This window comes from Kogia breviceps, chromosome 10 (genome assembly GCF_026419965.1).
Source record: "Kogia breviceps isolate mKogBre1 chromosome 10, mKogBre1 haplotype 1, whole genome shotgun sequence".
Lineage (NCBI taxonomy): Eukaryota > Metazoa > Chordata > Mammalia > Artiodactyla > Physeteridae > Kogia > Kogia breviceps.
This window is the reverse complement of record NC_081319.1, coordinates 67,551,904-67,621,588: the sequence shown is the minus strand read 5'-3', so window position 1 is coordinate 67,621,588 and position 69,685 is coordinate 67,551,904. Positions and strand designations below refer to the sequence as shown.

General features: G+C 45.7%; 4 protein-coding genes across 23 annotated transcripts in view; 3 read left to right on the top strand and 1 right to left on the bottom strand.

The window, feature by feature from the left end:
- LOC131764047 (HLA class II histocompatibility antigen, DO alpha chain-like) overlaps positions 1–2,341 on the top strand; it is a 5,476-nt gene extending 3,135 nt beyond the window's left edge. Inside the window, exon 5 of the mRNA XM_059076944.2 lies at positions 1–2,341. This exon is cut by the window's left edge and continues 401 nt beyond it. The gene's annotated coding sequence lies outside the window, so the exon portion shown is untranslated.
- A 16,718-nt stretch (positions 2,342–19,059) lies between these two features.
- On the bottom strand, positions 19,060–31,082 carry BRD2 (bromodomain containing 2). 17 transcript variants are annotated; one of them, XM_067006004.1, is made up of 15 exons: positions 29,113–29,331; positions 28,911–28,985; positions 26,608–27,936; positions 24,699–25,002; positions 24,360–24,451; positions 23,968–24,105; positions 23,326–23,464; positions 23,022–23,236; positions 22,550–22,924; positions 21,896–22,024; positions 21,459–21,710; positions 21,054–21,319; positions 20,253–20,557; positions 19,900–20,022; positions 19,060–19,797 (listed from the first exon to the last, which is right to left on the bottom strand). In XM_067006004.1, exons 6-15 carry the CDS (start codon positions 24,076–24,078, stop codon positions 19,661–19,663), a joined length of 2,052 nt encoding a protein of 683 aa, XP_066862105.1. In that variant the 5' UTR covers positions 24,079–24,105; positions 24,360–24,451; positions 24,699–25,002; positions 26,608–27,936; positions 28,911–28,985; positions 29,113–29,331; the 3' UTR covers positions 19,060–19,660. The 17 variants fall into 17 exon arrangements, with proteins under 17 accessions (XP_066862105.1, XP_066862103.1, XP_066862097.1 ...); XM_067006002.1 differs by lacking the exons at positions 28,911–28,985; positions 29,113–29,331 and adding an exon at positions 30,518–31,082; XM_067005996.1 differs by lacking the exon at positions 24,360–24,451 and having other exon boundaries at positions 29,113–29,435.
- Positions 31,083–44,028: 12,946 nt separating this feature from the next.
- On the top strand, positions 44,029–48,622 carry LOC131764042 (HLA class II histocompatibility antigen, DM alpha chain). 2 transcript variants are annotated; one of them, XM_059076938.2, is made up of 5 exons: positions 44,029–44,229; positions 45,421–45,705; positions 47,370–47,648; positions 47,874–47,999; positions 48,346–48,622. In XM_059076938.2, the coding sequence occupies exons 1-5, from the start codon at positions 44,142–44,144 to the stop codon at positions 48,348–48,350; spliced, it is 783 nt and encodes a 260-aa protein (XP_058932921.1). In that variant the 5' UTR covers positions 44,029–44,141; the 3' UTR covers positions 48,351–48,622. The 2 variants fall into 2 exon arrangements, with proteins under 2 accessions (XP_058932921.1, XP_066862093.1); XM_067005992.1 differs by having other exon boundaries at positions 47,874–48,002.
- Positions 48,623–57,360: 8,738 nt separating this feature from the next.
- LOC131764040 (HLA class II histocompatibility antigen, DM beta chain) lies at positions 57,361–63,151 on the top strand. 3 transcript variants are annotated; one of them, XM_067005989.1, is made up of 6 exons: positions 57,361–57,659; positions 58,718–58,999; positions 60,247–60,531; positions 61,955–62,071; positions 62,396–62,532; positions 62,786–63,151. In XM_067005989.1, exons 1-6 carry the CDS (start codon positions 57,605–57,607, stop codon positions 62,921–62,923), a joined length of 1,014 nt encoding a protein of 337 aa, XP_066862090.1. In that variant the 5' UTR covers positions 57,361–57,604; the 3' UTR covers positions 62,924–63,151. The 3 variants fall into 3 exon arrangements, with proteins under 3 accessions (XP_066862090.1, XP_058932917.2, XP_066862092.1); XM_059076934.2 differs by having other exon boundaries at positions 57,364–57,659; positions 62,396–62,431; XM_067005991.1 differs by lacking the exon at positions 62,396–62,532 and having other exon boundaries at positions 57,376–57,659.
- The last annotated feature ends 6,534 nt before the right edge of the window (positions 63,152–69,685 follow it).

Genomic DNA, 69,685 nt, shown 5'->3' with positions numbered 1-69,685 from the left:
TGGGGATGACTACTGAACATGACCACCTGCTACTGGGGGTTGACAATCACTTCCGGGCCAGTCTAGCTACGTCTTGCTCCATTTTGACTCATCAGTTTGGGGCCCCTGCGTGTCACTTGTGAATGGACCATTTCACATGGACATCATGAAATCAACATCCTGAATTCAGATTTGCCCCAAAAGGGATGCAGAGTATCCTGTTCATTGCAACTCCCTGCAACCAATGACAGTTCTACAGGGCACCAGGAGAGGAAACGTTCATGGAAATTTAAGTCTTGTCCAGATTTACTCTGTCATGAAGAGGCCATTGGTATCCAGCCATGGTTTACAATGTCATCTCCTTTTTCTACATTCCCTAGAGTCCCAAGCGTGACAAAGAGGCCCAAGGCTTGGGTAGGATGGCCATATCTTCTGTCTGGGGTCAATCATATCAGGTAGGAGGGTAGCAGAGTAGATCAGCAAGGTATCTGGTAAGAGGGACGTCTAGGAGAGATCCACCTGAATGCTCTCTAAATCTGTGGCCTGGAAGGTTTTAGTTTACTGTGAACAAAATTTAAAATGCACACAAAGCGGTAACTAACTATACAAAGTAGTTTATGTCAAGTACCAAATGAGTGGTACAGACTGGTGGTTTTCAAACCGGAATACAGAGAAGAGTCACTTGGGAGCCTTTTAAAAAGTACAGGCTTCTCTCAGATCTACTGAATTAGAATCTCGGGGCTGGGGAGAGTGGTGACAGGCAGTCTGTAATATTTTAACATGCTCTAGATGGTGCCGATGAAGCCATCCTGGACCCAGGCTGTGGGCTGGGAACGGGGACCTATGGACATAATCTGGTGCTATTGGAGGTCATTGGAAGAGGGGATCCCTGAGGTCTGAGTAGTCCGGGAGGGCTTTCTGGAAAACCTGGGTTTTTTAGGGCATGAAAGTTGAGGAAGGGACTTCCCAGTGGTTAAAACTCTGTGCTTCTAATGCGGGGGGCACAGGTTCGATCCCTGGTCAGGGAACATGCTGTTCCACAGAGCCAAAAAAAAAAAGTTGAGCAAGATACAGGTGAGGAGGGGCAAGATGGGAGTTGGAATTGGGATCATTTGGTCCCAGAAAAGAGAGAAACCAAGAGATTATGGGGACTCTGTGGATTTCCCAAGAGAGAATAAACGAGGGGAAATCGATGGCCAAAAGAGGACTCGGATGGAAGTGAGAGAAGATTGTTCTAATCAAGGTTTTTGCTTGTCAGTCACAGTCACCCTATTAAAATGGTTATCGACAAAAGGAGAGGGTATTTACAATAAAGACACAAGAGTGGTATCCAGAACCCAAGGGTGGGTTTGAGCCAGGCCCTGCAAGGAACAGAACTCAGAATGGAAGAGCCAGCAGAATCCAGCGCAGTCCCTCTTGCTCTCTCTCTGGGCCACATGGTCCTTGTTTTCTAGATCCCTCGGTATGTCAGCCATATTCTCTCCCTATGGACTGCCTGTTCTTTTCAGCTGCCATGTCAACCCTATAGGTACTGTGTGTGTATGTCACCTCAGCTCTAGCCGCCCACAGAGACTGTGTCTCCCAGTCACAATTCTAAATTATTGAAAAAACAAACGACTGCCCAAACTTGGGGAAAGTGTCCACCCCAGCCCAATGTACTGTGACCAGGGGACCAAGATCCCATAGTACAAACATGGTGGTGGCTGGTACCCACCTCTGAGGTGAGGAGTCGGGTCGTTCTCAGAGAAAGAAGAAGATCTCAGAAGACACCACAAGACATTTCTGTCCCCACAGTGCCCTGATCTCTGCTGATCTTTTACTTAAAACTTGATGCATCCTTGGAAAAGTGTTTCTCCGATCTCTGTCCTAATGTTTAATAAAGTCATAAAAGTGTCCTGTTTTGAACAGACTGGTGGTTGCCAAGGCGGGGCTGTTGGGGAAGGGATGGAGTGGGAGTTTGGGGTTAGTAGATGTAAACTCTTATATATAGAATAAGTAAACAAGGTCCTACTGCATAGCACAGAGAACTATATTTAATATCCCATGATAAACCATAATGGAAAAGAATATTAAAAAAAGAATGTATATATATATATATGTATAACTGAATCACTTTGCTGTACAGCAGTAATTAACACAACATTGTTAATTAACTATATTTCAGAAAAAAAAGTGGCATCTTTTGACCAGAAGTGTGCTTTTTTTCACTATGCATATATTACCCAGAAATCACTAGAAACAATTTGGAAGGAATATGGAGCAATTCCAAATCTTTTAGGTTTATGTATCTGCCTTCACACTCACATTTTTTTCCCTTCTAGTCTGCATTCCGTTTTTAAAATAAATTTATTATTATTTTTTTATTTTTGGCTGCGCTGGGTCTTCATTGCTGTGTGTGGGCTTTCTCTAGTTGCAGCGAGCGGGGGTTACTCTTCGTTGCGGTGCACAGGCTTATCGCGGTGGCTTCTGTTGCTGCGGAGCACAGCCTCTAGGTGCGCAGGCTTCAGTAGTTGTGGTACACGGGCTTCAGTAGTTGTGGCTCGCGGGCTCTAGAACGCAGGCTCAGTATTTGTGTTGTACACGGGCTTAGCTCCTCCGCGGCATGTGGGATCTTCCCAGACCAGGGATCGAGCCCGTGTCCCCTACATTGGCAGGTGGATTCTTAACCACTGAGCCACCAGAGAAGCCCTGTTCTGCATTCTTGATCTGACTTCTTTCAGTCTCTTTTAGAATAGACAGGCACCTTCTCTTCTGTATTTTCAAACTCTCCCCCTCTGCAGTGTTTCCTCTCCACAGATAATAAACATATCATCACTCTCATATACTGAGAACATTAAATCTCCTCTCTGTCCTATAACCCACTCCCTGCAAGCTCCTCCCCGTCACTTTCTCTGAAAGAGGATTCTGCATGGGCTGCATCCACATGCCCTCTTCCAATCTATTTTCTTTCTTAAAATTTTAATTTTTAACAACTTTTTTTGTTGTTGTTTTTTTGTTTTTTGTTTTTTGTTTTTTGTTTTTTGTTTTTTTTGCGTTAGGCCGGCCTCTCACTGTTGTGGCCTCTTCCGTTGCGGAGCACAGGCTCCGGACGCGCAGGCTCAGCGGCCATGGCTCACGGGCCCAGCCGCTCCACGGCATAACAACGTAATTTTGTCCTCATAGTTTAGAGAATCCAATAGTTCTACCAGATTTCCGTAAAAAAAAAATTCCAGTCTGTAGCCCCTTCTCCTGTCATGTTCTTGTCCCCAGAGTTGATAAGTTTTCAACTGTTTTTAACTAATTCTGTTGATACTGACCTTCTGTCTCTACATAATATTCTTGCTTTGCTATATTTTGATTTTTCAGCCTCAGGCCTTTTCTCTTTACTTCCTGCTATGGAAGAAGAGGATTTAATTTTTTTCATCCTCACACCATACACATGCACCCCTTACTCTAATATAGTTGTAACTTTGGCTAGGTTGGTGTTCAGTGTTTATATTATTATGATCTTGTGAAGGGTATTCATAGCCAAACTACAGAGTAAACCATGCTTGCTCTTCCTTTCCTAGACAACTTTATGTTTTCCCTGGGATGAATAATCGACCTGTTTTCTCTTTGCTTGGTTTTCTTGGTACCTATCATTAATGAATCACAAATTTCCTCACAATACAATCAGCTACCCTGGGTATTCTGTCCATTTTATTGTCAGATAAAACTCCCAGAACCTTGTGTCAGCTTCGATCTTAACTAGTTGCCCTCAGTGAGACAGCTGTCATCCTGGGACCACCCTTTACCATCCTTGTCAGGATTTACCTGTCCTCTGTGTTGGACCTTCTGTTTCTTATATCCAGCTAGAAGAATGACCAGGTTTGGGAATTACTGACGAGATTTATTTCTCCCAACCATTCATGCAACTCCTCTTGTTCAGACTTTTTCACTTAGGATAGACTCTCAATTCCTTAGTGGCTAAGGCTCTCCAACCTCCCCCCCACCTCTGGCCTTCCTTCTTTCATTAAGTTACAGCCACACTCTCTTTCCTTAGAATCCTCCTGCCTGTGGTCTTAACATCAAGGATTCCAACTCATCATTCATTCGCAACACATGTGGTAAAAATTCAGAGGCTTCCCTGATCAGCTTTGCTAAATAAACCACCCATCTCCAGTCCTTCTCGATCACAAGACTCCATTTATCTTTGTGGACAGACATCTCTCCTGGAATAGAGGCCCTCCTCTCAGGCTTTCTTTCCTCCTTCGGGGCAGTGACCCGTCATGTAGAGACGTCACTTCCTCCCTTCTCTCCATCTCTCCCCTCACCTCCGTCATTTCCACTAACTGTGTTTTGGTTCTGTCTTGTGGTTTGATTCCACCTCCTGTGGAGGCTCCAAATTTGAGTAAACCTCCTCTTCCCAGGAGAAGACTCCCTGGCATTTCTACCCCCCGGAGACTTTCTGTTGCCCCATCCCTAGAGCCCCAGGGCCACTCCTGAGACTCGGTTGGATTGCCACTTTTCCTTCATTCGTTCCCTCAGGCCTGCAGTATATGCTCTGCTCCAGGTACAAGGTCATACCGTAATGCCTGGAACATGGCAGTTACTCAGTAACTGACCAAAGAGTAAGATGTAGTCTGCTCAGCTCTCAAATTCCTTGATGACACACCCAAATAAAGAAAACATTTAAAAACTTTCTGCTATTATTGACATGATTGCTTTTATGATTACTATTAACTTTCAGGTGTTGAGCACTTCCAATGTGCCAAGCACTAAACACTTACATCTGTCAAAGCTATGAGTTTGCACGCCTACCATGGTGTTTCCTAAATTGTTCCATGGAACTCAAATGTTCTGAAGGATGTTAATAACTTAATTAAAAACAAATCAATGTAAGTAACCTTTTTTTTCCCTAAAACATATGTTAATATGGGTAAGGAAATGCCAAACATAAGTATGCAGGTTTTAGTATATAGCAATCTGCCTTTCAAAAATGACATGCCATGTTTGGTAATAGCAAAAGATTGGAAACTTGTCCAACAAGAATGGAAAAGTTGAAAGAGCTACTGTGCATCCATGAGGAGGAGAAACATTAAGCTGTTAGAAAGAATGAGGAAGATCTCTTTAAGCTGATATGGAGGAATCCCTATGATGTAGTGAAAAAATGCAAGATACAGAAGAATGTACATACTGTGTGCTATCTTGGGATAAGAAAGAGGGAAGATATATGTTTGCAGAAAGCTACACTGAAAAGATAAACCAGAAATTGTTAAAAAAAATGGTAGGGGGGAAGAGCAGAGTTGAGGGAATGCGTTTGAGGCAACAGGGATAAAAGTGAATATAGACTTTTGAAATATACAAATGCTTTACAATTTTTATAAACATGAAACAAAAAGCCCTAACATTTAAAACAAACAACTGAACCAAGAGAGAAGACTTATTTTAACTCCTATTAGAAAACAGTACTGTATATTCTTAGTGGACTATATTCTAAGGACAAAAAGAAGTACTAAAAACGTTGATAGTCATTCAGTAGTTTTATCATTAGTAATAATATTGTATTGTTATTTTGAAACTATGTTTATATATATTATAGGATAAAGAAACTCAGGAATGATGTAATGTATTTGGGAACCATGATTTTAGCATATAAAAGGAAAGAAAAAAGTAGCTGAATTAAAACCCTAATATTGGGCTTCCCTGGTGGCGCAGTGGTTGAGAGTCTGCCTGCCGATGCAGGGGACGCGGGTTCGTGCCCCAGTCCGGGAAGATCCCACGTGCCGCGGAGCGGCTGGGCCCGTGAGCCATGGCCGCTGAGCCTGCGCGTCCGGAGCCTGTGCTCCGCAACGGGAGATGCCACAGCAGTGAGAGGCCCGCGTACCGCAAAAAAAAAAAAAAAAAAAGGCGGAGTCAAGATGGAGGTGTGGGAACATGCAGAATAAGCGTCTTCCCACAACTAGGGCACTTGCCAGCTGCTGGTGGCGGACTCTGACATCCAAGGAGATTGGAGGAACCCCAAAGTGAACATAGGGGGACAGAGGTGGGAGGAGAAGTGGAGGCCAGACAGGATTGGTGCACCTAAGGCCGGGGAGATGAGGAGAGGCAGACGGGAGGGGCCATCCCAGATCGGAGGAGCAGGAGAGGAAAGGAGGGTGTTTGCCCCACCCATTCGAGCTCACGAAGCCTGCTGGGCTCCCAAGTGAGGTCCCCTGCCCTCTGAGACCAGGGGTGGGGGGCACACCTGGGCCCCTTCTGTTCCTTGAGCCTAAGCCCCACCCCCACAGCCCCCAGGGCCTTTTCCATCCCTGTGGGTCCTGAGCATTGGCCCCGAGCAACACCCAAACCTCACCCTTGCTTGGCCCTGCCCTCCACAGCCAAGGCCTCCCCCCCCCCCCCCCCGCACCGTTTTTTTTTTTTGCTGCCCCAGGTGGCTTGCGGGATCTTGGTTCACGAGCCTGGGGCTGGGCGGAAGCTCCTGTGGTGGGATCTCCAAGTCCAAACACTGGACTAACAGAGAACCTCAGACCCTAGGGAATATTCATCAGAGTGAGGTCTCATGGAGTTCCTCATCTCAGCACCAAGACCAAGTTCTACCCAACAGCCTACAAACTCCAGTGTTGGAAGCCTCAGGCCAAACAACCAGTAAGACAGGAACACAATCCCACTCATTAAAAAAAAAAAAAGAAAAAGAGACAGCAAAAAAATATATCACAGATGAAGGAGCAAGGTACAACCTACAAGATCAAATAAATGAAGAAGAAATAGACAATATACCTGAAAAAGAATTCAGAGAAATGATAGTAAAAATGATCCAGAATCTCAGAAATAGAATGGAGGCATGGATTGGGAAAATACAAGAAATGTTTAACAAAGATCTAGAAGAACTAAAGAACAAACAGAGAAGAACAACATAATAACTGAGATGAAAAATACACCAGAAGGAATCTGGTGGCAGAAGAATGAATAAATGAGCTGGAAGACAAAATGGTGAAAGTAACTGCCAAGGAGCAGAATAAAGAAAACAGAATGAGAAGAATTGAAGACAACCTCAGAGACCTCTGGGACAACACTGAATGCACCAACATTCTAATTATAGGGGTCCCAGAAAAAGAAGTGAAAAAGAAAGGGTCTAAGAAAATATTTGAAGAGATTATAGTTGAAAATTTCCCTAACATGTGAAAGGAAATAGTCACCCAAGTCCAGGAAGCACAGAGACTCCCATACAGGGTAAACCTTAGGAAAAACACTCCAAGACACATATTAATCAAACTAACAAAAATTAAATTCAAAGAAAAAGTATTAAAAGCAGCAAGGGAAAAACAAAAAATAACGTACAAAGGAATCCTTATAAGGTTATCAGCTGATTTTTCAGTGAAAACTCTACAGGCCAGAAGGGAGTGGCAAGATATACTTAAAGTGACGAAAGAAAAACCTACAACCAAGATTACTCTACCCAGCAAGGATCTCATTCAGATTTGATGGAGAAGTCGAAAGCTTTTCAAACAAGCAAAAGCTAAGAGAATTCAGCACCACCAAACCAGTTTTACAACAAATGCTAAAGAAACTTCTCTAAGCGGGAAACACAAGAGAAGAAAAAGACCCACAAAAACAAACCCAAAACAATTAAGAAAATGGTAATAGGAACATACATATCGATAATAACCTTGAATGTAAATGGATTAAATGCCCCAACCAAAAGACACAGACTGGCTGAATGGATACAAAAACAAGACCCATATATATGCTGTCTACAAGAGACCCACTTCAGGGCTTCCCTGGTGGCGCAGTGGTTGAGAGTCCGCCTGACGATGCAGGGGACGTGGGTTCGTGCCCCAGTCCGGGAAGATCCCACATGCTGCAGAGCGGCTAGGCCTGTAAGCCATGGCAGCTGAGCCTGCGTGTCCAGTGCCTGTTGCTCTGCAGAGGGAGAGGCCACAACAGTGAGAGGCCTGCATAACGCAAAATAAATAAATAAATAAATAAAAAGAGACCCACTTCAGACCTAGGGACACATACAGACTGAAAGTGAAGGGATGGAAAAAGATATTCCATGCAAATGGAAATCAGAAGAAAGCTGGAGTAGCACTACTTGTAGCAGATAAAATAGACTTTAAAATAAAGACTGTTAAAGAGATAAAGAGGGACACTACATAATGATCAAAGGATCAATTCAAGAAGAAGATAAAACAATTCTAAATGTTTATGCACCCAACATAGGAACACCTTAATACATAAGGCAAATGCTAACAACCATGAAAGGAGAAATTGACAGTAACACAATAATAGTAGGGGGCTTTAACACCCCACTTACACCAATGGACAGATCATCCAAACAGAAAATAAATAAGGAAACACAAGCTCTAAATGACTCAATAGAGCAGATAGATCTAATTGATATTTATAGAACATTTCACCCCAAAGTGGCAAAATACACTTTCTTCTCAAGTGCATATGGAACTTTCTCCAGGACATATCACATCTTGGGTCATAAATCAAGCCTTGGTAATTTTAAGAAAATTGAAATTGTATCAAGCATTCTTTCTGGCCACAACACTATGAGACTGGAAATCAATTACAGGAAAAAAAAACCGTAAAAAACACAAATACATGGAGGCTAAACGGTGTGCTACTAAATAACCAAGAGATAACTGAAGAAATCAAAGAAGAAATTTAAAAATACATGGAAACAAATGACAACGAAAACACGACGTCCCCAAACCTATGTGAGACAGCAAAAGCAGTTCTAAGAGGGAAGTTTATACCAATACAATCTCACCTCAAGAAACAAGAAAAATCTCAAATAAACAATCTAACCCTACACTTAAAAAAACTAGAGACAGAAGAACAAAGAAAACCTAAAGTCAGTAGAAGGAAATAAATCATAAAAATCAGAGCAGAAATAAATGAAATAGAAATGAAGAAAACAATAGCAAAGATCAATAAAACTAAAAGCTGGTTCTTTGAGAAGATAAACAGAATTGATAAACCCTTAGCCAGACTCATCAAGAAAAAATGGGAGAGGCCACAAATCAATAAAATTAGAAATGAAAAAGGAGAAATCACAGCTGACACTGCAGAAATACAAAGGATTATAAGAGACTACTACAAACAACTAGATGCCAATAAAATGGACAACCACAAAGAAATGAACAAATTCTTGGAAAGGTACAATTTCCCAAGACTGAACCAGGAAGAATTAGAAAATATAAACAGACCTGTCACAAGTAATGGAATTGAAACCATAATTAAAAGCCTTCCAACATTGGGCTTCCCTGGTGGCGCAGTGGCTGAGAGTCCGCCTGCCGATGCAGGGGACACGGGTTCGTGCCCCGGTCTGGGAAGATCCCACATGCCGCGGAGCGGCTGGGCCCGTGAGCCATGGCCGCTGAGCCTGCGCCTCCGGAGCCTGTGCTCCGCAACGGGAGGGGCCGCAACAGTGAGAGGCCTGCGTACCGGAAAAAAAAAAAAAAAAAAAAGCCTTCCAACAAACAAAAGTCCAGGACCAGATGGCTTCACAGACAAATTCTATCAAACATTTAGAGAAGAGCTAACACCGATCCTTCTCAAACTCTTCCAAAAAATTGCAGAGGGAGAAGCACTCCCAAATTCATTCTATGAAGCCACCATCACCCTGATACCAAAACCTGAAAAATAATCACACAAAAAGGAAAATTATAGACCAATATCACTGATGAACATATATGCAAAAATACTGAAAATACTAGCAAACAGAATCCAACAGCACATTAAAAGGATCATACACCATGATCAAGTGGGATTTATCCCAGCGATGCAAGGATTCTTCAATATGCTCAAATCAATCAATGTGATACACCACATTAACAAATTAAGGAATAAAACCCATATGATCATCTCAATAGATGCAGAAAAACTTTTGACAAAATTCAACACCAATTTATGATAAAAACTCTCCAGAAAATGGGCATGAGAGAACCTACCTCAACATAATAAAGGCCATATTTGACAAACCCACAGCAAGCGTCATACTCAATGGTGAAAAACTGAAAGTATTTCCGCTAAGATCAGGAACAAGACAAGGATGTCCACTCTTGCCACTCTAATTCAACATAGTTTTGCAAGTCCTAGCCACAGCAGAGAAGAAAAAGAAATAAAAGGAATCCAAATCAGAAAAGAAATAAAACTGTCACTGTTTGCCGATAACATGACACTATACATAGAAAATCCTAAAGATGTCACCAGAAAACTACTAGAACTAATCAATGAATTTGGTAAGGCTGCAGGATACAAAATTCACAGAAATCTCTGGCATTCCTATACACCAACAATGAAAACTCAGAAAGAGAAATTAAGGAAACACTCCCATTTACCACTGCAACAAAAAGAATAAAATACCTAGGGATAAACCTGCCTAAGGAGGCGAAAGACTTGTACTCAGAAAACTATAAAACACTGATGAAAGAAATCAAAGATGACATAAACAGATGGAGAAATATACCATGTTCTTGGATTGGAAGAATCAATATTGTGAAAATGACTATACTACCCAAAGCAATCTACAGATTCAATCCCTATCAAACTACTAATGGCATTCTTCACAGAATTAGAACAAAAAATTTTACAGTTCGTATGGAAACACAAAAGATCCCGAATAGCCAAAGCAATCTTGAGAAAGAAAAACGGAGCTGGAGGAATCAGGCTCCCTGACTTCAAACTATGTCACAAAGCTACAGTAATCAAGACAGTATGGTACTGGTGCAAAAACAGAAATATAGAACACCGGTACAGGTTAGAATGCCCAAAGATAAACCCATGTTCATATGGGCACCTAATTTATGACAAAGGAGGAAAGAACATACAATGGAGAAAAGACAGACTCTTCAATAAGTTGTGCTGGGAAAACTAGACAACTACATTTAAAAGAATGAAATTAGAACACTACCTAACACCATACACGAAAATAAACTCCAGATGGATTAAAGACTTAAATGTAAGATCAGACACTATAAAACTCTTAGAGGAAAACACTCTTTGACATAAACCACAGCAAGAACTTTTTTGATCCACCTCCTAGAGTAATGGAAATAAAAACAAAAATAAACAAATGGGACTTAATTAAACTTAAAAACTTTTGCACAACAAAGGAAACCATAAACAAGACAAAAAAAACCTCAGAATGGGAGAAAATATTTGCAAATGAAACAACAAAGGATTAATCTCCAAAATATACAAACAGCACATGGAGCTCAATATCAAAAAAGCAAGCAATCCAGTTAAAAAATGGGTGGAAGACCTAAATAGACATTTCACCAAGGAAGACATAGAGATGGCCAAGAGGCACATGAAAAGATGCTCAATATGACTAATTATTCGAGAAATGCAAATCAAAACTACAATGAGGTATCACCTCACTCCGGTCAGAATGGCCATTATCATTCTACCATTATCAAAAAATCTAGGAACAATAAATGCTGGAAAGGGTGTGGTGAAAAGGGAACCCTCTTGCACTGTTGGTGGGAATGTAAATTGATACAACCACTATGGAAAACGGTATGGAGTTTCCTTAAAAAACTAAAAATAGAACAACCATATGACCCAGCAATCCCACTACTGGGAATATACCCTGAGAAAACCATAATTCAAAAAGAGACATGCACCATAATGTTCATTGCAGCACTATTTACAATAGACAGACATGGAACCAACCTAAATGTCCACTGACAGATGAATGGATAAAGAAGATGTGGCACATATCTACAATGGAATATTACTCAGCCATAAAAAGAAATGGAATTGAATTATTTGTAGTGAGGTGAATGGACCTAGAGTCTGTCATACAGAGTGAAGTAAGTCAGAAAGAAAAACAAATACTGTATGCTAACACATATACATGGAATCTAAAAAAAAAAAAAGGTACTGATGAACCTAGTTGCAGGGCAGGAATAAAGAGGTAGACATAGAAAATGGACTTGAGGACATGGGGTGGGAGGGCGAAGCTGGGGTGAAGTCAGAGTAGCACTGACATATATACACTATCGAATGTAAAATAGTTGGCTGGTGGGAAGCAGTAGCATAGCACTGGGAGATCGGCTCGGTGCTTTGCAATGACCTAGAGAGGATGGAAGGGAGGCTCAAGAGGGAGGGGATATGGGGACATATGTATGCATATGGCTGATTCGCTTTGTAGTGCAACAGAAACTAACATAGTATTGTGAGGCAATTATACTCCAATAAAGATCTATTAAAAAAATGATAGATGATAAACAGACAGACATGTGTGTGTTCGTGTGTGTGTGTGTGTGTGTGTGTGTGTGTGTGTGTGTGTGTGTGTATCTCCAGCCTTATTCTTCAGTTCCGGTTGGTGGAGTTAACAAAAATTTCACTTCTGAATTCCTTTTTTGCTCATATCTATAATATAACCAGAAACTCTGGGCATAGAAGAAAGAATATAAACTTTGAAATCAGCACTACCCGATCTCACCAGCTCTATGATCTTATACACATTGTTATTATTTCCTCATCTCTAAAATAGGAACAATACATATGTGATAGGGATGTTCTGTGGACTAAAGAGATCACTATGAAAAATGCCCATGATAGGACTTCCCTGGTGGTGCAGTGGTTAAGAATCTGCCTGCCAATGAAGGGGACACTGGTTTGAGCCCTGGTTCGGGAAGATCCCACATGCCGTGGAGCAATTAAGCCCGTGCGCCACAGTTACTGAGCCTGGGCTCTAGAGTCCATGAGCCAGAACTACTGAAGCCCGTGCACCTAGAGTCCATGCGCCTAGAGCCCTTGCTCCGCCATCGCAGTGAAAAGCCCACGCACCGCAAAGAAGAATAGCCCTCTCTCGCAGCAACTAGAGAAAGCCCACAGGCAGCAACGAAGACCCAACGCAGGCAAAAATAAAGAAAGAAAGAAAGAAAGAAAGAAAAAAAAAAAGAAGTCTTCATAGTGGAGTTAACACTATGTAGGAGATTGTGTGGGATTTGCTGATGGGGGAAAGAGCATATTTCAGGCAGAGAGAACAGCACATGCCAAGGTCCAGTGGCAATAGACAGTATGGGAGAATCCGGGAAGGTCTCTCTTCAGCTCTGAGTTGAGCACAGGGTTCAAGGAAGGGTAGATGAGGGATATAACTTTATAGAGATGACAAGGGCTAGAGGGAGGCCTTGAAAAGGAGTTTAATCCTTAAAGGTAATAAGCAACATGACCAGATTTCTTTTCTAAAGGATCTCCCTGGAAGCAACAGTGTGGGGGATGGATTCCATGGAAACAGGACTGTGGCTAGAAGACTAGAAAGAGGGGAATTCCTCCGTGGTCCAGCGGTTAGGACTCTGCGTGGGTTGATCCCTGCTGGGGGAACTAAGATCCCACATGCCACGTGCTACGGTTAAAAAAAAAAAAAAAAAAAAGACTAGGAAGAAGAGAGTCGTGACAGTCCAGCCGGGGAGGTGGGGCACTGAAAGGAGAGAAGAAGGTGGCTCAGGAGGGCTCAGTGGCTGAGCAGAGAAGTGGAGAGCAAGGGCGAGGCCAGCAGGGAGGTCACCAGGGAAAGTAATGATACCTTAGTAATACTGGTTCTGCTACTTATCCGCTGTATGGTTCTGAGCCTCAGTTTTCTCATCTGTGAAACAGTGATGGGTATCTACTTCGTAGGATTATTATGAGGACTTACTTTTTTTTTTTTTTTGGCTGCACAGCACAGCTTGAGGGATCTTAGTTCTGCGACCAGGGATCGAACCTGGGCCCAAGGCGGTGAAAGCGTGGAGTCCTAACCACTGGACCGCCAGGGAATTCCCTATGAGGACTTAATTTTAAAGGCATTCTAAGTGTCTGGCACATTAATGAGTTCTGTACGAATGCTTGTTACATAAACGGATAACTCACAGAGGGAAACGTTTGGGGGAAAAGACAGGATCTTTTCTGGGTATGCATTGAGTGCCAGGAGCCTATGGAACATTGCTATGAGGTCGCTGAAAAACAGATTTGGAACTCTGGAGCAAGGTCTAGACAAGAGATAGATTTTATGAGTGGGAGTTGCCTGCAGAGGAATGGATGAAATTGCTTAGAGATAGTGTGCAAAGAAGGAGAAGAGGGCAAGGACGGTAACATGACAGACAACATCTCATGGAAGGCTGAGGCAGGGACTCCAGAGAAGCCGACCGAGAGGGGCTGTCTACAGAGGATGAGCGCTAGGAACTTGGGTATCAAAGAACCAGGGATGCTTCAGAGGTAAAGGGAGATAAGGGTCTCTGGGTCAGAAAAGTGAAGGTTATGTTTCAAGAGCTGAAGCTGGAGGTAAGAAGGCAAGAAAGACCTAAACGTCGGAGGATGGGGGGAATTCCCTTGCGGTCCAGAGGTTAGGACTCCGCGCTTTCACTGCCGAGGGCTCGGGTTCTATCCCTGGTAGGGGAACTAAGATCCCACAAGCCCCACAGCGCGGACAAAAAAACGAAAAACAAAAGATGGGAGGGTGGGCCCCAAAATATCTAGAACAGAGATCATTGGTAACATGCTCACCAGGTGGCGCCAAAGACCCTCCGTGGCGATTAACACGGGTCTTAGCACTCCTGCCCCTAAGGCGAGCCTCGCGGCGCTTTCATTCAAACCTGACAGTCAGCCAGGTGGCATTCCTTTAGTCAAGGAGCCATCAAACTTCCACTACTGGAAAGCTCTGAGGGATACACACACACACACACACACACACACACACACACACACACACACACACACACACACCTCTGCTCTTCCTTTGGTTATGTGAAGATAAAATAAGAACTTTCAGAGAATAGTCCCATCCATTTTATTTCCTACATAATTTTCAAATCTACTCACGTCTTTTCATGCGCTTTGCTACCTCTCCATTCCAAACCACTATGCTCACTTGCTGGGACCCACCACCACCGATGCTTTCTAAATTGTCACTGCATCCATTCTCAATGCCCCGCTAACCCAATGTGACCCTTCCCACTGCAATTTCTTCCAAGTAGGTATGTCTCCTAGCTTCCTACCAGACCACAGTATTGGAATTCTAGTGTAGCAGTTCCTGGAGCCAGATTGCTGGGTTCAAATCCCAGTTCCAGCACTCACTGGCTGTGTTGCGATTTAGGGCAAGTTCCTTCACCTCTCTGTCTCAGGTCTTCATCTGTTACACGGAGATAAGATTTACCTCAGAGACTTCCCTGGTGGTGCAGTGGTTAAGAATCCGCTTGCCAATGCAGGGGACACGGGTTTGATCCCTGGTCCAGGAAGATCCCACATGTGGTGAAGCAACTAAGCCCGCCCACCTAGAGCTGGTGCTCCGCAACAAGAAGTCACCGCAATGAGAAGCCGGCCCACCGCAATGAAGAGTAGCCCCCGCTCAGGGCAACTAGAGAAAGCCTGTGCGCAGCAACGAAGACCCAATGCAGCCAAAAATAAAAATAAATAAATAATTAAAAGAAATAAAGACTTACCTCAAAGGACCATAATGAGGACCAAATGAGTTTACAGTTTGTTGTTTGTTTTTGGTTTTTTTTGCGGTACGCGGGCCTCTCACTGTTGTGGTCTCTTCCGTTGCGGAGCACAGGCTCTGGACGCGCAGGCTCAGCGGCCACGGCCCATGGGCCCAGCCGCTCCGCGGCATGTAGGATCTTCGCGGACCGGAGCACGAACCCGTGTCACCAGCATTGGCAGGCGGACTCTCAACCACTGCGCCACCAGGGAAGCCCTACAGTTTGTTTTTAGTACACTGCTTGGTACACAGTAAGTGCTCGATAGATGAGAGCTGTTAGTAAAAGTCTTCAGGATAAAAATTCAAATTCTTACTGTGGCCTAAGTGACCTCCTTGATCTAGCTTTGCCCGACTTTCTGGCCTTATCTGGAGGCACGCATCCTTTTCTGCTGCCTCAGCACCACCTGCTCCCAGGCAGTTACCATCACTGTTTCTTGTTTCTCTTTTTTTTTTTTTTGAGTCACGCTGTATGGCTTGCAGGATCTCAGTTCCCTGACAAGTGACTGAACCAGGCCACAGCAGTGGAAGCCCGGAATCCTAACCACTAGACCACCAGGGAACTATCATCACTTTCTTCTGCTGGCAGTGCTCACTCCTGCCCTCCCTGTCACAAACACTACTCATCCTTCCCAGATGTGTCTGAACAGTTCTCAGAAATCTCTCAGATCAGAACCCTCCTAAATTCTTTACAGATCTTTGCATATCGCACTGCTAAAACTTATAATTTTTATTAAAAACTGTGATCTGTTGTCTAATGTCACCCCTTTCCCTGCTCCCAGAAGGTAAACTATGGGGACAGCAAGACCTGCTAGTGGGATTCTGCAGAGCTTGAACTAGGGTGACGATCCAGGAAAGGGGAAAGAAGCAAAGACGGAGATCATGGAATCATCAGATGGGTTCCATCTACCATTCCCAGTCCCCTTCCTGGCTCTCTGGGAGTCCTTTTCTCATTGATCAGTGAGTCCTCCCCTGTGTTATTCTTGGCAAGCCTCAGAGAGTAACTCCAACCATCTTTGGTTCTTGTCCTGGGAGCCCCTCAGGGAAGCAGGGCTTTTCAGTCAGGATAGTGCTGAGAGAATCCAAGAGCAAGGCTGGCAGGGCTTGGACTGGGGTACACACATTTGGATGCAATTAGAATCATCTGGAAGACTGTCATGCCTTCATCTTAGACCAAATCAGCCCAGTTAACTGCACTGATAAAAGCCAGATTCAAAGACAAGGCAAGGGCCTTGTCTTTATCTTCACCGCACCTCGACTGAGCAGTTTGACAACGTCTAGATCTATTGATGCAATGGTGTTTATTGAAAAATAAGAAGATCAAAGGAACTCTGAATAAATGATTACTATGGAAACAAAGGGGAGCAAACGGCAAGAGGTAGCAAAAAAAAAAAAAAAAAAAGAGGCAGTGGAACCCATGCTTACAAGAGCTGGAAAGAGCATGGGAGGTAATACTGCCCATGGTAGGACTCCATAACTGTTCCTTCTGGTTGTGCTGGGGACTGTGCTTGTTACTTTGGATGACAGCAATTCCAACCAAAATGGGGATCAGACTCCTGAAACTATTACAATGCCTCAAGGAGAGGATGGGATAGAGCTAAGGTTTGGACCTGTAAATTCGACTAAGGGAAAAAGTAAATCAAAGGGCTAAATGGCAACCTCAAGGGTCAGGAACCAGGGAAAGGACTCAACAGACTTATCAGGAAATCCATGAACGTTTGTGTGTAAGCTGCCTAGTAAGGTGGTAAAGAGGGAGGTGTGGGCTTCCCTGGTGGCGCAGTGGTCGAGCGTCCGCCTGCTGATGTAGGGGACACGGGTTCGTGCCCCGGTCTGGGAAGATCCCACATGCCGCGGAGCGGCTGGGCCCGTGAGCCATGGCCGCTGAGCCTGCGCGTCCGGAGCCTGTGCCCCGCAACGGGAGAGGCCACAGCAGTGAGAGGCCCGCGTACCGCAAAAAAAAAAAAAAAAAAAAGAGGGAGGTGTAAACCAGGTCCAGAGCCACTCTTGCCCAGTCTCAGCCTGCTCTGCAGGTCAAGGGAATAAGCCAGGCCACCTACTTTTATAGAATTTAGACTGTTCTGGATTCAGTCTATAGGGAACATTAAATTGCCTCCACAGGTACAATGTCAAAAACTCACCTTTTCAGAGTTGAAGTCTTTATTTTCCCAAACCACAATTTTAAAATACTTAAATGACGTGAACAGACGGGGATACAGCCACGGTCTTCCAAGATTGTATGCCTGGTCTCCTCCCCAAACTAATCTCACACCTTAAATGCCCATTTAAATGAGATATAGTGTTAGATTGACACGCATCTATTTGAAATCAACATTTATCCTTTTGGACTTAAATAAATCCTATCCCACACCCACAACTCTTAAGTACTTCTGAACTTTCAAATTCCTTTCCATCACTTTTCTCTAGATGACCAGAGCTCAAAGGGAATTGAAGAGTTCACTCACTGAGCTCCTCAATTAAGTGGGCTGAAAAGCCCAATCAGGGGGCTCCTCCCCTTAAAAAAAACTAAGGGCCTTGCAAAATGGTAACAAGTGATTCCCAGCCCTGCTTGGGTATTACCATCTTTGAGCTTTTGAAAAAATCGTTGCCCAGGCCTCAATTTAAGAATTCAGGGAATTCCCTGGTAGTCCAGTAGTTAGGACTCTGCACTTCCACAGCAGGTCTGGGGTTCAAGCCCTGGTTGGGAAACTAAGATCACACAAGCCGTGGGGTATGGCCAAAAAAGGATTCAGACAGAAACCCAAGTTACGAGCTTTTAGCAGCTCTGGAGTCCAAGTATGCAACAAGGGTTGAGAGTCACTGCTAGAGCCCAATTTATTGCTACCTCCAAAATCATCACTACCATCTCCACCATATTCCACTTTCCACCTGTTTCCAGCAACTTTACAGCAGAATAAACCATTAGGTTTATAGTCCCAGCCTTCTATTTAAAAATTCAGATTTTCTACTATAGCTCACTATTTTAAACCATCCCCTTTTGCAGGGTGTAAAGCCCCCTAAATTCCAGAAACCAGACATCTCATCCTTCTTAAGTATAGAGCCCTTCTGTCTATACAGCATGAGAAGGGGTTGGACTTGTGGAAATGAGTTCTTGTGATTTCATTTTGGTAAGGATCACTGGAATTCTCTGAACTGGTATTGTATTAACCAACTTTGAAAAACTATGTAAATGTACAATTTGAGGCCAAAACAGCAAATTATAGAAGGAGACACAACTGCCTTTTTAAGGCAAATGCCCAATGCAAGAAGTACCTACTGTTGGCTACCTCCCATCCCTTTCACATCTTGCTAAGTGTCCAGGAAACAATCCACATATCCAGCACCAGAGGAAAACCTGAGCCTATTCCAAATCTTGAGTTTGAAACTCTTGGTTAAGAGATGAATGAGCCAGAGAATTTTGTTTTCTTCATCTAAAACCAGAGCAAACTTCAAACCATAAGGTTATTTTGGGGGATTCACTTTACAAAGGGCAGATGTACTTTTATCACTACAGCAACAGCCTACTGGTTTATTTAAAACAGGATGGTTCTTTTTTCCTCACCTCAGGAGTACTTTCCTCAAAATCTCAATTGTATCACATTCCTTTTGAAGCACTAGAAAAAATATTAAAGTAATAAACTCAAAACTTGAATAATATTTTCTTTATTTACAAGTTAGAATCAACAGACAAAGAAAAGACAATCCAAGGGACCAAATGGGGAGATGACTGAAACCCCCAGGGGCCCCAAATGGAGAAGGAAAAGGGAAAACAGAGTAGAAAAAAAAAGTCAACGTAAAAAAAGAACGCCTTCCTCCCTCCCCATGGAGGCTGAGGGGACCACAGCCCCACCCTGCCTCAGCCTTACCTAGCTTAAAATAAATTAGAACAAACAACCTCAAAACAGGGCCCTTACAAGTGAACAGGGCAACTACGGCCTCAGGTAACCCCATATCAGGGCCTTTGCACATTCCCACCCTTTACCCTGCCCCATCACAGTCATTTTGAATAGGGGCTCTATGCCTAAGAGGTCACTCTCCATGGGGCTGGGAACGCAGTCGTATTTTGTCCATTTATGTCCCTCCTTCAGTAATTGTCCCTGCATTCCTCCCCCCTGCAGAGCCAGCTCTCCTACAGTGGGGGGAGAGGGTGAGATGAGGAAGTGTCACAGCAAAGGGAGAGTAGGGGTGGGGCAGGGTGGTCTAGGGGTCCGGTCCTGCGGAGCCTCCTGCCCCATCTGGCCTGGCCCCTTAGCCTGAGTCTGAATCACTGGTGTCTGAAGAAGAGGAAGATGAAGAGGAGGAACTGGAATCTGAGCTGGAGCTGGAAGCACTGAGGCGGGACACTGCTACCTGCTGTGCCGATGACGTCTCCGTTTTCTCACTCACTGCAGAACAAAGTTGAAATTTAAAGATATTTAAGTCTGATTTCCATTTTCCAAGAGTCAAGAGGGCAGGATGTAGTGAATTCACAGTGGCTTAACACTCACCTTTCTTGGGGGGCTTTTTGGTAGAATTGAGTTGCCCACTAACATCTTGTAACCGCTTTTCTAGTTCCCGCTTCTTCTCCAAAGCCAGTTCCTCCTTTGTCTTTCCCACAGGTTTCTTAATAGCTAGAAAAAGAAATATACCAGGATTAAGATAGCCAGAAGCACCCTAGTTTTTCCGTCCCCTACTGTTGCCAAATTCCTTTCTTGAACATTGGGAAGCAACTAATCCAACCCTTATCCCAGGAGCTGATACCTCAAGTCCATCAAGTGTATGCCTACTATCCTTCTCTAACTGTCCTCAGAACCTCGCGAGGATTTGCTGAGTTAACTGGTGGGCCTCATTTCATACTCACTATAGGGCTTCCGAGGTTTCTTTCGTAGGCAGGAAAGAACATAGCGTTCAAGCTCTCTAAGTGTGGATGGCTTGAGCGTTTCAAAATCAATCTCAATTTCTTCTGGATTTGAGTCACGTAAAGAGGGCTCCCTGGCTTGAATTATGTGTACAACTCGACCCAGTTTCTCCCCGGGTAACTTGTTGATGTCCAGGCTCAACTGCCGCTTCTCGTCGTAACTCATGGGCCTGCTTTCTTCCTCCTCCTCTGAATCATAGCCTGCAGGCAGGGCAGGTGGGGCTGTCTTTGTGGCCTTTCTGGGGAGTCTACAGGCAAAAGAAAATTGTCAATTGTGGGACATTCTCACTATTCAACCCAGTGACCTGGATTTCATGACTGAAAAACCATTTTCCATTAAGGTAAATGAGTGGGCTACTAGACACTGTATCAGGGCAGCAGAGCTTCTTTACATGCCAAACACTTTTATTAAGCTCGGACTTTGAGAACTAAATATAAGTACACTGGCACAGGTCCACTTGTTTTGCTCCCTAAAGCAATAACCCACCCCTGACCACAGAAGAAAACACCCCCCGCCCCGATTCACTGGTTTACAGAAGAGGTAGGCAGACTACAGTATCAAAGTTAAGCAGCTTTGAGAGACTAGAGTCTTCAAAGTCTACTTCATCACCTGGCCACTTGCAGAAAAAATTCACTGGAACCTAATTTAGAGAAACCTTTGCAAGGAATGGGAGAAATCATCCTCTCTGGAGAGATCAGAGACATAACTGAGCTGTCTCTGCTTCCATGTTAGATAGTACTCACTTGGTGCTACTTCCTCCAGAAGGTCCAAAGCCAGGAGGGCCTAGTGTAGCAGCGCTGCCAGCCCCACTGCCACTCGCTTTCTTGGACTTCTTGGGCTGAGATGGGCGAGGTGCCCGAGGCCCTTTGTCATCTTCCTCAACCCCGGCTCGGCCTCGATGCTTCTCTGCCTTCCGTTTCTTCTTTTTCTCTTTTTTTTCTCTCTTTCGCTTGGGCTTGGATATTGGGCCTTGGGACAAGGCAGCCAATTGTTCATGTACTGCCCGAAGCTAAAGAGGAAAAAGAATCATATGAAATAGAAAAAAATAAATAAATAAAGCAATAAAAACTAAAAGAAAAAAAATTTAAGGCAAAGACAGTGCATGAACCTCACCCAGTAAACTGAACAGTGACAACTTAAAATAATACCTGTTCCTGTAGTTCAGCCAAGCGATGAGCCCTTTCTTCCTCAGAGTCAGAGCTTTCACTCTCTTCTTCCTCCTCTTCATCCTCCTCATCTTCCTCCTCCTCCTCCTCAGAAGAGCTCTCACTGCTACTTTCCTCGCTAGAGGACTCTGAAGATGATTTGGCCAAGCCAGGGGGCAAGGCAGTAGAGACCGGTAAAGGCCCTGGTTCCAGTGGTTCATCTGGCATCTTGGCATAACGGAACTCAAATACATCCTAGAAAGAAACAGCAGACTGAAAACCATGCCAGTGGGTATGTCCTGATCATACCCAGCCATATGGCAGCTCCAATTTACAACTGTAGAGACTGGGAGAGCCCCATGTGGAGGTTGTGCACCACAGACAGCCAAATTTCTCTCCCCAGACCCATTTATTCTTCAAACTCCGACCTTGACACTCACCTGTAACTTTCGTGCCATGGCCACAACATCATGGTCTGGGGGATTGTACTTATAGCAGTTGGAGAACATAAGCCGCACGTCAGCAGCAAACTCCTGTGCATCCCGGTAATCACGATTCTCCATCTTCCGCTGCAGAAGGAGGCAGCATCAGAAGCTGCACAGGCAGGAAGACTCACCTTTCCCTGCCAGCTCCAGACACCCGCAAGGCTAGCCCTCTCGAGAGCATGGGGGCGGGGCAGGGGGAAGCCTTAAGGATCTATATATGCCCTGGGGCTCAAGTTTGAAGTCAAAGGAATTTGGATGGATTGAAGAAATATCTATGTCCAGGAAAAAAAATCATTTCTAAGTGAAAAGAGAGGGTGGGTGGCCTCTGACTAACCAGCCATCCCTTAACTTTCCTATCCTAACCCAACATTCCCAAGAGGTAGGACCTAATTGTAGATGAGTAGCGATGCTCTGAACACAAAACCCACCACACTGTCTCAAACTCCAGAAAATATGGACTCCTAACAAGTACCTGACCTTCTGCCCCATTACTATTTTGTAAAAATAAAATGTCAAGACTTGCTGTGTGCCCAGAAAAAGTGACTGTTTTATTGATCCCTAGGCTCCAATCACTGCCTGAGTATCCCATCTGCCCCATGCAGTGGGTACCTTGACAGTGCTGAGGTCCATGGGGTGCTTAATGATGTCATGGTAGTCATGCAGGCCAAGAGCAGAAGCGTCCACTGGTTTATAGAAAGGCCAGGCATAGGCAGCATGCTTCTTAGAGAGTAATTCCTTCAAAATGCCATTGCAGTGTTTTAACTGTTCCGACAGCTTTCCTTTCTTGGAGCTTTGGTGCTGTTGCTGAGAGTCAGGCAAGTCTTTGCGTGGGGGCTTGATAGGGCGGCCACTCTCTCTACGCATAGGGGGAAGCCGTGCTGCCTTAGGCTCAAGACCCCGGGGAGGGCTAGCTGGGGAGCCAGGAGCCAGGATAGCTGTAGGTGTAGGGGTGGTAGTATCTGCTTTCCGCTTTACCCCTTTTTTCTGCAAAGAAAAACAAGACAGGAGACTTTTACCCTGGGTCCACTCCATTCAAGACCTTCCCCTCCTCACTGTCCCAAAGATATCCACAGATGTATACCTTGGCAAGGGGCTGGGCTGGGGGAGATGCAGAGACAGCAAGGAGCGGGGGTCCAGCGGAGTGCAAGGACTTGAGAAGGGGCGAAGAGATGACTGATGGGTGGGGAATGTTGAGGACAGTGGTAGGTATCTCAGGTGGTGGAGTATACAAGGCTGTGTGAGACACAGAAGAGACAGCAGGCACCTGATGGGCACTGGTGATACTGCCCTGGAGTGCTGGGGGGAGTGGGGGGAGAAAAAAAAGTTTAGTCTGATTATCTTTCCCATCTTTCCATCTTCATTGGCAAAACTTCTACTCTTCCTACCTGCCAATTTGGCCCCTTTCTTGTGGCTGTTCTTAGGGATAGTCACCACAAGCTCTTGTTCCTCTTGTGGCATTGATGCCACCTTCTGTAGAAAGATCTTTTCCAGCGTTTGTGCCATCAGGACAATATCATCAGTAGGCTAGAAAAAACACAAAGAAAAAGTTCAAATGCCAGCAAAAGACAAGCAAAACCATTTTTCTCTGAGGAATTCCTAGCCCCAGGCATCACCACCACCCCCCCTTACACAACTTCACCACCAAGTACTGAAAATCACCTATATTGGGCCACTAAATTCTCTTTTCTCTTCCAACTCTGCCCCTCAAGATGCAACAAAGAAATAAAGTTCAGAAGTAAGAGAATGAGAGCTCATAAAAAAAATAGTTCCTGCTCTACTCAGATCCCTGGAAATTTCTCTGAAAAACAGGGCCACTATCCACAATAAAAAGTGTTCTATTTAAACTCTTAACTCTGGATCTCTGAAACCACATCACTGCTTTCAGTGGCACCTTTTGGAACTCAGACTTTCTAGGATCCTGACTACTGAAAACACCTACAGTAGAAACACTTAAACCTTTCATTGATAAAGTAGTGATAAAAAATGCACTGTCTCTCCCCAACTACTAAAAACACAAAAACACTCACCTTGTTGTAGATGTAACAGTTGGTGAACATGGTATTGAAATCCTGCATACACTCTGAGGCGGCCCAGTAATAGTTGTTTTCAAGTCTCCTCTTAATAGTACCCATATCCATAGGCTGCTTTATAATTTTGTGATAATCCTAAAGAAAGAAATGGTAGATCAGACCTACAGAAAGATAAAGGCCTGTTCTTCTAAGCAGACTACAAACCCCAACACACACGCACATACACACCCGCTATGTGTCAAGAATACATAGTCTCCTAAACTGCGGCCCCAATTAAATCTATGGGATAGGAAAAGAAGTGGAACAGGATTCTTATCACCCCCTACTGCCTTTCTCTAACCACCCACCTCCCACCCACTCTGGAAAAGCTTCCCATCCTGTGACATTACCTCTGGGGCTGGCTATCCATGGGCTGCATGAGGGAGAGGAAGAAGCTAAGAATTTTGGCCACCGTGGTCCTCTCCCAACCTGGGGTGGGAATCTGTAAAATGGAGCCAGGGCACAAAAGTTAAGGAAGGACACATGGAGGGCACAATGAGAGATGCTAAGGTAGCAAGCGGTTGGATCAAACACAAAGGACCAAGAATCCAGAAATCTGGTGGCTATCTGCCCTACAGGGTAGAAATGGGAACTCCTAGGGGCCGCAGCAGCTATACTAGACAGCCCACCTCCATGCACACACATTCTTGTTCATTTCCATACCTCCCCACTCCAATCTCTCTACTCACCGGCAGACCCAGTTTGACAGCATCCACAGGCTGCCGGAAGGGCCATGCAAACTGATGTTTCCACAGAGCCTTCATCACCACCTTGTGCAGGTACTGCAACTGGTTGGTAACCCGTCCTGGTTTTTTGGGATTGGACACCTCCGGAGGTGGTGGGTTGGCAGGGGTTAGTTGCAAAGCCGGCACTGAAGCCATTGTGGGGCTCTCGAATCCCTCATACAACAGGGAGGGCTTTCGAATCCTTTTCCCAGGCGCTGCTGCCTCTGGGCCCAGCCCCAGTAACCCTGCATTCCCCTCCCCAGGGAGCCTGTGAAGACAAGGAACAAAACCAGATGTGGTAATCTTGTGGAACTTGGGAGAGTACAATCTACACTAATTTACGCTACGTACCCTCAATAAATCCAGGATTGGAATCTAGTGAAACGTGGTCAAGATTATGAAAATGAAACCAGTATCCAAACAATCCATGGAGCTTTTGTTCTTGTACTTCCTACCACCTCTTCTGTTCTTAGTCCTACATTCTGAATTCTCATGGACTCTTTCATCTGTTTTTAACATTTAAAGTGAAAAAGCCCAAAGTAGTTTCTCACAGGACACAGCCATTTACGAATCACAGCCTTATTGGGATGGGACGGGACTTAAGCAAAATGGGTGGAGCCGAGAAACTCAAGCCCCAAGCTTCCTCCTCACTAGGGGCTTGGTGGTTGCCATGGTGGTTGAGCCTGAGGGAAGCGGGTGAAAAGGAAACAAAATAGAAAAATTTCATAAAATGCTAATTAAACAGACACTTAAGAATCCACCTGTGCAAAAGGAATCAGCATCCTCCACAAGCTCTGGATAGTTAAGTCTAAACAGACCAGACATGTAACGGAAAACCCTATCAACTCAAAAAAACAAAAAATCAGACAAGGGAGTATTTGTCACACTTCACAGCCTGGAATACCCCAAGCTACCAGCCTCCAGAAATTATTAACAAATTCGTCTCCTCCCTCTGAAGAACTCAAAAAATAGAGCTGTCCGAACAGTCAAGGTCAGCGAGTTCCCTCAGAAAAGTGATACAGACCTCCCCTGCAACCCCTAACAAAACCTGCGATGCCGTTAACAGCTCCCACTGTAGCATCAACTCTGAAGGTCAAAGGCCAATAATGCACCAAGTTTACATTCTCTCTGATGCTCCTCGAGACCAGGTGTTTCCCAAGGCCCCCAAAACTAAAGACGTTATACCGAAATCTCATTGTTTACATCCGCAAAGCTGGACTAGAGAATCCTTAGCTCCACCCTCCTACCCTGAATAAAACTCCCATTTGTATCCCCAAAACAAACAAAAAAACACACCAAAAAACCCAATCCTCTGCGACAAAACACACAACTCTCAACACAAAGCCGCACCAGTCAATGAAAGACTACCAGGAAGTTGAAGACCTACCCCAGGCATTAAGAAAGAGAGTGATCCTTCTACCCTACTTAGGAAATCTCCGTTTCCAGTCCCCGAAGCTCTATCACCATGGCAACCCTGTAAAGCACAAGATGTGGCCACGAACCCCCCCCCCCAAATCCTGACAAACCATCGCTAGACACCAAACCCACTACCCGCAGGACCTGCTCCCCAATCAACGTCCTTCCCCATTACATTCTGCCGCCACCTCCCTCTACCCGACTCGGCTAAGATCTGACTAGAGAAAATACCAACATGTAAACTGACAACCTGTGCTCCCTCCATACTTAGGATCTGGGCCACTGCCTCAGTCCCAAACCGCCGCTCAACACCCTGCGCGAGCGCGGCGAGCCAACAGTTGCGCCACGAAACAACGCGCCCCACTCGGTTCCGCACTCCCTCCGAATCCGACGCCCCACAACCGCGCGCCGCAACTCCCAAACGCCCCTTTCCCACACGCGGTTCGCGGGGACGTACTTGTTGTGGGGAGTCACGTTTTGCAGCATCTTGACCACGGGGAACCGGCGCTGCCCTCAGCCGCGGAAAGTCCGGGTGGCCTCGGTTCCCCTTGCCTTCCAGTCAGTCCAGCATAACCCGGGAGGTGGGGGGAGGGGTCGAGGGCCGTTGCCCTCGGCCCTCCAGGCGACAACACCCCCCCCGCCGGGCCGGCACGAAAGCAGTCTCCTCCGCTGTTCCTTGGAGAACTCCCGGCAGCTTGGCGCGCTCCGCAGGAGGCGGACAGCGAGAAAATGGCGGCGGCCCCAGCTGAGGGGGGCGAGCGAAGGGGGACGGACTCTTCAAACCCCAGGACAGCCCCCGATCCCAGACACCGTCGTCAATATTGCCCGCCGTTGGTCTGCAAGGATCCCCTCTTCCTGCCAGGACCGTCCAGCGCGGACGTGGTCCCGTTTCGACCTCGGATGGAGGCGGATGAACACGAAAAGTGGTTTAGGGAGCCGCCGCCTCCATCTTTGAAATCCTCTTGAGGGCGGAGTAGAGGGGGTGGACAGACTCCGAGGATTGGGCGGGGCTCGAAAAAGGGGAGCTTCGGGGGCTTCTATGGGGTCTGTACTGTCCGCCGGGACCGGTCATAGGCCGAGACGAAGGCCATTTCCAAGCGGATGGACGTGGATTGTAATGGCGGCCCCGGACGACTCGAAAGCTCTGTATAGGTAGGCAGAATCCTCCAGCTCGTTCTAGAGGCTGCTCCACTCCAGCGCGAAATGGCGCCGCCGAGCCCCGCGCCAGCCCTTTATATATAGGCAAGGGGGCGGAGCTTCGCCGCTCATGCGCGCCACCGCGCTCGCGACTTCCCCCACCCCCTCCGCGCGCGCGCGCTCGCTCACGCGCGTGAAGAAGCGCAGTCGAAGGGGGAGGAACACCTCTCCGCGGGAGCGTTCTCTATTGGTCGGCGGATGCGATGACGTCATAAGCCTCATTTCCAACGCGTTAGTCACCAGGCAGAATGCCGCATAGACCCACAAGGAAGCGGCAACCCGCCACATCTCCAAGCCAATTGGCTGCGCTGTGGTTCGGCAACTCCAGGGAAAGAGGGAGGTTGGCAGGGGTGCAGCATCCTCTCCCCGCCTCCCCTTCCAACAAAGTCTTCCCAGGCGTCCAAGCCCAGTGCGACTGGTGACTGCCAAGCTCGGGCAGGTCGTGCCGTTTGTAGCTCCTCCATTGGCCAGGCTGGCAGAACTGGAGGCGGCCGCGTGGGCGTAGTCAGCCTCGGCCCGCCGGGGTGTGGCCACAGGACGCCCGCGGCTTGTTGTTCTCGGCAGTGAGGAGGCCGCCGCAGTGAAGAATCTGAAATGAGGAAGGAGACGCCATCTTAGAAACCGCGGCCTGCCACTGGCAAACAGCTAAGGGCTCCCAAACGCAGCGAGGAAGGAACCGAACGTTCCCGTTCTCCGCAATCAAAAATACAGAATTGATAGAGTATTAAAATCCTCCCTTTCCTTCCCCAAGCCAAACAATCGAAAGACAAAGGCAAAACTCTCGCAGAATCTACCATCTGTGAACTCTTAAAGGCTTTTCGTCAACAAGGCAACCAAACAGAATACGTTCGAAACACTTGCACCACAAGCACCTCTCCAATCTCTCCCACTCATACCTTCAGTTACCAATACAAATATCTGCCTGCTCGGCAAAACCTCGGCAACCCTTAACTGGGAGCAAAATCTCCAAACGCACCCATATACCCTTTAAAATGAAACCCACCTCCTCCCCAAACTTCATTCCGGTGTCTGGCTCAGAGCGGAAAAAACAAGTCCCGCGAGGGGCGAATCAGGGTGAACGCCCTCCCCCTCCTGGCGAGCTCAGACCTTTCCCCACGCTCCCCGCCCTCCCCCCACTCCAAAGGCAGGCCCACACCCTCTAAGGGTCCTGGCGTCGCGGGGACGGACAGGCCCCCCTCATCCCCCCCACCAGGGTTCGGAGTCCTCCCCACGGAGCGGCTGGTCCATCGGTCAGCGCCAGGGAGGAGGGCGAGCGGAGGAGGCGGCGGCTGCGGCTCAAACTAACCCTCCCCCTCCTTCTCTCCCCTCCCCCCTCCCCCCGGGCCGTCCGCCTCCGAGGAGGGGCAGGAGCCATTTTGGGAACTCAATTTCGCCCCTTCCCCCCAACCCAGTCAACTAACATTTTTCCCATAATCTAGTACAGTAATCTGAGTGAGGTTACCGACTACGTGTGAACGGAGCCAAAGCACAAGGTCAAGATCTCTAAAGCCATCTCTGAGGCTCCCCCGCCCCCTTACCGGAGAGTAAAAGAATTTCCCCCACCTGGGCTTTAGTGGGGGGCCTTCCCCTCCTCCACGTCCCCTCTTCTGGCTACCAAGGAAAACAGACTATGCATATCTGAATAAGGAAATTAATGTAAGTTAAGGAATATGAGGCCCCCCCAAACCCAGGGCTTCGTGAGGGCCTAGGTCCTTGAACTCCCAACTGGGTCACCCTCCCTCCGTAGCGGCCCTGGAACCCTAACCTCGCTTATTGCGTCTAAAATGGCCATCAGTTCTCGACCACCCGAGTCCGGCAAACCCTGCGGGGGGGGGGGGTAGTGCGCACAGGGAAAGCAGTCTCTCTCCGCCTCCCCCCACCTCCGATCAGACCTCGGCCCCCAAAATACAAGCGGACCCGCCCGGGTGGCTGCAGCAAAGAGAGCAATGACACAGCAACTTTGCAGAGGCCTTCTCCCCTCCCCCATTCCCCTCCCCCTAATGGCCCAGCCTCCCCAATCTGCCTTTCTCCACCCGGGGCCTTGCAAGTCTGCACACAGGCCCATCAGGGGGCCGGCCAGGAAAGAAAATTTAGGAGGTCGAGAGAATACAGGGCCTTATTAGAAAGGGAAAGGGCAGCTAGACAGTACTCTGGCTTATTTCCCTGCATTCCGGAAAATCACTGCTCTCCGCTCCCTCCCAGTTCTCCCTTCCCCCACATGAGTCACAGGGGAGGCTACTGCTACTCAGTAATTTGGAAAAGTAACTCTTCCCTCCTTTCCGTTCCCTCCCCCGCAATACACAAGGAGAGAACTGTTCAGGAACGGGGGAGGGGATGAAGGAGGCAAAAGACGCCACCCAGGAGAAACCCGAAACCTTGGGAGCTGTGAATCGTTCCAGGTCCTGAGACTCACTCTCTCCTGTCTCAGGCCACGATTTCCAACCCCTCCCAAGACGCCAGTTGGGCCGGTTTCTGCTCCCAAGAGGACCCCAAGCTTCCAGCCTGCAAGCCCTCCCCAGCCTGGGGTAGACACACGCTAAGACCCCCGCCGCGGCAAAGAAGGTTGGTTCAGAAGGCTCCGCAGGCCATGTCCACGTGAATGCACACAAATTCGATAAGCGACTCGAAACGTAACCTCCACCATGCCATGTGGTGACTGCCAGCTTCCTACCGCTGACACAAAGGAAGCACCGAAATGCTCCTTAGTCTCTGCGGAGAAAGGGAGTGGGCGCCTGGGAACAATCTCAGTTTACAACCCGGGTTGCCAACTCTCAGCATTCCCATCTACAAGTAAGAACTACAGTCACCACTCCCACTCCTCAGCCCACTAGGTCACCCCACCCTACGAACGCCAAAAGGATCCCTTCTCACCTGGCTCCAAGCTCCTGTACCCCCAGGGGACGAATGGAATGGGGGGGGAAATACCGCCCCCACGCCCCTTTGCCCTCCAATTGGTATTGAGACAGAGGTTGGCCATTCCCCTCCCCCACCCGACGGGCCCTCTCCTGCTTGCCCCCCTACACGCTCCCATTGGCTGCAAACTGTTGAAGGACAAATCCTCCCACCCTAAGGATTCTTCTCTGCACCCCAGGAATCTCCCTCCCGGACTCCCCACCATTGGTTAGGCACTTAAATGACTGACAACGCCCCCGCGCAAGGCCCCTTCTCACCTGGATCCTGGAACCTTCCAGGGGGGCTCCAATGCTCCCCTTGTCTTGGTGCGGGGGGAGGATGTAATCCGGGGTGTCACCCCCCCAGAAACTGAGGTTGCGTTGGGGGAGGGGGCGTAGGCCCCAGCCCCTCCCTTCCCGACTGAGCTGGGGGGTGGGGAGAGCATCGGGGCCGCGCGGCCACGTCAGCAACATCCAGATTGGCTGACCCGGGTCACGTGCCAGCCGCCCCCTCCCCCCGCCACAGGGGCTAGTTTTCCGTAGGTTCCTAGGGGTCGCTCAAGGGGCCAAGGGGGCCGCATGGCCCAGGCATTTCTCCACAGACCCAGAGCCCTCTAATGCTGCTGCTTCTGCATGTCCCCGGCTTTCCATCCCGCTATCGTCGACCCTATCCCCCCCACTCGCCTCTCCGTACGGGTTCAGCATGGCTGCCGCAGCCCGGGAACGTGTACAGCGCAGGCGCATGGGTGCGACCAGGTTGGGGGAGGGGAAAGAATAGCGGGAGGCCGCGGGGAGAGCAGTGCGCAGGCGTGAGGGCGGGTTCCGTAACTCTCGCGGCGGGTCTCGGAGCGCGCGCAGTGGGTGGGGCGGAAGCGGGCGCGGGGCGCCGTCCTTCCGCCTCGGCAGGCCTTCCCCCAGTGCGGGCTTCCTCGCGGGGCAGCTGGGGGATCCCTGTCTCGGTTCCTTTTCCGCAGTAGGAGGGTGCGGCTTGGGATGCCCGGGCCGGAGTTCACTGGGAATGCGCGCCGCCGTGCTGTTGTCAGTGGAGGAGAATGGGGCCTGGACCTGGAGTTGTGAGGGTTTGCAGGGTGGGGTCCCTACCCGGCTGTAGTGTGGTTCCACGACGGGAGTGTTGTCACCGCCCTCGTCGTGCTTGCGGCGGGGAGAGGAGGTGCGGGCGGTTGGTGTGGGCGTTTTGTTCGGTGTCTTTGTCTTAGGCCGCTTTCTAACCTCTCATTTCCCCTATTTCCCCTGAGTCTACCTGGAGTTCCTTACTTTATTGAGACTTGCCGGAGCCTGGACTCCTTTGCCTGCTGCGAAACTTGCCAGCCTTTTGATCACTTTTACTTTTTTACTGGGCTCGTCTCGACCATTTAAGTTAAAACACTTAGGCTTTTTCTAAGGCTTTACCCTCTGCTCATCTCCCATAAAAATCTAATCTAGGGGTGGTTGCCACCAAAAGGCGATCTTTTACTTGTTCATGGGCAGTAATTCCTCCCTTGACCCTCAGAGTGTGGTTCAAATTTTCACTCTAGTTCATAACACCCCCCCCCAACTCCCCACCCGCAGAACGGAACAGAAAGGCCAACTTGCGCGAAGTTCTTGGCTTTCCGTTTCCCACCTGTAGACTGGGCCGTGTCTGTGTTCCGTTACCACCATTGTACTGGAAGTCCTCTCTTCGGCTTAAAGAAATGTATTTTTCTTTTGACCTGGTCAGTCTTATCTGTTACTCTGAAGCTCTCCTCCATTTTCTACCAATTAGTATTTTTAACTAATCCCTTAATACGGGTTTCCCAGCCTAAAAAGAAGAAAAGAAAGACAGTAACCTTATCAATATTGTATTCCCTTGTGGACTCGCTTATCTAACTCTCAGCTCCCCTGCACAGTCAAGACCTGAAATTGTCATCTTAATTTTCCTCTCTCTGCCTCATTCCCCACTGTAGTTCATTTCCTCCACTACTGAAACTGTCCTGGCAAATGTCACCAGTAACCTCCTAATTGGCAAAGTCAGGAAGCAGTTTTCAGTTCTCACCTTATTTGACCTCTCTGAAGTATTTGACATTTGATCACGCTTCCTTCCTGAAATTCTCTACACCTTTGATTTCTGTGACTACTTCTCACTTGTTTCTTTTTTCTTTTTTCTTTTTTTTTTTTTTGCGGTACGCGGGCCTCTCACTGTTGTGGCCTCTCCCGTTGCGGGGCACAGGCTCCGGACGCACAGGCTCAGGGACCCAGCCGCTCCGCGGCATGTGGGATCTTCCTGGACCGGGGCACGAACCCATGTCCCCTGCATCGGCAGGCGAACTCTCAACCACTGCGCCACCAGGGAAGCTCTCACTTTTTCTTTTCCTGCATGTCCAACTGTTCCTCTGGTCTCCTTTGTGGACTCTTCTTCTTCGGCCCTGTTGATGTTTTGCCAGGATTTTGCCTCAGTTTGCTTCTAGTTCTGTTCATCGTCTCCTGTCTCAGTGGCTCAGAACCTCTCAGATCTGTATTTTTAGTTCAGAGGACTCTCCTGAGCGAAACTCACTGCTGAGTTTTACAACTTGGATAATCCTCAGACACTTCAACACTTTCAAAATTGATACAACCTGTATGTACCCTAGACCTGCTTCGTCTGTATTATCCAGGTTGATGGCAGCTATTCAATCACAAAGCCTGAAATCTCGGAGCCATTCTTGATTTCTTTTTCTCACAGCATTATATTTCCTAGGCTTATCATTGTGCCTCTAATACAGCCATTGACTCACACTCTGTCCTAGTCCTATCATCTGAGCTGTATCAACAGCTTCCTAACTGATTTCCTTATTTCTAAAGCTGCACTGTTCACTATGGTAGCCACAAGTGGCTGTTTAAATTAACATTAAATACTGTTTTAAATTTAGTTCCTCAGATGCCTTAGCCTCATTTTAAGTCCTCATTAGCCATGTGTGGCTAGTGGCCATCATATTGGATAGCACAAATTATAGAACATTTCCATCATTGAAGAAACTTCTCTCGAACAGTGCTGCTCTAGATATTTCTCTCTGCCTCTGCCACAATACTGCCAGGCATGAGCTTTCCAAAATACAACTCTAGCCATATGCTACTGTTTAAGCCCCATATTAATTTCTCATTGCCTGTGTGATAAAGTCCAAATTCCTGTGCTTGCCAGAAAGGTCTGTCTACCTCTCCAGTGTCATGTCTAGCCACTTCCTCTTGGGCCCTATATTCCAGCCGTATTGAACTGTTCCCCAGATACACCGTTTTGTTTTACACTGTATTTTACACATACGGCTCTCACTACATGAAATACGCTTTTCTCCAGTCCATCTAAGCACAGATACCATCATCTGAAAAGCCTACCCTTGCCTTCCAAGTTGAGTTGACTGCTCATCCCTTGGTGTCCCTTTCTCTTATGATTGTACCTTTCACAGTGAATGGCACATATGTGATGCCACATGTTTCTCTCCCTTACTAGACGTTGATCTTGAGAACAGGGCCAAGTTGTTTTGTTTTGTTTTTATTTTAAATGCCCCCAGCTCCTGGCTCAGGACCTGGCCAATATGAGGTGCTCACAAAGTGAGCAAATGTTGAAGGAAGTTGATGTTTACATAAGTATGTGACTTAGGTAAGATTGTAATGTATGTGTTTGGAGGGGGGGCTCCATGCATAGTATTGGGGAAATAATCATAGACAAAGTTATTGTTGTCAGATAAACATTTGAGACACTGGGATGGTGTGAGGAAAGACAGAACAGAGCAGGTCATTTTCACAGAGCATTACAGTCCAATCTGGCCCGAATAAAATATAAGCTACAAGAAGTAGAGCCGGAGGAGATTGGAAGTTACATTTATTTGAGGCAATATGATGATTTCCAGTGCTGTTAAGTTTGGACCTAGTGGAGAGCCACTGAAATTTTTTGAGCAATGGCTTGATTGGAATTATGTCATTAGATAGGAATTCTATCTTCATATCCCCAGTGGCTATCACTATATCTGTGAATAAACACCAAATAAAAATGCCACGTGTTAGAAGGAGGTGAGACTGGTGATAGCTAAAATTCATTGAATTTTTGAAATGTCTCAGGCCCTATTATAAATGCTTTATATGTAGGAACTCTTCTAATGTTTATAACCCTATAAAGTAGATACTATTGTTATCACTCCCATTTTTCAAATGAAGCAACTGAAGCAAGAGATGTTAAATAATTTACTCACAGTTACATGTTTAATAAGTGTCCAGAGCTGGGATCTGAACCCAGGCCGTCTGTCTCTGGGTGGTATGTTATTCTGGTCGTTAGGCACAGCAGGTATTTTAAAATCAAAGATTGAAGTTCGAGAAAAAAAAGATTAGTAGAGGTAGATTTGGGAGTCACCTTTGAGGTGTAGTTTGAATCAGTCATGCAGGTAAGTAGGTGAGATTTATAAGGGAGGAAGTATGGAACAATTTAGTTGTGGATTAAAGATCACACTCTGGGTTACATCCTCACACGGAGCAAGAATAGGAAGAGAAACCAGTGTAAGAGCATCAGACAAGGAAAAGCAGAACAACATAATATGAGGAAGCCAGAACCAGAGAGGGCTGCAGTGAGGATTTCATGTTTATTGAATGAATGACTAATCAGGAGTTTTTAAGCTTGTTTGTGCCATGGACTTCTTTGGCAGTTTGGTGGAGCCTTTGGACCTTGTCTGACAATAATATTTGTAAATGCATAAATAAAATACACAGTTATCAAAATATTTAAAGAAATGTGTGATCTAGTAATAATGTGTTCCCTTATTAATAGAATACTAATACAGTAAATAAAATGATTTATTGTAGGTCTAAACTCATGGTTGTAGAGGTATTTTGAGATGTCTATGATATAAAAATATTCATTGATGGTGATTTCTATTGATGATGACATTACAGGTACTGCTAGTACTACAAAGACTTGTTTTCTACATTCATAAAATTAAGTTTCAGTTAATTAGATGTTCTTAAAAATAAATGTGACTCTTTTTGTTCTATCCAAGTTCATGGACCCCTGAATTTTATGGCATGTGGACTGCAGGTTAAGAACCCCTGTTCTTTTTTTTCTTTTTTTTTCACCACGCCATGCAGCTTGCAGGATCTTAGTTCCCTGTCCAGGGATTGAACCCGGGTCCCGGCAGTGAACACACGGAGCCCTAACCACTGGACCGCCAGGGAATTCCCCAAAACGCCTGTTCTGATTGAATGAAGAGACAAGATCCTGCAGAGGGTGTGAGAGAATGAAGAAAGGGGAAATCTCACTAGTTTGGTGATTGGGGATCATTACTGATATTGGAGAGCAGTTTTGTAGTCTGGGGATAGAATTCAGAGTATGGGGAACCTGAAAAACCCAGGCCAAGTAATTCAGACTGAATCTCGTAAAAAGGGGGGAGCTATTTAAGTTTTGAAAGGGGAGGGAAGAGCTACCTTTATAGGAAGTTACTTGGCACCAGTGTGCACCATGGATTGGCTTTGGAGAGACTGGAGGTAGGTCAGGTAGGAATCACAGCACATATTCACCCATGGAATGAAAAGGAATAAAGTCATAGCATTAGAATCAATCACACTTAGAGGAGAATGCAAACCTCGCTGTGGTCCGCGAGGTCCCACGTGGTCTTGCTTCTTCCTGCCTCTGGCCTCATCTGCTGTCTGTGCTCTCTTATTTACTAATAATATGCCAGCCACACCTCCCTGAAGGAGCCAGCCCCTTGCCTGCCTCAGGGCCTTCCTCTTCTTCCCCTCTGCCTGGCTAACTCCTACTCACCCTTCAGATCCCATCTTAATATCACTAGGTTCCCTGTTTCACTTAGTGTCTCTTATGGATCGCAGTTCTTTTCCTTCACAGTACCTTTTACAATTTGTTTTTGTAGGTTTGTACGATTACTTGTTTAATGCCTCTGTTTTCATTAGATTATAAGTTTGGTCATGTAGTTGTCTGGTGCCCAGCGTACTACCAGATACATAGAGGGTAATCAATAAATATTTGCTAAATAAATGAACCTCATTGAGCCGCAGATTTCTTGTTTATATAATGGCAATAATAAATTCCAACCTTGTAGTGCAGTTGACAGAATTGCTGTATTCAAGTAATACAGTTAAAAGGGAACAATGAATATGGATGTGAAGAGATGACTGAGCTGGGAATGAGGGTAAAGGTGGGAGCTGGATGGCCAGGTTTAGTCTCTGAATTAGGCTGTGGCAGGGAGGAGGAAGAAAATGGGAAGAGGAGTGGGGTGCACAGAGAAGGCAGTGGGAGTGAAGACCTCTGTAGAGTGGCCCACAGACATGCCTGGTAAGATTTACTGTTGTGTGTTTTTTTGGCTGTGTTGGGTCTTCGTTGCTGCGCGCGGGCTTTCTCTAGTTGCGGTGAGCGGGGGCTACTCTTTGTTGGGGTGCGTGGGCTTCTCATTGCGGTGGTTTCTCTTATTGCAGAGCATGGGCTCTAGGCGCACGGGCTTCAGTAGTTGTGGCACAAGGGTTCAGTAGTTGTGGCTCGTGGGTTCTAGAGCACAGGCTCAGTGGTTGTGGCACATGGGCTTAGTTGTACTGTGGCAGGCATGTGGGATCTTCGTGGACTGGGGCCCAAACCTGTGTCCCCTGCATTGGCAGGCGGATTCCTAACCACCAGGGAACCCCAGATTTACTGTTGAAATATCCATGTTAGAAGGAATGACCTATCATTCATCTAATGCTTGAAGGCTCTTCTAGGCCCAGCTTCAACACCTTCAGTGACCAACAGCCCATTTATTCATCCAATGAGTAGTCACTTGCTGGTGGGCCTTCTTGGTAAATGCTGAAAATGGAAAGAAAACAGGAAGAGATCCTTGAAACCTTGCAGTGGAAGTGAGGTGACCGAAGCAGACATAAACAGAAGAGCATAATACAATACAAATGATGGTAAGGACAGGCCGGTGCTGTGGAAGCATACTGAAGAAGTCACTCATCTCCACTCTGGGTTTTAAGGCTCCCTGAGGGAGGTGAGATTTCGTCTCAAAGGATGTATAGAGATAGGTTAAGTGGATCCAGATCATTAAGGATCATGCCAAGGAAAGCAGATTGTAGAGAGCCATTGAAGGCTTTCTTGCAAAAGTATGATGTGATCAAATGTGCCTAATAAAAAGTTCCCTGCGGCAGCACTGGAAAATAAGAATAAGATTGGAGAAAGATCAGTTCTAAGAAAATTGCAGTGATCCAGGAAAAAAACAAGCAAACCAATGAGGGCCTGAACTAGTGGGAATGGAGGACAGACTAAAGAGATAGGGAAGAGGTAGAATTGATAGGACTTGGTGAACAGTTGGTTGAGAAGTTTTGAGGAAGATGAAGTTGTCAAGGTTGACTGCTGTATTTGTGACTCATCTGATTGGGTGGACAGTCACCTTACACACTGAGGTCTTGAATACGGGAGCTTAAACATGCTGGGAAGGGAAGGTGGTGAGTTTAGCTTTGTAAATTTTGAGATAGAGGTAAATTCAGTGTAGTAATTCCTGAACTTAATTTGCCTAAAAATTCATTATTGAACATTCAACAGAGGTTTGTGAGACATCATGTAAAATAGAAAACTCGCTAAATTTTAAAATATGAAGGCACAGTTTGAAAACCACAAGACTGCTTTTCATTTAAAACGTTCCCTTAGACATTTTTGAGATAGTTGGGGAAAAATGAACACAGATTGGGTTAAAGGAAGTTAAGCAATCATTTTTAATTTTGTTGCTTGTGGTGATAGGATGGTAGTTACGTTAAGGAAAAAGTCATTATAGATACCCGTAGAAAAGTTTCCTGGTGAAATATAATGATAGAATTTGTTTAAATACTCCAGAAAAAAAGAAAAAGTATGGAACAGGAGAATAGATGAAACAAGAATGGAAGACTTTTAGAATGTTGAAAATTGTTGAAACAATTGTTGAAAATTGTTGAAACTTAAACAAGAGTACGTGGAGGCTTACTAGATTCTTTTGTGTATATTTGAAATTTTCCATAGTAAAAAAAATTAAACTTAGTCATAGATCCAAAGGAAATCAGTTAGTGGAATGTAAACATTATAATTATATAATTAATCAACACTGAGGTCATAAGTATATTTTGAATTTGTGGCAAGACTTGTGAGAGACCAGAGGTCAAGTAGATGACATATATCACTTGGGCAGTTAATTAGGAGATGCTTTCTGAGTGTTAGCGCACAGACTTAACCTCACGTTTATGCCTCAGATGATCTAACGCAATTGTCTGGGATGCCGTATGTTTAAGATAATTATACTGAGGTGGTTGGTTCGTGGTAATTCTCGCTTCTCTGGGAATAGCTCTAAGACACAGAGGTGATACTGTGCCCGGCCACCACTAATTGATCCGGAGGTCCACACCTGATACAAGCTGAGCCCGGCAGATTGTCCCTCTCAGCAACGTGAAATTTGAAAGATAGAGGCTGGAGGACTTGGAAGGTGTGGCATATTAATGGCAACTCAACCCTTGCTGCTAAGCACCCTGTGGCTCCTCTTCCTGCGCCTAGCTGATTCCACCCATCTTTTGATTTTTTGAGCTAGCTCTGTATCCATCCAATAAATCGCCCCTTTAAAAGTTAAGTTAGCTAGAGTTGGTTTCTGTTGCTTACAACCAAAAATAACCTTATTAAATATAATAAACTATTATATAATAAAAATTACTGTGTAAACATGTTTGGTGTTTTATTACATCTGTGTTGAAATAAATTTAAAAATGAAAAATTGCTACTATCGAATTTACATCTTAAACAATTTCTTGAGGGACCCTATTTTGTGGAGAGTACACTTTGAGAACTACTGTTGTACAGCATCCAAATGGAGATACCTAAAGGCAGTTGGGTGTATGGATGGTGTGGAATCAGAGCCAGATCTGAGCTGAAGGGGGAAATTTGGAAAACGTCGGCAAATAGATGGTAACGGAAGACAAGTGGGGGTAGATGCCGTTGAGAACAGGGGTATAGTATAAGAAGAAAACAAGATGAGGACAAAACTCCAGGGATACCAACACTTAAGGAGTAGCTGAAAAAAGGGAGTCCATGAAGGTGACAAGATGCCAGAGAAGTGGGAGGAAAAACTAGGAGAGAGTGCTGTCAGGGATGCCAAAAAAAATAGATTGTTTTAGGAAGGAGGGCATGGCCAAAGAGTGTCAAATGTTGCCAAGACTGCAAAGAGTCCATTTGATTTAGCAACACAAAGATGTTGAACCACTTCATTGTTGAGTGTTAAGGATTAAATGGAAAGTATGAAAGTAGAGAGATGGTTGCCCATGGATTTTTCAGGAAACTTGGCTCTGTCAAGAGAAAGAAAATGGGACAGGAGTAGGAAGGGATGGAGAGCTGAGTGTTAGAAAGCTGTGACCTACTGGGTTTACGGGTGTGATGCCTTTATTTTCAGAGGCATTCATGTCTCATGACCAAAGACACTGAGTTACTGGCATGCAGAACTGGAGCCTTGCCCTTCTCTTGACCACAATTCCCACTTCCCCAGACTGATGAGAGACTTTTTTTTTTTTTTTTTGCCGTACACGGGCCTCTCCCGTTGCAGAGCACAGGCTCCGGACGCGCAGGCTCAGCGGCCATGGCTCACGGGCCCAGCCGCTCTGCGGCATGTGAGATCTTCCCAGACTGGGGGCACGAACCCGTGTCCCCTGCATTGGCAGGCGGACTCTCAACCACTGCGCCACCAGGGAAGCCCATGAGAGACTATTTTTGAGATATGTATTAATGGAGGTTGTTGCAGGGTCCTGACAGGAAGAGGATTACATAGAGGGAATGGTAGTTATAAATGTTTGAACTGGTTCCCATTTTGTTCTGGGAGAGAAAGAAGTTAACCACAACCTTGCCTTCATCTTGATGATGGGTAGTTATATTTCTCCGTATGCTGGACTTGTCTACACTGTACTCTCGGTGGAGAACTTGGACCCCCTTTGCCTCATTCCTTCCACCCAGAGTAGTTGCAGGGTCTGCTCTGTTCCTAGCCCTCCCACCAGTCCTCTTCCTCCTGTGCCCCCTCCTCCCCCAGACATCCTTCCAAACAGTGTTGTATCTGGGACATGATACATTCATTAACCAATTGCCACCCCCAAAAAGGAATGGGGCTCTTCGGAGGGTGGGTTTATTTTGGGTCCCCCATCCCATTTCTGACCACACATAGAACAATGTTCAGCAAACAGTGGTTTCTGAGCAAAAGTCAACCCATATATTTTTATATGGCCCAAGAACTCAGAACGGTTTTTACATTTGTAAATGGTTGAAAAAAAAAAGCAAACGAATTCTATTTTGTGACTCATGAAAATTATATGAAATTTAAGTTTCAGTGTTCCTTAGTAAAAAGGTTAAGAACAAAACTCCAAGGAACAAAGATTTGCTATCGGGTCTTTTACAGAAAATATTTGCTCACCACTGGTTTAGAACTCCAGGTGGCTGTGTGTCATCTATCTCCACCAGCAGTTCTGGTGATGTCAATAGACCTCCTTTCTATCAATACTTTCCTAAGGGGCTGAATCTTCCCCACCGCAGGAGCTACTGACGGATTAATCCACAAAGGATGAGACGTTAGGAAACTGTTCTACTTTTTTTTTTTTTTTTTTGGAGTGTAACACAATGATTTCCAAGCCCAGCCCAACCCTGGCACTCTGCCCACCCCCACCACACATACACATACTCACACACACATATGTATCTTTTTCAGAATATGCAGGAGGTCATGGGGGTGTTTTTGTTTGGGGCTATTATGGCTACTGTTATTTGTTTCTCAAGAGGGAGTATAGATTTTGAAAGGACCATATTCACATAGATTGATTTCTAAGATTACTTAATTGCCACATTAGATCTTTCTCACTGCCTCTTCCCCCATCCCTTATGTCTTTCTTTTTCTTCTCTATCAGACTTGCAGCATATACACTGACAGTTTCTTCCTCACCTCCCACTTACTTCTCAGCCCACCACAATCTGGAGTCCACTCCCACTCCAACGCTGAAACTGCTCTCAACACATTTGTCACCCATATCATAATTACCAAATCTAAGGACACTTTCCCGTCCTCCCTTGACTTCTGAGTAGCGTTTGATAATGCTGACCTTGCCCTTCTTCATGGAACACCTCTATTTCTCTACATCTGCTTCTTCTTTATTCTTCTCTTAGCTCTCTGGATGCTCCTAGTGCCACCAGATTCTTACAAATTAGTGTATTTCAGGGACCTGCTTATTATCTAGCATCAGTGCCAAGCCCAGTCTCCTATACTGTTCTCTGGACTGCTTGGCCGTGTATTTCCCAGCCTTCCTGGATGGTTGACTTCCTGTTAGATTCTCTCAGTAGGAGGTATGGATGGGAGATCAGATGGCAGGAGAAACCAGGAAGCTTCCTGCTTTAGTTTCTAAGAGAGTGGCAACTCCTGGTACCAGCAGCAAGATGGGTGATTCTGGACTCCAGCTTGCTGGGCAGGGGAAATACCTTCTCAGTGATCCAGCTTTGATGGAGATGGCACCTTTTTGGTAGATCCAGAAGTGACTGTGATGGTGTCTCCTCCAGGACAACAGCAGGTTGTAGACATGAATTCCAGCTCAGGGGTGAGAGCTGCTTCTGATTTCCAGGTTTTCCTCTTTCCTATTTGCACCTCCAGCCTCTCTCTTTTTCCCTCTTGCGTGTCTTACCTTTTAAAAAATACCTTTGTAACCAATCTCTATATTAAATCCCCTCAATCTGAAATACTTAGAATGATCATACCTTCCTGACTGGATCCTGGATGATACTGAATAATTGGTATGAGGTTGGGTTTTGAATCCAATCTGACCTGTGTCCTTGTGCCACTTCACTTCCCCCTCCCTCTGCACAGTCGCGTGGGTGATCTTGTCCACTGCCTCTGCTTCAGCATTTGTGCAGATGACTCCCAAATTAAGGTTCTTCAGCCCACACCTGAGATCCATACCCATCTACCTCATGCCTCCTGGTTACCCTGGCACCTCAAATTCAACACAAAACAGAAATTAATTCTCTGCTTCTATGACTTTCTTTTCTATTTCAACTCAGTCCATCATTGATCAGCCACCTAGACTGGAGACCTTGGTGTTACCTCTCCTTGACCCCTCCACATCTAATCATCAGCCAAGCGCTTTAGATTCGACTTCCTAATTACATCAATATTTGATTCCCTCCATCTCCTCTGTTCAAGACTTAATTCAGGCTTTTACCATGTCTCGCCTAAAGTATTGCTATGCTGCTACCAGAGGGCAGTGTGTGTGTATGTGTGTGTGCAACTTTTAATTTTGATGTCATATACATCACAAAGTCTATGTGTGGGCTCTTGACCAGCAGTTTGGCCTCAGTTCTTTTCAAGCTCCAGTCCATTATTGGAAGCATCAGAACGATTTTTCTAAAATGTTAAAAATGATTGTGTCACCCTTCGGTTTAAAGTCTCTATCATCTGTAAAATAAAAAACACCTTCCTTGGGACTTCCCTGGCAGTCCAGTGGTTAAGACTCTGCATTTTCACTGCAGGGGGCACGGGTTCCATCCCTGGTCAGGAAACTAAGATCTCGCATGCCGCCCGGCTTGACAAAAAAACCCCCCAAAACATAAAACAAGAACACCCTCCTTGTGACATAACAGAGCCTATGTGATCTGGCTCTTGCCTAAATTTCTAGCTCATCTTAAATCAACTATACCCCAATCAAAATTTTTTTTAAAAAAAGTGAGTAATTCCTCAAAAAAAAATTTTTTTTTTTTTCTCCTTTTTTTTTTTTTTTTTTTTTTTTTTTTTTTTTTTTTTTGCGGTATGCGGGCCTCTCACTGTTGTGGCCTCTCCCGTTGCGGAGCACAGGCTCCGGACGCGCAGGCCTAGCGGCCATGGCTCACGGGCTTAGTTGCTCCGCGGCATGTGGGATCTTCCCGGACCAGGGCACGAACCCGTGTCTCCTGCATCGGCAGGCGGATTCTCAACCACTGCGCCACCAGGGAAGCCCCCCAAAAATTTTTTTTAAATCTCATCTTGACACCCCACCTCCACCCCCTGCCCGTTATCAAACAGGGAAACATGAGCAGCCTCCAAACATTCATGTCCAACTATACAGAGGTCTCCAAAGAAAGGAGCTCTGAATGCCTTTGACCTTCACCCATTTGCCTACCCCTTGCCCTGGAAGGCTTTTCTCTTCTCTCACATTCTGCTGGTCTGTTTTTCCTTCAAGACTCTTAGCAGCCTTCCTGATTACATCCCATGTATTTCTCCATCCTCATGAAATTACTACTTTCAAAACACACTTGGCATGGTCTTATTTGAATACGTTGCCTTGTATGTAATTATTTATTCAGTGACCACCCCCACTCCCCCCAACTTAGACTCTAAACTCTTTGAAAGCAGGAATATGCCTCATTCATCTTGGTATTTCTAGCTCTGGACCTAACGCTTGTTACATTTTCAGTCTATTTCTACAGAAGGAAGAGAGCTAAAGCCTGAAGGAGAATAAATTTTGTGAGAAAGAGGAGGGGCCTTGGGAGGGAGAAGACAGGGTCTGAAGAGCCCTGGGGGGTTACCATGGGAAGATGAACTTCCCCAGTTTATTATTCGGCCACAGGGCGGTGCTGCTCAGAAGAGTCCCTTGGTGTGGTTACAGGCTGAGGCTGACTGCCAGATACTAAAGAGGGATCCCCACCAGGAGGCAGACATTCCTCCACTGCCTCCCCAACCCATCTACAGCCCCTAGGCTGGCCTGGTAAAAGAGCCAAGTCCTAAGAAGGGTGCTTGCTCCTGGTCTCTCCCCAGCGACCGATGACGTCAAACCCTACACTTTCTTTGATTGGCTTAGCCAGAATGACAAGGGCAGTTATGGGAAGTGAGCTGGAGAAACATGATCTGGGAAGGAATCTGGGGACCTGGGTCAGCCGTCTGGTAGCTCCAAGCCCACTGGGAGGTGTGAAGATATGGATCATGAACTGAGGCAGGGAGCTGCGCTGCTATGGCTGCTACCCCTTCTGTGGCTGCTGCCCCAATCCTGGACTGCTCCTGAAGGTATGGCAGTACCTCCCTTTTACTTCCATCCTGACAGGGGTAGAACCTAGGGAGCTGGGGCATTTGAAAGTGGTGAAAGTGCTTTGTAAGTGGTGAAAGTATTATGAGAGAGTGGAAACGATAGCAGAATTGAGAAAGAGAGCTATACTATGGATGGATGGCAAACAATGCCAGAGGTGCTTTGTAGGTTTCATTGAAGACAATCTCTTGAAGCAGAGATTATTATATCCACTTTCCAGATGAAGGAAATGAAACTCAGAGTTTAAGTAACTTGTGGAAGTTCACCCCGTTGGAGAGTGGTAGAGCTAGGATTTGAGCAAAACAAATGTTTTTTCCACTGTTCCTACTGAGGAGTCTACTCTGCACTCTGTCATCAATTCACCTTATGATTCTTGAAAAATCTCTTAACTTTATTGGTCCTTAGTTCCTTCTTTGAAAAGGATGGGGGCAGAATGGAAAAAGAATCTGGAAGACCCCTCTTACTCTATCATTCTGGATATTGGGTTTTGAGTAGAAGATTTCCTCCTGGCTGGGGAGATTCCTGCCAGGAGTTTCAAAGAATTAGAGATTATTTCCTGCAGCTATGGTGCCATTCCCCCAGTCCTGTCTTTGCAAGGTCTGCAGGGTTGAGGGAGGGGAAGGTATTTTCAGAGAGGCCTGGTGCCAATGAAGCAGCTGAAAAAAAGCCTGGAGAGTGGCTTTTCAACCTGCAATGTGTGTCTGGGGATGGGATGGGGCAGTGCCATCTATGGCTTAGGGAGGCCACCACCATTCCTTCACATATCCACGTGAAAACTGGGAACCCATCCAGGCCCTTCACAAGTCAATAGGATGGCCTCCTGGGGATCAGGCAAAGGTGGAGACCTTTGGGAGGATGTAACCCTATGCCAGGATGCATGGGTTAGTGAGCAGAATGCAGGTTAGATTTCAGCCGCCACTTACCTCTTTGGCTGGGTGCCTTTAGGCACAAAGATACAACCAACATTGTGATTCTGAATTACTTGTTACAACTTTAGACAGTTGGCCTTTTTATGGGCTGGGTAAGTTTGGCGAGATCCCGTAATTTCTTTTCTGCTCCCACTGGGAGGCAACCCACCTCTCCCCCCTCTACATGAAGCAGGCCTTGCTGGTTTCTAAGCTAATGAGGAGGAGGCTCCCACCTCCTTGGACACCACTCTGTCTCTTTTGCAGCTCCTACTCCAGGGTGGAGGGATGAGCTGCAAAACCACACGTTCCTGCACACAATGTACTGCCAGAACGGGAGTCCCAGCGTGGGGCTCTCCGAAGCCTACAACGGGGACCAGCTTTTCTCCTTCGACTTTTCCCAGAATATCCGAGTGCCTCGGCTGCCAGAATTTGCCGACTGGGCTCACAAGCCTCGAGATACTTCCAACATTTTCTTTGACAAAGCATTCTGCAGGGCGATCATCGAGGAAATTGGCCCAGAACTTGAGGGGCAAATCCCAGTGTCTAGAGGTCAGGGGTTTTTTTGGGGGGGTGGGCTGCCCTCTTAACCTCATGATACACTGAATTTCTCCTCTTCTCACCAGCTCCCCATCTCTCCTGCTTTCGGATTCTCTCCTTGGATATTGATTTTTCTACCACCCATGATCTGTACTCTGTTTCTGTTGTGGGGCAGAAGAAAAGTCCTTGGGATGTAGTAGGCATTCAAAACTATGGAACTTGATGAATTCAGCAGAGACCAACTGATGCCTACTGAGTATTAGGGCTTGTGTTATGATGCTCAGCAAGATAGAGGGGAGAATAGAAGCATCTGATGATGTGCCTACATTTTATTTTATTTTATTATTTTTTTTCAAAAAAAATTTGAGTTTATTAGGAAATGCTGATGGATCATAGTAGATGAAAGCCCCAGCTGAGGTAGTGAAATGGTACTAACTGCCTTGGTAAACTAGGCTTAACTACATAGGTTAATCGAGCTCTGTTAATGATTATTTATTTTATTATTCTACCATATTTATTTGAGCATCATAATTTTTTTTTTTTTCTTTTTTTTTTTTTTTTTTTTTGCGGTACGCGGGCCTCTCACTGTTGCGGCCTCTCACGTTGCGGAGCACAGGCTCCGGATGCACAGGCTCAGCGGCCATGGCTCACGGGCCCAGCCGCTCTGCGGTATGTGGGATCTTCCCGGACCGGGGCACGAACCCGTGTCCCCTGCATCGGCAGACGGACTCTCAACCACTGCACCACCAGGGAAGCCCATAATGTGTTTTTTTAATTGAAGTATAGTTGATCCACAATGCTGTGCCAATCTCTGCTGCACAGCAAAGTGACCCAGCCATACACATACATACATTCCTTTATCCCAGGAAATTGGATATAGTTCCCCATGTCACACAGCAGGACCTTATTGTCCATCCATTCTAAACGTAATAGTTTGCAATCACAATGTATTTTTAATGTACATTTGCCAAGATTTAAACTACAATACCATATCAAAACTGAGTTGACATTAATTGGATGATGAGGTAAATTTTAAAAAAGTATGGATGTGATCAGGATGTCTTTCAAATATATCCAAACATATAGTTCCTTGAAACTACCCTTAAAATTAGTATTTTCAATTTTTTTTACTGATTGGTTCTTTTTTTTGGTGGTGGTGGTTATCTTTATTTTCTCAAATTTAATTTTTATTTTATATTAGAATATAGTTGATTTACAATGTTGTGTTAGTTTCAGGGGCACAACAAAGTGATTCAGTTATACGTATACATATGTCCATTCTTTCTCAGATTCTTCTCCCATATAGGTTATTACAGAGTATCAAGTAGATTTCCCTGTGCTATACAGTAAGTCCCTGTTGATTATCAATCTTATATATAGTAGTGGGTATCTGTTCATCCCAAAGTCCTAATTAAAATGTGCCTGCATTTTAATGGGAAGACAGCGTGTGATCAGTTGCTGATGTGAGGTCCAGACAGGAAGTGCTGCAGGAAGTCAGGGTGGAGGGTCCAGAGTGGCCTGGCTCTGGTCCAGGTCTGGTTCTTGCCTAGACAAAGACCTCCCTCAGAGCCCTAGCTCCCCCCGTCTCGTGTTCCCTCGGTATGCCACATCCCCTCCACACACAGGGGTCCCATCTAAGTTAGTCGCTTCTTTCCCTCACCTCAGTACCCCCACAGGGCTCCCCATCGCTGAGGTGTTCACTCTGAAGCCCCTGGAGTTTGGCAAGCCCAACACACTGGTCTGTTTCATCAGTAACCTCTTCCCACCCACACTGACTGTGAACTGGCAGCATCATTCGGCCCCTGTGGAAGGAGCAAGGCCCACTTTTGTCTCAGCCGTCGATGGACTCACCTTCCAGGCCTTTTCTTACTTAAACTTCACACCAGCACCCGCTGATCTTTTCTCCTGCATCGTGACTCATGAGATTGACAGCTACACAGCAATCGCCTTTTGGGGTGAGACACTTCTCCGTGGAAGCCTAGTTCCTTTGGGGGGCAGAAGGGGGTAGGCCCACAGGAGGACTTCTTTCTCCACTGGGCCCTTGTTTAGTCTGTTCTCACTCTGAGCTGACCTCAATCTTCCATGCCTCAGTTTCTCCCTTGTCATCCCAGACACCCGCATCATTCCCCTGGGGCTCCCCAACCAGGTCTCTGGGCTGACCGGTTCCCCTTTTGCTCTAGTGCCCCAGAATGAGCTGCCCTCCGATCTTCTGGAGAATGTGCTGTGCGGTGTAGCCTTTGGCCTGGGTGTGCTGGGCATCATTGTTGGCTTAGTCCTCATCATCTACTTCCGAAAACCTTGCTCAGGTGGTATGTCAGGGCATCTGAAGAGGGCATGTGTGGGTGTGCCGGGACCAACCTGTGGCCTGGGGAGCGCATACAGTGGTCCTCAGGCCCTTGGTGGGGAGGCCTGTGTCGGGCACCGTGGGACATCCTCCTGGTTGAGGCCCCAAATACACACACCCAGTTCTAGGTCATGAGAATGGCTTTGCGTGGGAGAGGAGTGATTTGGGGGGCTGGAGGAAGGGTGCTTGGAGATGATTTGGAGAGAAGGAGAGATCAACTTCTATAGGGTGTGTTGCAGGCCAGAACGGGCCTTTGGGGACGAGGAGGATCCCCCTGATGGCTTTCCTCCATACTTCTCTCTCCTCAGACTGACTCTTCCTGACCAGAGTCTGAGGCCAACAGCTGGAGCCATCCAAGCAAGAGGTGTTCAAGTTTCTCACATCTTACCCAGGATCTCTCCTTCTCAGAGCGGGAGGCCCTGGACCTACCCCCAGGGTGTGTGTGTGTGTGTGTGTGTGTGTACAGGTTTCTCAGCTGGGGGCTCTGCTGTCCCTGGGCTTTTGCATCCAGGGGAACCCAGAGTGGCTTTCCTATCATGACCACATCACTGCCATGTCAAGGCAATAAATCTCATTTCTTAATAATCATTGTGGCTTCTTTTTTCACTCATGATATTTATTTCTGGATATTTTAACTTGAGTAAGTTGTCATGTCAATTTCAACAAGCCTTAACCTGACACATCTGCCCTGGTTAGGGAGAGAAATGGGAAAAACCCTAATTCCTCAGCTGATTCCTGTTCCCTGGTCTCAGTACAGCATGATGGCTTTTACTCCTATCAGTTTGTGCAAAATATGTGAGCAATGAAGGCAGAGCCACTTTCTGATAATCTGCTCATAAAATGGTGGAGGAAGCTGCTTGCGGGTTTTTTTGGATTTTTTTTTGCAATTTACTGTTTGTGAAAATGTTTATGCCTAGTATAGGCTGCCTTGAGGAATATATAACTGCCTTCAACCTACATCATAGCTGAGAAAACAAGAGCTCATAATGGAAAAATAAGCCTTCAGATGCTATTCTAACTCAGTCATTCCGGTTTTGTGAAAACAGTATAATCCAAAGTTCTTGAAACAAAGCGTGAACAGCCTGGAAGGGCCCAGAATTCATGTGTCCTTTCAGACGATCAGTTCGTTGGCCTGAGTGGACCGTCCAAGGAGAACTGTGATGATGCTGTCTTGGGTGGATGGTGTGGGCAGGGGGCACATGTCTACTAGTGGTAATTTCCTTTGCATGTGCTTTGTTTCTTGCTTTTCTTGGTGTTTGGGAGTTGCTTTGGAGGAGGGGGTGGCATTAAGGTGAAGAGTGAAATTATTTTGGTATCGGTGCAAGAGTCTCTGTTCTTTGCATCGTTATCAGAATCTAATCTAAGGGAAAATATCCACTTCTTCCCAGGAATTGGCATCTCCTCTGAACCATCTCATTTCTAAGAGCAGCATATGTACTAGTTAAGAGTGTGGAGTCCAGAACCAAACTGCTGGGAATTCAGTCATGACTGTCAAATTTTAGCTGTGTGCCCTTGGACAAGTTACTTAACCTTTCTGTGTCTTGGTACCATTTTCTGTAAAAGGATGATGATAATAATGGTGCCCACCTTAATAAGGTTGTTGTGAGGCTTAAATAAATTAGCATCTTGTAGAATGCTTAGAACAACGTTTGGCATGTAGAAAAGGTGCTCAGTAACTTAGCAAGGATTTTCACTGGGGAATTTAGCAGCATCATTAACTTCTTTTCTGGAAACTACTTTGAATCTACCTTCAAGTATTGTATGTTCTCCCTTTGAGATGTTTTTCTTTTTTTTTTCACTTTACCGTTCTACATCTGTCTCATTGCTTCCTAGTTCTTCCTGATTTCTCTCTCTCCATTTTCCAACTTATCCAGAAACTTCCTGCCAGTCAAGCCCTAAAACTGCTTTTATTTATTTATTTATTTGTTGCCCTGCATAGCTTGTGGGATCTTATTTTCCCAACAAGGGGTTAAACCCAGGCGTACAGCAGTGAAAGCGCGGAGTCCTAACCACTTGACTGCCAGGGAAATCTCAAAACTGCTTTTATTATGCTGTGTGACCTTAGACAAGTCACACCCCCTCTCTGGGCCTCAAACTCCTCATCTGTAAAATGATGGGCTTAGGTTAGATGCTCTCTATCAAGCATTCTATAATACTGTCACTTATAATACTCAAGAAGCCTTCCAGACCCTCTCTCGTCTGGTGTCCCCCCTTTAATTAAAAAAAAAAAAATAGTGCCTCCTCTTCCATGAATCTGTTTCTAATACTCCAGCCCTGACTGACCTTGACTGAACTCGGAATTCCAAGACTTGGCACATTCAACCCAGACCTTGCTCTCAGTGCTATGCTGCCTTGGTTTATGTGTTAGTTTTTTTTGTCATACAACTACTTTGTAATTTCAATGGTTCAGGGATCATAAACAGTTTACACTCCCACCAACAGATCAAGGTAGTTCTCACTTTCCTTTATTGTCACTAACACTTGAAATTATTTAACTTTCAAATGTTGGCGATACAGTGGGTGTCAAGTGGTCTCACGTTTTGTTTTTTTTTAAATTAAAAATTAAAAAAATTTTTTTATTTTTTAACATGTTTATTGCAGTATAATTGCTTTACAATGATGTGTTAGTTTCTGCTTTATAACAAAGTGAATCAGCTATACATATACATATATCCCCATATCCCCTCCCTCTTGCTTCTCCCTCCCACCCTCCCTATCCCACCCCTCTAGGAGGTCACAAAGCACAGAGGTGATCTCCCTGTGCTATGCGGCTGCTTCCCACTAGCTATTGATTTTACATTTGGTAGTGTATATATGTCCATGCCACTCTCTCACTTCATCCCAGCTTACCCTTCCCCCTCCCCGTAGGGGCAGGACAGAAATAAAGATGCAGACATTGAGAATGGACTTAACTTGTCTTTCTCTCCTTGCTAGTGAGGCTGGACATCGTCTTATAGGTTTATCTCTCTGTGAATTGCTGATTCATATCTTTTATCTATCTTAAATATGGCTTTTTCTTGTGAATGTACGGGGGTTTCTGAAATATTTTATATAGCAATCCTAGGTCAGTATAAATACTGCAAGTGCCTTCTTCCACTTTGCTGCTCATCAGTTAAATCTGTATACGGTTCTTTTCCCAAATAGAATGATTTCATTTTGACAGTCAAAACCCATATGGTTTGTGTTTTCATAACCTTAAGACATCCTTTCGAACCTCAAGGCAGTAACGTTACAATTTTTGCTGGAACATAAAGTGATAGGGGGAGTCTCCATTTTCTCAATGAGAATATTTTAAAAGATTTTTGACCAATTTCAAAATTTAAAGTTTTAGGTATATAGAAGTTATAGGAAAATAGTCAAATGTCTGCTAACTGCCTTTATTTAGTTACTAACTCACAAATTTAAAATCACATATTTTATAACATTTTAATGTAGGCATATTGCTGTTTCCACTTTTCACATTTCATAAAACATTTTTTATTCTAATTCTCGTGTATTTATTTGTGATTATGCTAATGGCTTCTAAATTCTTTGATTTATTTTAAAAATAAACCCATTTATTTAAACTAAAAAACCCACCCAAAACAGTTTGTTCATTTCTCCTACCTGCCCACCCCTCCCTGGCAGTCTCTGGCAACCATGAAACTGTTCTGTTCTCCATTTCTATAAGCTTGGTTGTTTTTTCGTTTGCGTTTGCGTGTTTGTTTGTTTATAAATTATTTATTTAATTTTGGCTGCATTGGGTCTTCATTGCTGCACGAGGGCTTTCTCTAGTTGCGGCGAGTGGGGGCTACTCTTCGTTGAGGTGCGTGGGCTTCTCACTGTGGTGGCTTCTCTCGTTGTGCAGCACAGGCTCTAGGCGCACGGGCTTCAGTAGTTGTGGCATACAGCCTCAGTAGTTGTGGCTCGCGGGCTCTAGAGCACAGGCTCAGTAGTTGTGGCGCACAGGCTTAGTTGCTCTGCGGCATGTGGCATCTTCCCGGACCAGGACTTAGACCAGTGTCCCCTGCGTTGGCAGGCGGATTCTTAACCACTGTGCCACCAGGGAAGTCCCCGTTTGTTTGTTTATTTTAGATTCCACATATAAGAGAGATTATACAGTATTTTTCTTTCTCTGACTTATTTCACTTCCCATAATGCCCTCGAGGTCCATCCATGTTTTTGCAAATGGCAAGATTTCATTTTTTATGGTTGAATAATGTTCCATTGTATGTATACATCACGATTTCTTTATGCATTGATGGATAATTAGATTGTTTCCATATTTATAGAGATATTATTATACTATAGAAATATAGTAAATAATGCTTCAGTGAAAATGGGGTGCATGTATCTTTTTGAGTTAGTGTTTTTGTTTTCTTTGGGTAAATACCCAGTAGTGGAATTGCTAGATCATATACTAGTTCTATTTTTAATTTTTTTGAGGAACCTCCATACTGTTGGTGAATCCTTATGCAATGTTAGTGGGAAGGTAAATTGGTGCAGCCACTGTGGAAAACAGTATGGAGGTTCCTCATGTATTTATTAATTGAAATCATTTTAGGATAATGTATCTTCTCCAAACAGCTTTGAGAGAGTGGCCATAACTTGGAAAGGAAAAAACTTAAGGGCTTATATAGAAGGTAATTCTCTCTTTTCTGATGAATAATTTTAGGTAAAAAAGCTTTGCCTTATATCTGGCCATATATGATATTTCACTGTGCTTTCTTCTATTAGGGTTATTGTCCTCCTTTCACAGTTAGATCTTTATTGATCTGGAGTTTTTCCATATGGTATGAGTATGTTAACAACTTTCTTTTTCTCCAAACACTAAATTGATTTTAATGCCATGTATCAAATATTTGATTTATTCCCAGGAATTTTATGCCAAATTCTCCCATATGCATGGATTTGTCTCTGGATTATTCAGTTCAATTGGTTTGTCAGTTCCTGTGTCCACTTAATCATGTTTAAATTATTATGGCTTTTTTTGTGTTTTAATATTTGGTAGGGCTAGTTTCCATTTCTTTGCCACTTCACCTCCCAGAAAACCACATTTTTGCTCTTCTTTATCAAAATTGTCTAAGATTCTTATGGACTTTATTATCATGTACATTATAGAATCAGCTTGTCAAGTTCTCCCCAAATTCTGCTATGATTTTGGTTAGAGCTATGGGGGGAAACTGACTTCTTCATTATGTTAGGATGGCTTATCCATGAATATGGTATGTCCCTTCACTTCTTAAGGTCTTCATTTACATACTTTAATATAAACTTTTCCTTTTTTTCCTAGAAAGTTTTTATACTTTTGTATGTTAATTTCTAAATATATTTGGTTTAAAATTCCTATTATAAATGGTTGGCAATTTTCAACTAGTTTCTAATGGATTATTAAGATATGATTATACTATAGAATTTAGAATCAAGTCATGGTGCTATTACTTAGTATCTGGGTAAAGCTGGGCAGTCACTAACCTCCCTCTGCCTCCATTTTCTCATAGTTAAAATGGGGAGGTAATAACATGATTCAAGAGTTGTGGTGGCAAATAAGGTAAAATATCCGCTAGTAGTTCAAGTAATCTGGCTGCAGGATGGAAGGAGGTTGAATTAGTTACAGCAACTGTAGCTCAAAGGTCAGGGTCTAGAGCAGTGAATCCTAACAGAGAAGAAGGAGAGCGAGGAGAGGAGAGGTGGGAGGTGGGTAGGCGTGAAGTTGGACAGACTGGGAAGTCATGTAATCCTGATGGGATGCAGAAGTGTGTAGTTTTGAAAAGACATTGAAGGAAGTCACAAATGTGGTCTCACGCTCTTGGTTTCAGTTACAAGTGGTGGACAAGTTGAACAATTTTTGAGTTTTTAAAATGGAGACTCGAGTTAAAACCATCTATCCAGGACTTCCCTGGTGGTGCAGTGGTTAAGAATCCGCCTGCCAACGCAGGGGACACGGGTTCGAACCCTGGTCCCAGAAGATCTCACATGCCTCGGAGCAACTAAGCCTGTGTGCCACAGCTTCTGAGCCTGCACTCTAGAGCCCATGAGCCACAACTACTGAGCTCACGTGCTGCAACTACTGGAGCCCGCGTGCTGCAACTACTGTTGAAGCCCGCGTGCCTAGAGCCCGTGCTCCACAAAAAGGAGAAGCCACCTCAATGAGAAGCCCGCGCACTGCAACAAAGAGTAGCCCCCACTGGCCGCAACTAGAGAAAGCCCATGCGCAGCAACGAAGACCCAACGCAGCCAAAAATAAATAAAATAAAATAAAAAAATATATATTAAAAAAACACACACACTATCTGTCCAGAAGAGGAACCTGTGAACGTACAGGGAGGGACATTAGGAAGAACCTAGAAGAGATTTTTTATTATGGCCATACTCTCGAAAAAGCGTAAGACCACATTTCTGACTTCTTTCAAGGTGCCAATGATGTCATTGTAGTTCTTTTTTGTTTTTGTCAGTCCAGGTAGCTGGTAGACCCACAACAGCACCTTATAACATTGCCCAGCTCGTGTGGTTATATGCCAAGACTGGAATGCCAACCGCCTTCCTCTTCTCCGACACGAATCCAGCCCACTTCCAGGCCCCTTCAATGAAGAGGACTTCCTGTCCACCAAACCCACAATGTCTTCTCTTTTCTCTTTTAAGTCCACTGGCCTGATTGCTTACTTTCATTAACATAAACTCTTCTCTTTCTAGATGTTTCTTGTCACTCCCCAACCGAGCTGTAAGCGAATGACATGGGAACGGAGCCCACATCTCTTGGCTCTTGGGAGTCCCTGTAATGCTTTGCAGGTAAACACCATGGTCAGTCCACTTCTGGCCTATGGTGGCCAGCTTAGCAGAAGAGGCAGCGGGCAAGAAGGGGACTCACTCTTTGGGCCCTTGTGTAGTGGTAGTAAAAGAGGGACAGCATATGGGAAGCTGCCTGGGGTTCCCCAACTTCTGTCCTGGGTGTTACATAAATAGTTATCCAATCACCAACAATGCACAGGACAGTTGAAACATTCTTTGGGGTTGACTAGAGGTGGGGGACAGAGCTATGTCTGTAACAACAACAACGAAAACAACAAAAGTAGGGTTAGGAGGAAGAGGGGAAGGAAGAAACCACTTCGCTGAGCACAGGTCTCTGGGTTTTTCTGTCCAGCTTGATTCTAAAAAGCACCCTCAGACTTCTCATTAGTAGAGAAGTAAAATCGTCTACATTTCCTGCTGCTGCCTTATGGAAGGTTTCACATCTCCTTTGGCTGCCCGAGCAGAGAGCTAGACACGAGAGGGAGCTTACTGAACCTCAGAGAGCTGGCAGAGGTCCACACAGGCCCTCCTGTGTGGAAAGCATTCCTGTGCCAGGCGGGCTTTGGGGACCTTGAAAAGGATCCCAAGACCTGGTTCCTGAGGTTAGGTTCACTGCCTACCTGGAGGAAGGAGGAGAGACATAAGGGGGAAGTGAGCATGTGTGTAGGAGAATTTACAGTTTTGAGACGGTCGAAAGAAAAAGTGGAAGAGACACGGGTTCTAAGATCAGGAGGAACTCTGAGCATCAGAAAGATAAGACTCAGAAGGATTGAGGTGGCTTTTCCCTTTTTCCTTTTCTCAGCGGAGGCCTCCACGAGTTACCTTTACTTGGGTCATCTCAGTCCTAGGATGTAGTGAGTGTGTGGGCACACTCAAGTGTGTGTGTATGTTTGTGTGTGTACCTCGAGACCTTGGGTGTGAGTCTTTGGACCTGTTTTCCAAACTGTAAAATGAGGACCATTAACAGGTCTTTTAAGATTAAATGAGATAGCATGTAAAGGATTGACTTAGCATAGTATCTGTCACAAAGTAGAAGCTTAACAAATTTTGGACTCCCCCTCCTCCATTTCCTGCCCATTCAACACCCTTAATGGTTCATTAGAGAAGTTCAAGTGTAGCGGTGTAAGACAAGTGGGGCTGAGTGTATGGGTGAGGGGGGAATGTGGGCAGAGCTTCAGTGAAGCTCAACTAGTTACACAAAACAACTCTTTTGTTCCTGATATTCATGTATGTTTTCATCTTGGGGGTAAGCTTCCCCCCCTTCCTTTTTTCTTCATAAATAGCAGATTCTCTGGGGATCAGGGACTTGGAAGGAGGACAGGTAAATGTGGTGTCAAGGGCTTCCCTCCTAATCCTCTTTTATTTAGCTCGCTATCAAGTCAAATACAAGAGCTTTCAGAAAGCAAGGTGAAACGTGCTTGGACTTACCTGGTGGTGCAGCAGTTAAGACTCCACGCCCCCAGTGCAGGGGGCCTGGGTTTGATCCCTGGTCAGGGAAATAGATCCTGCATGCCTCAACTAAAAAGATCCCGCATGTGGCAATGACTATCCCATGTGCTGCAACTAAGACCTGGCGCAGCTAAAAAAAATAAATAAATATTTTTTAAAAGGAAAGCAAGGCGAGGAGAGGCAGCCCTGAAGCCTAGTGGGGAGCACAGAGAAACCAATTTAGGGTTTTACATTTGTAATGGAAAAATCTATCAATCATATAGTTCACAATGAGAATGAATTGCTATTTAAAATTTGTCTTTTCCTGGGGAAGAAAAGTAGGGATGTTTTATCTCATTTTTCTAGTGGCTTCATAATGTGGGGACCTGCCCCAGGACAGATGGGACCTGTGGGGGAAACAGGGGAGTTTTGAGTTTGGGGGAGACAAATGAGCTTTGGGCATTGGCCCATCACCAGCTAATTATCAAGGGGGTTAAGTGGTATTGCCCTGCGGTCTGCTCTGAGATGGTTCAGAGGGTAGGCGGTTCGGGTTTATGGCTTAGGAAAGCAGAAAGGAGAAAGTGAAGCTCATCTGGCTAGGACAGATGAAGCAATGGAAGCCCAGGGAGGGATTTTTCAGGGCTGTGGCCCTGATCTCTTAGGAACTGCTTCTCTTCTGCAGTCTTGCTTTGAGGCCAGCTAACTGCACTCTCCCTACATCTCCTTCCTTAGCAGCCCTGCCTCTACCACATGCCCCAGAAGGGCCCCTCGTCTGCCTGTTTCCTGGGTGACAGGACAGACCAAGGAATATGTAATCAAGGGATAAATTCCCAAGTAACTTCCCTTAAAGAAGCAAGAGAGGTTACCTAGTCCCCAGTCTTTGAGGAGGACCTTGAGCAGAAAGAGTTAAACCAGTGGGCAGTCCAGGCTGCATACATCTTGGGAATATTGGGTTTATTCTCTCCACTGAGCTAGGGAAATCCATCTACAGACTGTTCCTTAGGAGTGTTAAGAGACCAGCTGTTAAAAGCCCAGGGCAGGATGAGATCTACCTAGTAACTGATGATGCTGGGCTGAGGCGCTCAGCGATTTGTCTCTACACTTGTCCCCGCCTACCTAGCCAATTTGACAGTTCTGTTTGGGACACTGAGTTAGATGATCAGGTAAGGAACAAGTATAGTATCGAGGGGCTTGGTAGCTCCAAATCGCTCATTTAGAGAGCATCCAGGGGCCCCGGCAATACCATATTCGCACTCAGTGTTTGGAGATCATCTACCCAGGCTGGGACTTCTCGGGCAGGCAAGGACCCAGCACCACTGGAAGAGCTGGTCCCCGGGGACGGGATTCCCGTGTGTCTCCCCCGAGGACAGCATGACTGCCCTCCTGCCGCTGCTGCTGGGCCTCAGCCTGGGCTGCACCGGAGCAGGTAAGGAGCCTCCCTTCCTCTGCTCCCTTTGGGTTGGGTGTTCAGTTGTGTTATTGGATTCGGATACCCCAAACTAGTCTGTCTCCCTATTACATGCTCCCATAGCAGTTTGTACTGTACCTTTGTAGAAATTTTTTTTTTTTTAGCGGTACTAGGGCCTCTCACCGCTGTGGCCTCTCCCGTTGCGGAGCACAGGCCCCGGACGCGCAGGCTCAGCGGCCATGGCTCACGGGCCCAGCCGCTCCGCGGCATGTGGGATCTTCTCGGACCAGGGCACGAACCCGCGTCCCCCGCATCGGCAGGCGGACCCTCAACCACTGCGCCACCAGGGAAGACCCTGTAGCAATTTTTAAAATTTATTTTTAATTGAAGTTTAGTTGATTTACAAAGTTGTGTTAATTTCTGCTGTACAGCAAAGTGACTCAGTTATACACATGTATACGTTCTTTTGCAATATTCTTTTCCATTATGGTTTATTCCAGGCTATTGACTATAGATCCCTGTGCTACAGAGTAGGACCTTGTTGCTTTTCTGTGTAGCAATTTTAATGTAATTAAGCTGTATAATTATTCGTGTAATAGACATTTCCTGTTGGAAGGTAGGCAAAGACGATGTCTGCCCTGTTGAATGCTGCATCCCCAGCTCCTAGCACAGTGCCTAGCACACAGCGAGTGCTTCAGAAATACATGTGGCACGAATAGTTAATAATGTGTCCAGTACAGAACAAGGCTGACTCTTTCCTTTGACCCCTTTTCTCACTCGATCACTGGCCTTACTGAAGGTCATATCCTGGGTAAATTGTTGTGTTTAAACATGCAAATAATTTTGGGCTACTTGTGTCCCCATGCTTAGTCTCACATAAAGAGGAAACAGGATCTAGAAACTTCTCTGATAGGACCATCTATGCCCTTAACCGGGACTCTCAGAGACTCTGGTCCATGAGCTTGGTCAGCAGATGCTGCCTCAGTCGGGAAACCTGTGCCCCACTCACCAGGTGTAACTGAGGCTTGGGCTCCTGCAGAGGACTCTGACCTGTCCCCCTTCTCTGGCTCCTGCAGGAGGCTTTGTGGCCCACGTGGAAAGCACCTGTCTGCTGGATGACGATGGGACCCCAAAAGAGTTCACATATTGTATCTCCTTCAACAAGGATTTGCTGACCTGCTGGGATCCCCTGCAGGCCAGTATGGTCCCTTATGAATTTGGGGCATTGTCTGCCTTGGCCAAATACCTCTCAGATTACCTCAACCATAAGGAAAACGTGATCCAACGCTTATCCAACGGGCTGCAGGACTGTGCCACACACACCAAGCCCTTCTGGAGATCTCTGACCCACAGGATACGTAAGGAGAGAAGGGAGCAGGGGAACGGTTAGGAAGCACAGTTAGGAGAGGCGAGGCCAAGAAGGGTCCCTCACCTGCAAGGGGTTTGAGCTGTGGGCAGGAAAGAAGCAGAAAATCGGAGGACCTGGGATGTAAAAAGAGGGAGGGTTGACCCTTATGAGGACACAGGTCATTGACAGGGGTAGGGCAGGAATGAAAAAGGGGAGGTGATGTTTGAGCCAGTGAGGAGCTATCGTGGGGAGAGTAAGCTAGTTTTCCTTCAATTTAGGGCATCTCAGGAGGCAGATCCAAGTTCAACCAGGGGTTGAACTGTCAGAATAACCAGAATGGCTTTTCCCAAAATGCTCATGCCACTGTAGCCCAGGTTCTGGTGTCCCAGGTCTGAGACAGGCCCAGGCATGGGAATATTTGGAAAACCTCCCAGGGGATTCTGATGCAAACTCTCTCACCCTTAATCACTTGCATTGAGAATGACTTGAGATTTTTTTAAAGAAAACTTGAAGTTCTCTATCATACAGAGTATTTTGTCTTAAGATGTGATTTCTCAGAATTGCCTGGGGAAGGTGCTTGTTAAAAACACAAGCCCTTGAGAACCGCTACAGACCTGTTGGATGAAAATATCCAGAGATGCAGGCTCGGGAATCTGCATTTTAACACAATATCTTGGATTTTTATTGAAGATTTTGTTTGAAAAACACCCAAGCAAGCGGAAGGGTCACCTAGAAGAATAAACTCTTAAAAGATGACAACATGAATGATCTCATGAATTAGGATCCCCTCGTCCAAATTTAGGAGAGTTAGTCTTGTTTCCTTAAACTATTCAAGGAAAAAAAAAAAGGATTTCTTTATCAAGTCAATTTGTTCAATGAGATTCGAGGACAAGGGTGTTTTCCTACTTTTGCAACCCCCCCACTATAACTCTGGATGACAGTTCACTTATGCACTTGAAATGAATACAGTGACTTCTGAAACAGCCTGCAGTTCAGCCCTGGCTTCTACTTATTGTGAACAAATATAATTTTGGAGGAAAAAGAAAGGAAGGAGCAGCGATGAAATGGGAGACAAGAAAGAGTGAAGCAGGAGTACATTCTAACTCCTCATTTTCAAAGGGATGTGTGTGGGAATGAGGTGGGGGTCAGGAAGGTCGGTGGGCAAAATCCAGGAAGAATTCAAGTAGGAAAGAAACCAGGTTGGAGGAAAAGCCAGAATGTTGCCCTCCTTCGTGACTCTTTTTTCCTCCTCTGCAGGACCGCCATCTGTGCAAGTAGCTAAAACCACTCCTTTTAACACGAAGGAGACTGTGATGCTGGCCTGCTACGTGTGGGGCTTCTATCCAGCTGATGTGACCGTCACGTGGAGGAAGAATGGGCAGCTGGTCCTCCCTCACAGCAGCGCCTATAAGACCGCCCAGCCCAACGGAGACTGGACATACCAGACTGTCTCCCATTTGGCCACAAGCCCCTCTTTTGGGGACACCTACACCTGTGTGGTAGAGCACATTGGCTCTCTTGAACCCATCCTTCAGGACTGGAGTAAGTGTGGGACAGGTGGGAGGAATTAGCGTTAAAGCAGGGAGCTACTGTCATTCCCTGGCTGTCCAGTTAGGACTCCGTGCTTCCCCTGCGGGGGGCACGGGTTCCATCCCTGGTCGGGAAACTGAGATCCTACATGCTGTACAGCGTGGCAAAACCCCCCCACAAAAACAGAGAGCTACTTCAAGTGGGTGGTTGTAAAAAGAACACCAATATTTTGGCAAAGGGAATGGGATGTAGAGAGGTCCTCCGCGGTACAGGGGAGAGAGGGAGATGCTGAGAAAGAGTGAGTCTGGAGGAACTTACGGAGGGTTAACGACCAGAGGAGGGGCCAGGGGATACAGACACGGAAAGAGTTAGTTATTGTTGGACTTCCCTGGCGGTCCAGTGGTTAAGACTCCGAGCTTCCAGTGCAGGAGTCACGGGGTTCGATCCCTGGTCGGGGAAGATCCTGCATGCATAACAAGAGTTACTGTTGCTGTTGCTGTGGTGCTGTGGTTGGTGTTATGTGCTTGTCTGAGGGTGGGAGGGGAGCCTGACTGTCCTGAGAAGAGGACGTCGATTTGGTAACCATATTTTCAGAAGCCAAAATTGTGATGCAATATTCTAGGCTTCTCGGATTTCCACTATTCTGTTGTCAGGTCAGGAATGGGAGTTGGAGAAATAAAGAGGGTCACGGAAGAAAGGGGGCTCTCTCGGTCTGGGGGCCATACTGAATTGGGGCTGCTCTATGAGGGAGGAAGAAGCCAGGGCTGGCAGACACTTTGGTGTACACGCTTGGAGGCTACTGCATAAAGCCAGTTGCCATTGTCTGAACCCCGGGATTGGAAGTAGTTAAAGGAAAGGAATCCGGGTGGGGGACAGGATTCAGACTAGGGCCTGCTCCAGGAAGTGAGGGCTGTGGAGGTGGGTGGAGACAGGTTCTGGAAGGACCCAAATCTGGAAGTGGGCAGGTAGGAGACACATAAGTACTTGGATAACTCATGGAATGAAACCTTGTAAAGTTAGGAAAGGCAGAAAGACAATTTCATAGGAAAGTGCTCAGATAGAGTCGTCAAAGAGAGCAAGTATTGTCACCACAGGCAAATGGAGAGAGGGATGGGGAATGCTGTATTCCTCAGCGAGGGTGCCGTTGGGGTGAAGGAAGAATACAGGATGCCTTGAGAGGCCCCACCATCTTAGAGAGGATCTGAAAGCGGGGGTACTAACTCAGGGAGAGCGGCTCCCCAGGGAACCACAGGAGTAGAGACCCACAGGATAGGGGTTTTGAGGAAAGGCCACTTCCTTGGGCCTGGATTGGTGTGAGCTAGACCCTTGGGGTCCGGATAAAGCACCGTTGAACCTGAGGTGGAGGTCGCAGTAAATGAAGTTGCTCTGGGAATGAGCAAGAGAAATTGGTTCTAGTAAGTTTCTATTTCCACAGCTCCTGGACTATCGCCAGTGCAGACAGTGAAGGTTTCCATGTGTGTTGTGACTCTGGGCCTGGGCCTCATCATCTTCTCTCTAGGTTTGTTCAGCTGGCGGAGAGCTGCCTACTCCGGTGAGTGACCCTCCTGAACTCTCAATCCCAACCTCTGCTCACTTTAAAACATTAAAAAAAAAATTTATTTGGCTCTGTTGGGTCTTAGTTCTGGCATGGGGGATCTTTAGTTGCAGCATGCAGTCTCTAGTTCCCTGGCCAGGAATCGAACCTGGGCCCCCTGCATTGGGAGCACAGAGTCTTAACCGCTGGATCACCAGGGAAGTGCCCTCTGTTCACTTTCTGTTTGTGACTGGTTCTCCCATGGCTACCCCATTGGCTGTGAATAATACCAGAAACATATCCACCAAGACTGTCCTCCACTCAAATCTTTTCTTCTCCTAGGCTACATTTTCCTCCCAGGGTCCAATTATCCAGAAGGTAACATCTCTGTTGGTCTGTCTGCCTGCTGGTCCTTTGGAGGGGGTGAAAGTTGGAGTCAGCTTTGGGTTCAGCTAATGGCGCTAATATTTGGAGCGGGGGTGAGCTTCCACCAGGCTCGGGATGATAATGTGATTGAAGTTGTCGTTGCTGGGATCAGGAACTGGAGGGAGGAGCTCCTACCCACTTCTCTTCTACCCAACGGAGTGTCTGAAGGTGGCTCCTTAGTGTTGGGTGATCTAGAATTTTCCATATCACTCTATTAAAGGCTCTGGCATAGGGATGGTTATAGGGGCAAACGACGGGGTCAAATTGGTTTGGAGCTTTATTATCTTGTTTTCGTTTCTTCTGCAGGTCAGCACATTTCCTAGAGGCAAAATCCTACAACTTCTTCTCCACGTGAGGAGATTCAAACTCTTAAGGATGCTGCTGTGCTCCTCCAACCCCTCCAAGCTTCCACATTTTCTTGGATCCTATGGTTTCTCTGTTTGATTATTTGAATTTCCCAGTCCTTGCTATGTAAACCTTACAACTTGGGGAACTCATTCCTGGGAATATTCTGTAACCAAGGTGTTGTCCATAGGTAGAGCCCAAGACTACGTATCTGGGGTGAATATAATCTGGGGAGGAAGGTCAAAGGCCCTCTTGGGGGCCCCCTGTGTCACAGAGGCATGAGTCGCTGGTGATCGTCTCTGAGGAATAAACTCTGGTGGAAATACAGTTTTTTCCATGCTTTTTCTTGAGGCCCTGAGGAGGAACTGTAGGCAGTTAGGGGCTGGGCTTGATTCCCTCTCCTACTGCAGTTGAGGAGTCAGTGTTTCCTCCCATTCTCCCATCTAGACATGACAGAACTGGGGATAGTTTTCTGATGGATAATTCATAAGAAGGTAATAAACTGTGGTGGGATGGAGTCACAGAGTCAGGGATAGGAGGGGGTTAACAGTTTCTGACCTCATAAGGGATCTTAATGAGGATTAAATGAGTTCATACTTGTAAATGGCTGAAAACATTACCTGGCACACAGCCAGCCCACACTCGTGACATATCAGTCACAACTTTCTGGGCCAGGCACTCTACTAGGTGCTTTACATGCATTGTTTCATTTGATCCTCACCACAACTCTGACACAGACCCTCAGATAGTCAGTATTCAAGGGGCAGAGCTCAATTTCTGGTCTGAGTTCTGGGCAGTTATTTCTTCCATAACCTACGTGGGAAAGGGACCGTAACTCGAGTGCTTATCACGACCTAGGCACTGGGCTAAGTGCTTTATGTTGTATCTCATTCATTCTCCACAATCACCCTGAAAGGAAGGATGGTCTCCCTCTGAGTCACAGATGAAAGTGAGCTTCAGAGAGGTTAAATAACTTGTCCAAGGTTGAACAGCAAATTCTCTATAGGATGTCTGTCTACCTGAGTTGGAAGTAACTAGGCTGCTGTATTCTGAGGACCCTCATGCTGTGGAGCACACCACTCTTCAGATCCCCCCTTACATTTCCTTCCACCCCAAACCCAAGGGGGCTCCACCGTTGGGAGCTGGATTTCACACAGCGGAAGAGCAGTGCTCTTCGTTCCCAGTGAAGGGCGACACCTGCTGGACGCAGGTGACATTGTCTTTGGAATGAGAGTTAGATACTAGACTAGGCAACCGAAAGGAACCAGAAATGAAGGTAAGTACTGGAGGAGTTTAGCCTCACAGAGAATTGTGGAGGGAGAACAAGGGGTTAGGGATGCATGTGTGTGGGTGTCTATGTAGGAACACATAAGAGCAGAATCTGATGAGCTGGGGGAAGGGGTCAGAAGAGAGACGGTGTGTGGAATCTTCCTGCATTGTTGTCTCCATGGTTATTTGTGTGAGTGGGTGGGAGGGTGGTCACGGGGGCTGGGACTCTTCCTCCTTGCACAGTTTCTGTGCTGATGGGGGCCTGGAGAAGTGTGGGGATAGCACTGTTCATACAGACTTGATATCCAAGCTGGTGCTCAGGTATAAAAAAAGAACAAAATAATGCCATTTGCAGCAACATGGATGGACCTAGAGATGATCACACTAAGTGAAGGAAGTCAGGAAGAGAAAGACAAATACCATATGATATAGCTTATATATGGAATCTAAAATATGACACAGGGACTTCCCTGGTGGTGCAGTGGTTAAGAATCCGCCTGCCAATGCAGGGTACACGGGTTTGAGCCCTGGTCCGGGAAGATTCCACATGCCACGGAGCAACTAAGCCCGTGCGCCACAACTACTGAGACTGCGCTCTAGAGCCCGCGTCCTGCAACCACTGAAGCCCGTGCGCCTAGAGCCCGTGCTCCGCAACGAGAGAAGCCACCGCAATGAGAAGCCCACGCACCGAAATGAAGAGTAGCCCCCGCTCGCTGCAACTAGAGAAAGCCTGCGCACAGCAACGAAAACCCAATGCAGCCATAAATAAATACATAAATAAAATTATTAAAAATAAAATATGACACAAATGAACTTATCTACGAAACAGAACCAGACCCATGGACACAGAGAACAGACCTGTGGTTGCCAAAGGGGAGAGATGGACTGGGAGTTTCGGATTAGCAGATGTGAGCTATTATATATAGAATGGATAAACAATAAGGTCCTACTGTAGAGCACAGGGAACTATATTCAGTATCCTGTGATACAGCATAATGGAAAATAATACGAAAACCAATGTGTATATATTTGTATAACTGAATCACTTTGCTGTACAGCAGAAATTTATACAACATTGTAAATCAACTCTACTTCAATTAAAAAAAACACAAAGTAGGTGCTCAGGGTTTGTCCAATCAGTGAATTGATTTCCACCATATCCATAGTTTCCCCAGATGGATTCTTGTGATCAGGGCATCTCTTCTGGAAGGAGTTTCGTGAAGAAGTCAATGGTAGGGGAAAATGCACATGAGTTCAAAATAGCTATTCTCTGAGCTGGGCCATATAATGTAGGAAGCAGTGGAGTGCCATGTGCTGTGATCCATATATGTAAGCTCAAAAACTAATCTCTACAAATTTTATCAGTTTTATGGTTCACTGAAAAAAAGTTTGTATATAACATTTAATTAATTAGCTTGTATATCATGTAAATAATCTTTCACCTCTACCCCACTACCACCTTTCTTTAAGAACTTGCTGTTTGAAGTCTTGCCATATTGTTTCATTTTCATTTTTGCATTGCTGTTCTTGTCTTTGTTTGTTTGACAAAGCTAATTCCTTCTGATGTTCTAGTCTAGTCTGGCTGGGGCTTTGGGTCTTGTCTATGCCTGGCCATTTGTGAAGGAGACGCTGTACATCCCAAGGGTCTGGGTGTGGTCTCAGCAGTGAAAATCAAAGTAGCAGGACCCCGGAGGAACGAGGGAGAGAGTCAGCTAATTAGAGAGCTTCCAGTCCCTCTCTGGAGACCCCGTGCAAACTTTTCTTTGCCCTAATCGTGTAGGTGTTTGGTTTATAGGGAAGGCTGTCCCCTTCCAGATGGGGAGTAGGAAAAAAGTGCCACATAGATCTCCTGGGATCCAAGAAGCCAGATTTCAGGAGGGAGAAAAGGGAGAATGTGTGTGTTACACAGGCGAGGGAGTGGTGCCTGGAAGGAAGGCAGAAGAGGTATAACGATGCGCTGCCCCCTGACTGTTTGAGTAAAATGTTACCCACAGCAAAGTGCCAAAAAGGTGTGCGTGTGTGTGTGTGTGTGAGATAGAGATAGAGAGAGAGATAGAGATAGAGAGAGAGAGAGAGAGAGAGTTGGGCTTCTGCGTTATATCTAATCAAAGTGGCACAACGATTGGTTCTCTCCCTTCAATGTCTTGTTTTAAAAAATGAACTTGAAGCTAGAATTGACTTAATATGTCATCTAGGCCAACTCTCCACCCATAAAGGACACACGTTTGTGACCATGAGGGCAGGCACTTCAACCCTTGGGGCAGATACCAATACTTTAGCCAAATGTGTTGACCCCAAGTTTGAGGTTCTTCTTTGGACCGCTGAAGACGATGGTAATAAAATCAAATGCACCCCACCAGAAACTAACACGACATTGTAAATCAAGTATACGCCGATAAAAATTTAAAATAAAATAAAATATAAAGAAAAAAAAAGGAACACCAAGGATTTCCAGCGACCATTGGAAACTAGGAGAGAGGCACGAAACAGATTCTCTTTTAGAGCCTCCAGAAGGAACCAATCCTCTCAACACCTTGATTGCAGACTTCTGGCCTCCTTAACTGTGAGAGAATAAATTTCTGTTGTTTAATTTTATTTTTATTTATTTATTTTTAATTTTTGGCCATGCCACACAGCATATGGCATCTTAGTTTCCCAATCAGGGATGGAACCTGTGCCCCTTGCAGTGGAAGCAGGAGTCCTAACCACTGGACCACCAGGGAATTCCCTCTGTTGTTTAAGTAAAAAAACCCCAAACATACCAAATGCATCCCGGGAGGTTGTCTCCTCAGTGTTTTCCTGAGGGAACGCGTGTTCCTGTGTTCCAGGTTCTTTGCTTCCTTACTCAGCACACATTCATGTGAACGGAACAGACAGGGATTGGTGTTTAACCTCACTATTTAGGGAAATTATTTTTAGATCATCTTCTCAAGTAATTCTGTTTCCAAAGTAAAACCGGGTGAATCAGATGACAGATGAGGGTGGAGTCAAACCCCAGCCCCACCTGGGTCGTGGATGGAGTGCCTGCCATTCCCAAGAGTCCTCAAACTGCCCTGGAGCAGGGCCTGGGGGATTCCTCCTTGGTGCTTCCTGCCACCCCCTGGCCAGACCAGTCCGCAGGGGCTGCAGAGAGTGGAAAGACCCCCAACTCAAAGAGGCTGCTCCCAGACAGGGGCTCACTGGCTCTTCCAACACTTCCTCTCTTTTCCATCACATATGGGGCTTCCACAAGCCCCCTGGTCAGACTGGACTGGGGCAGGGAATGAAGAAATAAGTGACTTTCATTGTATCAAGGCCTCAATGGAAAATGAAAGGCACTTACACCAGGATAGTTCAAGGAGACTATTTACAAGGAAGTGGGTGGAGGACAGTACAGTGACCTGGAGCTACCAGCAGCTGAGCTGTCACTACCCCCGCATCCGACACTGCCCCCGCCCTGGGACGGGAGGGATAATCAGAACCCAGAGCAGGGCAAATCCTGTAGAGTCCCCGCCTTGCCAGCAGCAATGCCCTACCCTTCAGTCCAAGAGACACAGCCAGCCTAAGCTGACCTTGCAGGGAGGGAGCCAAGGGAATAAAAACCCTGACCTCACTCTCCTCTTCCCTTTGCTGTGTGGGCAAGGCTAAAAGCAAGAGAAAGTCAGGGAGCAGGGAGCCTGTGATGTCATATAGATTAGAGCCCTGGGGCAGTGAAGTGCAGAGAGTGGGACCCAAAGGCAGCCGGAGGACAGTCAGCTCATTTACAATATGAAGGAAAGAAGCCAAGGTTGGGGGGTGGGGTAGGGGGGAGAATGATGCAAAACTTGGGCTTTTTTTGGCCTTGGACAAGACCTCAGTTGCAAGAAAAGACCAAGTTTGTACTTTCCTGCTGGGGGACATGGGAGAACACTCTCCCTCTCCACCCCTCCCTGCCCCAAGTTTCTGTAACTCTTTCTGAACCTTTCTTTTTTTTCCCTACATAGTTTACATTAAGTTTATAGAGTTCTCAAAATGAAAGTAGAATTTTGATTGAGGTTATACTGAATATATAGAGCAACGTGGGGATAATTGATTTCTTTTTACGATCAAGTCATCCCATGCAAAAGCAGAGGGTATGTCTTTATTTATTCAAATGACTTATTTGCTCTTCATTAGGTCCCCACTTCCACCACACCGCGCAGCTTGCAGGATATTAGTTCCCTGACCAGGGATTGAACCTGGGCCATGGCAGTGAAAGCCTGGATTCCTAACCACTAGGCCACCAGGAAACTTATTATGCTTTTTAAAATTCACTTTTTCACAGTGATCTGGGTATGATTGGTTAACTCTTGGACACTTCAGAGCTTTTGTTGCGATTGTGATTGGTATCTTATTGTAATTTTATTTTCAATTCAGTTATTTCTGGTACAGAGAAATGTAACCAATTTTTAAAAATTGTGGTAAAAAACATTTAACATAAAATTGACCATTTTAACCATTTTTAAGTATACATTTCAGTGTTAAGCATGTTCTCTTGTTGCATATTTGTTCAACAAATCACTAAAATTTCTTGCAAAACTGAAACTTTGTACATATTAGAACAACAATTCCCCATGTCCTTCTCTCCCCAGCTCCTGGTAACCACTGTGCTTCTTTATGTTTTACTGAATTTGACTGCTTTAGATACCTCATATAAGTATAATCATATAGTATTTGTCTTTTCGTGACTGGCTTATTTCACTTAGCATAAAGTTCTTAAAGTTCATCCATGTTGTCACATTATAGGATTTCCTTCCTTTTTGAAAGCTGAATAATTTCCCATTGTATGTGTATACAACATACTGTTTACCCATTCAACCACTGATGGACATTTGTGTTGCTTCCACCTCTTGACTATTGTATATAGTGCTGCTATGAACATGGGTGTGCAAATATCTGTTCAAGTCCCTGCTTTTTTTTTTGTTTTTTTTAATTGTAGCCATCCTAATGGTGATATTTTATTGTGGTTTTGATTTGCACTTCTCTGATGAGTAGTGAGGTTGAACATCTTTTTGCAGGCTTGTGGGCCATTTGTATTTCATCTTTAGAGACGTGCCTATTCAAGTCCTTTGCCCATTTCTCAATTTTTTTTTGGTGTGGTTTTATTTGTTGTTGTTGAGTTGTAGTAATTTAAAAAATAGATTCTGGATATTGCTGAGGCCATGAATGGGGCTGAGCTCCATGAGTCTCGGCCTGGCCCTAATGTGGCTCTGGCTGCTCAGCTGAGCTCCTTTTATTTTCGGATACCTGGACATCCCTGCCCTGTTCAGCCCCACAGCTCCCAGCTAGTCAGTTTCTGTTCCTTGGTGGGAACTCTGACTGTTTGAATAAACCAGACACCTCACATGTGTCACGTAAGTTAAAAAAAAAAGATTCTGGATATTAACCCCTTATCAGATACATGATTTGCAAATATTACTTTAAAAAATATCAATTCGAATTTTGTTAATTTTATTTATTTAAAAATTTTTTCGCCACACCACATGGCATGTGAGATCCTAGTTCCCCAACCTGGGATCAAACCTGCGTCCCCTGCATTTGAAGCATGGAGTCTTAACCACTGGACCACCAGGGAAGTCCCTGCCTATATTACTT

Coding starts and splice junctions, on each gene's coding strand:
- LOC131764042 (XM_067005992.1), top strand. CDS start 44,142: ATGGATCATGAACTGAGGCAGGGAGCTGCGCTGCTATGGCTGCTACCC. Junction 44,230..45,420: donor ATCCTGGACTGCTCCTGAAG/GTATGGCAGTAC, acceptor TCTCTTTTGCAG/CTCCTACTCCAGGGTGGAGG. Junction 47,649..47,873: donor CACAGCAATCGCCTTTTGGG/GTGAGACACTTC, acceptor CTTTTGCTCTAG/TGCCCCAGAATGAGCTGCCC.
- LOC131764040 (XM_067005989.1), top strand. CDS start 57,605: ATGACTGCCCTCCTGCCGCTGCTGCTGGGCCTCAGCCTGGGCTGCACC. Junction 59,000..60,246: donor ATCTCTGACCCACAGGATAC/GTAAGGAGAGAA, acceptor CCTCCTCTGCAG/GACCGCCATCTGTGCAAGTA. Junction 62,533..62,785: donor CGCTAATATTTGGAGCGGGG/GTGAGCTTCCAC, acceptor TTTCTTCTGCAG/GTCAGCACATTTCCTAGAGG.
- BRD2 (XM_067005993.1), bottom strand. CDS start 26,636: ATGCTGCAAAACGTGACTCCCCACAACAA. Junction 23,465..23,967: donor ACTGTTACATCTACAACAAG/GTGAGTGTTTTT, acceptor TGTTTTTTCTAG/CCTACTGATGATATTGTCCT. Junction 22,925..23,021: donor CAGCCCAGCCCCTTGCCAAG/GTATACATCTGT, acceptor TTTTCTTTGCAG/AAAAAAGGGGTAAAGCGGAA.